At 37.2% G+C, this 72,089-nt stretch overlaps 1 protein-coding gene across 1 annotated transcript; it reads right to left on the reverse strand.

Moving 5' to 3' along the window:
- Positions 1 to 22,855: 22,855 nt before the first annotated feature.
- LOC114097199 (olfactory receptor 2T27-like) lies at positions 22,856 to 23,791 on the reverse strand. The gene has a single exon (XM_027941044.2). The coding sequence runs from the start codon at positions 23,789 to 23,791 to the stop codon at positions 22,856 to 22,858; it is 936 nt and encodes a 311-aa protein (XP_027796845.2).
- Between the last annotated feature and the right edge of the window lie 48,298 nt (positions 23,792 to 72,089).

Genomic DNA, 72,089 nt, shown 5'->3' on the forward strand with positions numbered 1-72,089 from the left:
TTTTCTTTAAAGCTGAATAATCTTCCACTGTTTATATATACCACATTTTCTTTATTCATTCATCTATTGAAGGGCACCTAGGTTGTTTCCATAGTTTATCTATTGTGAATTGAGCTGTTTTAAACACTCATGTGGCTGCATCACTGTAGTATGATGATTTTTAAGTCCTTTGGGTATAAAACAAAGAGTGGGTTAGCTGGACCAAATGGTCAAACATTCCAAGTTTTGTAAGGGATCTCCATACTTCTTTCCAGTGTATTTGCTCAAATTTGCTGTCCCACCAGCAATGAATGAGTCTATGTTTTTCCCTACATGCTCATCAACACTTGCATTCTTGATAATTGTCATTCTCATGGGAGTGAGAGGAAATCTTTGAGTAGTTTTGATTTGCATTTCTCTAATCATTAGAGATGATGACCATTTTTTCCACACTGATGTTTAGAAATCATTTGATTTATGGGTATTGATTTTATTTCCTGCTACTTTGATGAATAAATTTATTAGTTCTAGAAGCATTCTGGTGAAGTTTTTTGGATATTCTAAATACAGAATTATGTCACCAGCAAATAATGATATTTTGAGTTTTTCTTTTCCTATTCATATTCTTTTAGTTTCTTTCAACTCTATAATTTCTCTGGCTAGTTTCAAGGACTATGTTGAATTGAAGCAGTAAAAGAGGGAATCCCTGTCTTAATCCAGTTTTTAGGGGGAATGCTTTCAATTTTTGTTCATTTAAAATGATGACATCATTGGGCTTAGCATAGATAACTTTCACAATATTGAGGTATATTCATACTATCCCTAGATTTTTAGTGTTTTGAACTCTTCATAAGAGGTGCTACATTTTGTCAAATTCTCTTTCTGCATCTATTGAGATGATTATATGATTCTTGTTTTTAAGTCTATTGACATGATGAATTACATTTTGTAACTTTTTGTATGTTGAACCAATCTTGCATAGCTGGGATAAATCCTGCATAATCATAGTGCACTGTCTTTTTAATGGTAGAGCTCCACTGGAAATCTGTCTGATCCTGGGCTTTTTGTGTTTGGTAGGCTTTTTGTGGTATCTTCAATTTCATTGCTTGAAATTGGACTGTTTAAATTGTTTATGTACTCTTGATTCAGTTTGGTTAGTTCATATGTCTTTAGAAGTTTGTCAATATCTTTAAGATTTTCTCTTTTATTGGAGTATAAATTTTCAAACTAGTTCCTAATTATCTTCTGTATTTCAGTAGTGTCTGTCATATTTTCTTTTTCATCATGAACTTTAGTAATTTGGATTTTCTTTTTAATTTGTTTCATCAGTGTAGCTGAGGATTTGTGATGAAAATGCCTAACATACAAAATAAGGATAGAATTTTAAAGGCTATGAGAAAAAACAACCAAATTACATATAGGGGAAATCAATTCAGATTTCAGCTGATTTCTTAATCCAGACCCTCAATGCCAGAAATTGCTGGGACAGCATATATCAAAACTCTGAATGAAAATGAATGCCAAATGAGAATTTATACCCAGCAAAATGAAGTTTTAGATTTGAAGATGAAATAAAAAAACTTTCATGATAAACAAAAGTTGAAAGAACTCACAATTAGAAAATCTACATTACAAAACATTCTCAGCAAAATATTCCATGAGGAGGAAATGAAAGAAAAAAAACAATAAAATTCAGCAAAGGGAGAAGCTACAATAAAGGAATAGTCAATAAACAGAGAAACAAAAGTCAAGTTAAAAACCAAAAAGAAAACAAAATGACTGGGAATACAAATTATATCTCAATAATAACCCCAAATATTAATAGCCTAAACTCATCAACCAAAAGACAGACTGGCAGATTAGATTTTTTTTAAAAGACCCAAAAAACTCACTTCAATTGCATTTTCCCACTTTTAAAGGACTATCCTTTAGCAATGACACAGATGTTTAAAACAGAAAATGAATCTGTCAGTGCTTGGAAGAGTTCTGCTGAGTGCTACTTCAATCACAAATAAACCAGAGTGTTCTCCACGAGAACAGAGTGAATTCATGCAAGTTGATGCTGTTGTTCTGCTCTTGCAAGCTCTTTTCAGTCAGCACATTCAAAGCACAGTTCAGCACTTTCACAGTACAATGCAGGCACAATATTAAAACTGGGCTAGTAAGAGAACCATTGTGAATAGTATCACCAAACTTAGAAGGTAAAGAAGGAATGTTAAGGAGATCCATTGCTAAACAGCTGTCCTTTGAAAGTGGGCAAATGTAATTGCAGTGAGTTTTCTGAAAAATTTTAGCAAAGGGTTTCTATGACACTTTGGTGAATGAATCTGCTAAACATTCCCTCTCTACATCCAGTGTTTGGTGATCCTACTAACAAGGGTTGTATTAACAGGACTCTTAAAATAGTGTGCCTACACTATGCTGGGAAAGAGCTGAACTGTGATATGAATGTGCTGGTTGAGAAGACCTTACGAGAACAGAACAGTTTGTGCTAGGAGCTTCAACTTGCAAGAATTCACTCTGTTCTAAAGGAGAACCCTTTGCTTTGTAGTTGAAGTAGTTGAAGTAGCATTCAGCAGAACTCTTCCCAGAACTGGCAGATTCAGTTTCAGTTTCAAAAGTCTGTGCCATTGCTAAATGTTCCTTCCTAGGAAGTGGGCACATGCAATTAAAGTGAGTATTCTGAAAAAGTTCCATGGTAGGATTTCAAGGAAACTTTGATGAATGGATCTGCTTAACATTTCCTCTATCCCTTCACAGTTTGGTAATTCTACTCAAAAAGTCTTTCTTGCTACCATCCTTTAAATATTGTGCCTGCACTGTGCTGTGAAAGGGCTAACCTGTGCTTTAAATGTCAGTTGAAGTGAGTTCATTGAAGTGAGTTTTGGGTAAAGTTTGAGCAAAGGATTTTAATGAAACTTTGGCAAACAGATTCCCTTAACACTCACTCTCCACCCCAAAGTTTGGTAATCTTGCTCACCACATTTTCTTGCTAGCCCAGTTTAAATATCATGCATGTAGAATGATGTGAAAAGGCTGAACTGTGCTTCAAATGTGCTGGCTGAGAAGAGCTTGCAAGACTATAAAATTTTCAAATATAAGGATTCTCTGATGCATACTAAATTATATATTGTGATATGTATGCAAATTTAACATTAAAATTTGAAATTAGTAGTCAAAATACACTTTACATTTCATATTTGTTTATATGTATATAAATCACATTAGATTTGTATACAGAGGTATGGTAAAGGTAAAATCAAATTTTGTATGGATCTAGGATTAGGGTTAAAGAATTAAGATTAGTATGGAGAAATATGAATATTCATAAAAAATTACATGTGAAAACATATGTAAATATATAAGATTTGAAACAGGGAAGATTAGATTAAAAATCCCGTGAATATATATGTTGTAAATATGGGGACGTGTGGATGAATCCTATATATGATGTATTATGATATGCATGCAAATTTAACTCTGATAACTGAAAATAGAAGTCAACATACACTTGAAAATTCTTATTTGTGTACATGGATTGGAGTCACATTCGGTTTAGCTGTAGAGGTATGGAATAGGTAATATCAAATTTTGTACTGAGCTAGGGTTAGGGTTCAAAAATTAATATTAATATATATATATGAGAAAATATACATGAGAATATACTTGTGAAAATATGTGCAAATACATATTTAAATATACAAGATCTGACACAAGGAATAGAAAAGTGTGAGTTTTGTAAATATATATTTTGTAAGTAGGGGGACACATGGATGAATCCCAGATGTGATATAATGTGATATGTATACAAATTTAACATTGAAAATAGAAAATAAATGTCAAATTAAACATTAAAATTCATATTTCTGTAATGAAATATGAATTTTATTTCATATTTATATACAGAGGCATGGTAAGATAATATCAAATAATGTACTGATCTAGGGTTAGAATTAGAGAATTAAGACTAACATGGGAAATATGAATATTCATAAGAGTGTACTTGTGAAAACATGTGTGAGATATAAATATACGGGATCTGACAAAGGAAAAAGTGTGAGTCCTAAAAGTATGTATTTTTCAAATATGGGGATACATTAATGAATCCTATATATAAAATATTGTGGAATGTATGCAAATTTAATATTAATAATTTAATATAGAAATCAAAATACACTTTAAATTTTATATTTTGGGGACAAATATGAATAATCCTAAGAAAGTACTTTTGAAATTATGTGTGAAAACATATAAAAGCATATATGATCTGAAAGAAGGAAACATAAATACTAAATTCTTATATATATATATATATATATATATATATATATATATATATCTGTGAATCAGTTACATGGGAAACTATGAATCTAATGGAAGAAACCAGGGAAATCTCTTCAAGATATTAGTACAGGTAATGATTTTATGATAGTACCTACCCCACAGGAAAAAAAAGGAGAAATACTCAAAGGGTCTTGCAACATACTTAAATTTTTCTACACAACAAAGGAAAAAGTCAACAAAGAGACAACCTATAGATGAAAATTAGGAAGGAAATATGTGGGTACTATTCATTTATAAATATTAAAAACATCCTATAATATAAAGGTCACAGGAACCCCAACAACAAAAAGTAACCCAACTAAAAAATGGGCAAATTATCTGAACAGGCAAGAACTATATGAAAATGTACAATATTATCAGTCATTGGGGAAATGCAAATTATTGAGACATGCTGTCTTGTTCCAGTTACAATTGTTTTGTTTTGTTTTTTTAAAAAGGCAAAATTGAATGCTGGCAAGGATATGGAAAATAAAAAACTCTCATACATGGAGTGGGTATGTTCAATTAATAAATCCAATTTGAAGAGCCATACGGAGATTCCTCCAAAAACTGAAAATAGATCTACCATATGATCCAGATATCACATTCTGGGTATATGACTAATAGAAATGAAATCATTATACCAGAATGATACCTACATGCCCATGTTATTGATGCACTAATAAAAATAGTTAAGAAGGAATGAGCCTCAGCACCCATCAAAAATGAATGGAGATAGAGATGACACATAAATATGTAATCTCATCATGTGAAGAAAAATGGTTGGAAATGCAGAAACTGGTTATGTGAAATATGCCAGACAGAAAAAGATCAGTAAAATGTATTCTTTCTCCTATGTAGATGTTAAAAGGAAAACATCAACCTGAATGTGGAAGTAAAACTGCCAGAGGTTGAGGAGTTGGGTGTGGATAAAGGAATTTGATCAGGGTATGTGTATCTACGTATGAAAACATCCATACTATACTCCATTAATACATGTTAATAAAAATATTTTAAAACACATAAAATTTAAAAACTTACTGGTACAACAGATAACATAATGAGAAAAAGAAAAGTACCAAATGTGATCACTACAGAAAACTTCTAAACTACAGTGATAATAACAGAGAAAGACAAGCACAAAGAATATAGAGAAAATCAGAAAACTATTAGCAAAATGATAAGAGTAAGTTTTTACACTTATTAATAATAACCTGGAATATAAATAAATTTTCCAGTAAAAAGACATAGGATGACGGAAGAAAAAGAGAAAGAGATAGATAGATAGATAGATAGATAGATAGATAGATAGATGATAGATAGATAGATAGATAACAAAAGAAGACACATGGATATGCTACCTGAAATACATTTCACTTCATATGTGAAAGTTTGGTAAAAGATAATTCTTTTGAAACAGAAACTAAAAGTAATTAGGAACATGTATACTTATCAGATGAGGACTTAAAGGAAAAGCTATAAAAATAAATTAAGTCATTATATAACAATATGGGATCAGTTTAATAAGAGATTTTAATAATTTAATCAGTTTATTCTAAGCAAAGAATATTTTTATTTGCCTGAGTTTTCATCCATGGCAATATTTAGTGGTTTTCAAAGTGTTTGAAGATATTCTATGATAATGGTCTTGTACAGCATTTGGTTCCATTGTGATCAGAGAACACACTACAAATGATCCAAGCCATTTAAATTTGGTGACATAAAATATGAGGGAAAAGAAACATAGATTTGCACGTGATTAATGCTGTGTTGTCACCTCCTTGAAACAGACTGTAATGGTTTATGTCATACTCACAATAAGCACACAGTGAAAAAAAATAGTAGTCTCAAAAAGATATAGAGAGTGCTGGGGTTTTGGCTCAGTGGTAGAGAACTTGCCTAGCATGGGTGACACACTGGGTTCTATTCTAAGCACCACATATAAACAAATAAATAAGTAAATGTTCATTAACACCTAAAAAAACGTTTTTAAAAAGATGAGGAAAACTCACTTTTTACTTTGACAATTTTTCTATTGTTTCATTTCAATTTTATTGATTTCAGGTCTGATTTTAATTATTTCCCATCTTTTACTGCTTTGGGTGTTGATTTGTTCTTCTTTTTCTAGGGCTTTGCGATGTAATGTTAGGTCATTTATTTGTTGACATTTTATTCTTTTAAAGAATGAGCTCAATGCAATGAACTTTTCTCTTAGCATTGCCTTCAGAATATCCCAGAGATTTTGACATATTGTATGGTGTTCTTATTTACCTATAAGTACTGTTTTATTTCATCCCTGATTTCTTCTGCTATCCAATTGTCATTCAGTAGCATGTTATTTAGTCTCCAGGTGTTGGAGTAGCTTTTATATTTTTTATCTTATCATTGATTTCTAGTTTCTTTATGTTATGATCTGATAGAATTCAGGGTAGTATTTCTAATTTTTTGTATTTGCTAAGAGGTGTTTTGTGGCATAACATATGGTCTATTTTAGAGAAGCATCCATGTGTTGCAGGGAAAAAAGTGTATTCACTCAATGATGGATAAAATACTCTATAGATGGCCATTAAGTCTAAATTATTGATTGTATTATTGAACTCCACAGTGTTTTTTTTTTTTGCATAGTTTTTATTTGGAAGATCTATCCAAATATCCAGTGGTGAGAGAAATGTATTTTAGCCACCCTGTATTATTATGTTGTGGCCTATTTGATTGTTGAAGATGAGAAACGTTTGTTTGATGTACATAGATGCTCCATTTGAGGGGCAAAAAAATTTATGATTATTATGTCTTGTTGATAGTTTCCTTAAGCAGTATGAAATGTCCTTCTTTATCCTTCTGACTAACTTTGGCTTGAAGTCCACTTTATTTGATATGAGAATGGAAACCCCCACTTGCTTACAAAGACCATGTGAATGATATGTTTTTCCCCAACATTTCACCTTCAGTCTGTGAATATCTTTTACTAGGGGGTGAGTCTCTTGAAAACAGCATATTGTTGGGTCTTCTTTAAAATTCATTTTGCCAGTATATTGTCTTTTGATTGATGAGTTTAGGCTATTAACATTCAGGGTTATTATTGAGATATATGATTCATATTCCCAGTCATTTTGTTTTATTTTTGGTTTTTAATTTGACTTCATTTCTCCTTTGATTGGCTGTTCCTTTATTGTAGCTTCTCCCTTTGCTGGTTGTTATTATTGGTTTTCTTTATTTCTTCCTTATGGAATATTTTGCTGAGAATGTTCTGTAGTGTGGATTTTCTAGTTGTGAATTTTTTTAAATTTGATTATCATGGAAGTTTATTATTTAATCTTCAAATCTGAAGTGTAGTTTTGTGGGACATAAAATCTCATTTGGCATCCATTTCTTTTAGAGTTTGATATATGATGTTTCTGGTATTAAGGATCTGGGTTGAGAAATCAGATGAAATCTGAATTAGCTTCCCCCATACGTAATTTGAATTTTTTTCTCTCACAGCCTTTAAAATTCTATTCTTATTCTGTATGTTAGGCATTTTCATCATAAACCTTTAGCTACATTCATGAAGAGGAAGAGAGAGAAAACTCAAATTACTAAAATTCATAATGAAAAAGAAAATATTACAACAGACACTATGGAAAAACAGAATATAATGAGAACTAGTTTGTAAATTTATACTCCAATAAAATAGAAAATCTCAAAGACATTAACAAATTTCTAAAGACATATGAACTACCCAAATGGAATGAAGCAAAAAATATATGCCTACAAATATTGATCTAGTTCATAGACAGGCTGATGTGTAAGATTGTTGCTTAGAGTGATCCAAGGAGAAAAAGAAGTCCACCATAACAGCTACAGGTAATAAACAAAGTAGTCCTGTAACTTAGGCCATGTGATCAAAAAGTCTAGATATTGAAGGTGTTAGTAGTAGAAAGATGTACACCAATTATTGCCCATAGGATTCTGGAGTAAAGCTCTGCCATCAATTGCACAAAATTATTCTCCTTTTAAGAAAGAGTTCCATCACTAATAAGTAAAATGAATATCAAAACCAAATAAAAAACACAATATATAACAAGTGCTGGCGAGAGTATGAGGAAAAGGGAACTCTTCATACTATTGGTAAGAATGCAAATGGTGGGGACAAATGCATAGAGTACTGCAAACATAACATACATAAAGGGCATCTGAGTGGCAGGCCACTCCCCTCATGCTAGGTGCATAAACGGCAGACCACTTACCCCATAGGCACAGCCCTGGGTGTAAGGCCACATGTTGCAGTCCCTGCACTTGCTCCATGTTCCACTCCTTGATTGGTTGCTGCAAGGACAGTTGGCAAGAAATCATATTGGTGGCTGTCTATAATCTACCTAGCTACTGCCTGAGCATATGTACATGATAACAGTGCAATAAAATCAGACCTGATTGCTGCTTGGTCTCTGAAGGTCTTGAATAGTGACTCTGCAGCCTCACTCTCCTCTATCCTGTTCCATGGACCTCCTTGCTGGGCCTGAAAAGGGACCTGAGGTAAGCCTATATAATAGGATGTGGCCCCTAACAGAGTGGTGAGGAAGGGAAAATGGGGAGCCTACAGAGTTCCACCAAAGACTCACAGCTGCAAGTGCTGTGCACTCTCTTAACCCTGAAAAAGAGAGAATCCCAGAAGTTCTGGGATGTTGTAATAAACACTAACCCATGGATCAGTGCTGCTGGTGTTTCTGATCCTAGGATATGGACAAGATAATGGCAAATGGGCAACAAGCTGAAGTGAGACAGGGGTATACTTCACCATGACATTTTTTTTTCCTATTGTGACAGCCATTCAACTAAATTTAGGGGTCCCTACAACAGACTCTTGTCATATAATGATGGCCCTGAGAGATGAGGCTGTGAGAGACAAAGAAGCAGACAGAAGTGGGGGCAAAATCTACTTCAAAGCAAGCAACCAGGTGCAGGAGGCAGAGAGGCAGGAAACGGTACCACTGGCCTTCATGGTGCAGGAAGAAGTGAACACAAATGGCGCAAGTGCACCTTCTACTGACAGGCAAAAACTGTATCCTTCCCTAAGTCAATGGCAACTGCCTCCTTATGAGGCAATGCCAAAGCCACCAAGGAACTATGACAGCTTAGAAATGGCCAGGCCACCAGACAGGCCCAAGCCATGATCTCCCAGAAACCTATTCAAGGCCAGAGATCCTTTTGAAGATCTATTTAAAGTAAGAGATGAAAATAGGGTAGAGAAATACAAGCCTTCCCAGTCAACATGGCCCCCACACCACAGTGCCCTGCCACTTGGTACCCACAGCATTGGGTACCCTGAAGTAGTTAAAGAAGGCCACAAATGTTCAAATCACTCAGTCTTGAACTTAATTGCCCTCAAGACTGGAAAGACCTAGCCAGAGCCACTCTTGAGCCTGTGACATTTTTAAATGGAAGACATTCTTCTATAATGAATGTGAACAGCAGGGGGATTGTAACCACACCACAAATATTAACCTCCCAGCTGAATGCTTGCAGGGAGAGGGAATCTACAGTTTCCCTGTGGTACAAGCCACAGGCTCACCAAATTATTTTTATCAGGTGTGGCTCTGTGCTCTGAGAGCCTGGAAGAAGTTACCAGCTGGGGGTGGGGAGTACAGTTTTTATACAGGGCTTAAGGCAAAAAGCCACTGATAAGGCAGAAAGCCACTGAAGACTTACTGCAGTTTATTGACAGAGTAAACAAGGTGGTAGAAGGAAAGGTGTCTCATGAAGGAGTTAGGGCAGTCCTAGTCAAGGGATTCATATGCGAAGGACTAAATAAGGAACATAGAACAGCAGTGGCACCAGTACAAAATGGCACTCTGGATGACTGGATTTTGGCCACCCAGGATATAGGACACAAGCAGCTCAAGCTTCTCTGCTGGCCTCAGCCATAGCAGTTACATAAAAACAGAACTAAGGAGGCTTGCAAACAGCTAGTCAGAGACTGCAAAAATGTGCACCTTTTCTCCCCATTGGCTCTTTACAACCTGCTGGAGTAAATCCCTGAGAGTTAAAATCTAATGCTTTATGGCAAATGGATGTCACACACTATACACCTTTGGAAATTTAAAATATATTCCTGTAATCATAATATCTATTCAGCCTGTGTAATGGCCACAGCCTCTATAAGAAAAACCACAAAAATGGCCATTTGACATTTATTAAACTGTTTTGAAATTATGTATGTTCCCATGTCTACTAAAACTGACAATGGGCCAGCCTATTTTAGCAAGATATTTCAAGCAGTTTGCAATGATTGGCATATACGGCACTTAACTGGGATCCTCTATAACCCTTAGACTGAAGGCATCATAGAAAGAACACACAAGGAATTAAAGACCAAGCTACAAAACAGAGGGGAAAACTATACCAAGTCCCATTGCAATGCCTTGAACAAACTCTAATTTATTTTAATTTTTTTTCTTTAAATTGCAAAACATTTAAGTAGATGGGAGATGGCCTTTTTGTGGTTTCTGCTGTGGAGGCTGTGGCCATTACACAGCCTGAACAGATATCAATGATTATATGAATATATTTTAAATTTTCAAAAGGTGCATAATGAGTGACATCTATTTGCCATAAAGCATTAGATTTTAACTCTTGGATATTCACTCCAGCAGGTTGTAAAGGGTCAATGGGAAGAAAGGGTGCAATTATGCAATTGCCATGGCTGAGGCCAGCAGAGAGACTTGAGGTTCTTGTGTCCCTATATCCTAAATGGCCAAAATCCAGTCATGCTGTGTGCCATTTTATACTGGCACCACTGCTGGTCTATGTTCCTTATTTAGTCCATCCCAGATCAATCCCTTGGCTAAGGCAGCCCTAGATCATTCATGAGACACTTTTCCTTCTACTGCCTTGTTTATCTGTCAATAAACTGTGGTAAGTCTTCAGTGGCTTTCTGCCTTAAGTGCTGTATAAAAACTGTACCTCCCCCAGCTGATAACTTCCTCCAGGCTCTCAAAGCACAGAGCCACACCTGATAAAAAATAATTTGGTGGGCCTGTAGGCTGGACCACAGGGAAACTGTAGGTTCCCTCTCCCTGCAAGCATTCAGCTGGGAGGTTAACATTTGTTATGTGGTTATGATCCCCCTTCTGTTCATATTCATCATAGAAAAATGCCTTCCACTTCAAAATGTCATGGGCTCAAGAGCGGCACTGGTTAGGTCTTTCCAGTCTTGAGGGCAATTAAGTTCCAGACTGAGTGATTTGAGCATTTGCTCTGCAAGTGGCCCCCAGGGCCCATCCTCTTTTACTGTCTTCTTTAACTCCTTCAGGATACCCAATGCTGTGGATACCAAGTGGCAGGGCACTGTGGTGTGGGGGCTGTGTTGACTGGGAAGGCTTGTATTTCTTTACCCCATTTTTCATCTCTTATCTGAAATAGATCTTCAAAAGGATCTCTGGCCTGGAATGGGTTTCTGGGAGACCATGGCTTGGGCCTGTCTGGTGGCCTGGCCATTTCTAAGCTGTCATAGTTCCTTGGTGGCTTTGGCATTGCCTCATAAGGAGGCAGTTGCCATTGACTTAGGGAAGGATATAATCTTTGCCTGTCAGTAGAAGGTGCACTTGCACCATTTGTGGTCACCTCTTACTGTACCATGAAGGCTAGTGGTACCGTTTCCTGCCTCTCTCCCTCCTGCACATGTTGTGGTTGATTGCTTTGAAGTAGATTCTTGCTCCCATTTTTCTGTGCCTGCTGCGGTTGCTTGCTTTGTAGTAGATTTTTGCCCTCACTTCTTTCCCCTTGTCTGTCTCTCACAGCATTATCTTTCCTCAGGGCCATCATTATATGACAAGTATCTGTTGTAGGACCCCCTAAATTTTGCTGAATGGCTGTCACAATAGGAAAAAAATGTCGTGGTGAAGTATACCCCTGTCTCACTTCAGCTTGCCACACATTTGCCATTATTTTGTCCCATTATCCTAGGATCAAAAACATCAGTGGCACTGATCCATGGGTTAATGTTTATCACAACATTCCAGAACTTCTGGGCTTCTCTCTTATTCAGGGTTAAAACTCTAGTATCTAAGAGAGTACACACAGCACTTGCAGATGTGAGTCTTTGGTGGAATTCTGTAGGTTCCCCATTTCCCCTTCCTCACCACTCTGTGAGGGGCCACACCCTGTCTTATAGGCTTACCTCAGGACCCTGTTCGGGTGCCAGTTGCATGGACTGTCTCATCCTGCAAGGAGGTCCATGGAACAGGATAGAGGAGAGTGTGGCTGCAATCAGGTCTGATTTTATTGTGCTGTTATCATGTATATATGCTCAGGCAGTAGCTAGGCAGATTATAGAGAGCCATAATACAATTTCTTGCCAACCGTACTTGCAGTGACCAATCAAGGAGTGGGATGTGGAGCAAGTACAGGGACTGCAACACATGGCCTCATGCCCATGGCTGTGCCTACAGGGTAAGTGGTCTGCCACTCATGCACCTAGCATGAGGGGAATGGCCTGCTACTCAGCCCTTTATGTAGGCCACATATGCAGTACTGCATGCACCTGTCCCCACAAAGTCCTGTAATTTGTGGCAATTTGCTGGAATTGGAAATCATTATATTATATTATATTAAATAAGATGGACACAGAAATACAAGTACCACATGGTCTCACTCATAAGTGGAATGTAAAATTGTTGATCTCATGAAAATTGAGGGTGTAGTTGTTGTTACCAGAGCAAGAGGAGAGAAGAGGAAGGAATGAGAAGAAGCTGCTAAATGGTTAACAATTTATAGTTAGGAGTAAAAAGCTCTTGTGCACAATTAAAAAGTAAATATACAATTTTATAACATATATTTCCAAAAGATAGAAGAAAATGTTTTGAATGTTTCACCCTAAAGAAATTATAAATGTCTGAAGAGATAGATACATTTATCCTCAATTTGAACATTACATGTTATACATGTAACAAAAAGTCATGTCACTCCATTAATATGTATATTTATGTATCAGTTATAAACAAATTTAATTTTAAAAAGAATCACAGGCATGTCCCTAGTAAAAAATGGAACACTTACTACGGAGCACTAATTAACACAACATCTGGAGGTATCCTTTATGACCTAGGTTCTGTCAGATCCACCAAGTCAAATGGGCTAAGCAACAATCCCTCATAAGATGAAAATGGTCAGTCTGGTATTAGACTGGATAAGAGGGTTCTCCTTAGCTATGAGAGTGGGTATCCTATAGAAAGAAGGAAGAATAAGGATATTTTATTTCTATACTCTATGAGTCCTACTGGTTTAATAACTAAATATACCTGGAGTGAGTTGTACTTCATGGAAATATGTGAGGGAAGACAATTTATTAAGGCTATGTAATTGAGACTCCTATTGTAGTTAAACATGAATAGGAACAAACCAGCTGCAAAGAGTTTCTAAGAATTCACCCAGGGCATAGGGGGACAAGGGAGAATAATGTAGGAGAGAGGTGATAAGGGAAGGATCATAGGGTTTTCTGATAGAACACAGTGAATCCCAGTTGTTCAGTATACTAGTGATGTATGTAATATTCTTCATTTTTAAGATAAAAAAGTTGAGAAAATGGGATTTGTGGGGTTGGGTTGTGGCTAAGTGGTAGAAATCTCACCTAGCATGCATGAGGCACTGGGTTCAATCCTCAGTACCACATAAAAATAAAATAAAGGTATTGTGTCCTCCTATAATTAAAAAAAATGTTTAAAAAATAGGATTTGAATTTTTAGTTGTGGAGTTTATAATAATTAATTATAGGTGGTAAACATGTAAAAAATAATGTTGGTACTGAAGAGCATGAAGTTATGATATCTAACATATACAAATAATTATACCTTATACTCTGGTAGTTTAACAAGCCATTTTCCTTAACATATTGCATTACAAAAGATGTAAGTTAATATTTGACCTTGGAATTCACCTAGCAATATGTCATTTTAATACTTAACTCTGATTTTAATAGTCTTCCTATCCTAAGTACCAAGAAGTGTGGTGAGCCGCTTCTGCCATTTCTGCAGACTATGGTCGCCATTACGAGATGGCGCTGGCTCCGCTGTGGTATGTGACAAACAACTCCTTATCTGAGAGAGTTGGCACATGATTTTTCACCACCCTGTGAGAGAGCTCCACGCGGCAGCTTTGCATTGGGGCTTGGGATGCTTTATTAAGGCTGGGAGGGCATCCGGGAAGGAGAGAAGAAGAAAGAATAAGAAATATCAAGGGACCTGAATAAACTGCTGAGAGAAGATTCCTGAGTGTTGCGTCTTCCTTGCGGGCAAGGGGTCGCGACAAGTGGTGCCGAAACCCGGGAGCCAGAACTCTCAGTAGTCAGGGGTGGTGCACCGGTTAGTCCCAGGTAAGTGGGATCCGCGATCAAAGCGGGGTTAGTCCCAGGTAAGTGGGATCCGCGATCAAAGCGGGGTTAGTCCCTAGTAAGTGGGATCCGCGACTAAAGCGGGGCAGTTCCTCTGTAATGAAAGAGGAAGCCTTGCATTTTATTGCAGCTGCACCGTGTACTTTTGCTTCTACTTTCGCTTTTGTTTTCTGTGTTTTTTCCGCTGTGTCAGTGTGTTTCTGCTGTCTGTATTTTTTTTGTCGTTGTGTCATGGGTGCCGCATCTTCAAGTCCGCTTCTTCTGGCCCTAGATGGCCTGTTACGTTCCAAGGGACTGGAAGTGAAGCATAGTACTTTACAGAGATTTTTACAGAAGGTAGATATCGCTGCACCGTGGTTTGCATTTTCGGGCAGCCTTACTGTGCCTAGTTGGGATAAATTAGGCAAAGATCTTGACTTTGCATCTGAGCAGGGCATATTAGAGGGTGGGGTGATACCCCTTTGGAAAATGGTCCGTGGTTGCCTTACGGATGGCAGATGCCAGGAAGCACTTGCTAAAGGACAGGAGGTTTTAGAGCGATTACATGAGGAAAAGTCGGAGACGGCAGAAAGCGAAGTGACTCGGGGGGAGGGGAGTGTGCGGAGCATGACACGGGGGAGGAGACGGTTGTACCCAGATCTCAGTACGCTGCGTACACCCCCATGCGAAAGTGGGTCAGAGGAGGAGGAGGATGAGGAGGAAGAGCTCGGGAGGCTGTCTTGTCAGCTAGGGAGTTTAGCTATAGGAGAAGGGAACAAAAAGAAACAAGGGCTCAGGAAGAACGATTCCCCGGATCCACCGCCGTGTGGTGGGGGCACTACGGGGAGAGCTTTCCATGCCCAAACATGGAGGGCTGTTCACGCTGAGATGGGTCTTGCTTATCCAGTTTTTCAGGATGACAACAGGGGAAGAGTCCATGAACCCTTAGATTTTAAAATTGTAAAGACCCTGGCGGAGTCTGTGCGCACTTATGGGGTGGATGCCGCCTTCACACTGACTCAGGTGGAGAATCTATCTAGATACTGTATGACTCCTTCTGATTGGGCTAGCCTTGTTCGGGCTTGCGTTTCCCCGGGTAAATATCTGGACTGGAGAGCATTCGTGCTAGAGGGCGCAATAGAGCAGGCCGCCCAAAACCATGCGGCGGGACATCCCCATTGGGACAAGGATATGCTCTTAGGGCAGGGTAGATTTGCAAATCAACAGACAGGATTTCCTCTTGAGGCATATGATCAAATTAACAACATTTGCATTCGGGCATGGAAGTCGCTTCCAAATAGAGGAGAGGTGTCTGGTAATTTGACCAAGATTCTACAAGGCCCTACAGAACCCTTTTCAGATTTTGTAGCAAGGATGGTGGATGCCGCTGGAAAGATTTTTGGGGATCCTGATAGAGCCATGCCCCTTATCAAGCAATTGGTCTTTGAGCAGTGCACCAAGGAATGTAAAGCAGCAATCACTCCTTATAAAAATAAGGGCATAGAAGCATGGATGAAAGTGTGTAGAGAGATTGGAGGACCTTTAACTAATGCAGGTCTTGCAGCTGCTGTCCTTCGGATGGCAAAAGGGGGCAGTCCTGGTGCCGGAACATGCTTCCATTGTGGTCAACCTGGTCATTTCAGACGTGAATGTCCTAAAAAAGATAATTTTACTGGACCCCCTCGCGGTGGCCCTTCCAATGGCCTTCGTCAACCGGGGCTGTGTCCAAAATGTAAAAAGGGAAAGCATTGGGCAAAAGAGTGTAGATCAGTGAGGGACATCTATGGACAGCCTGTTTCAGCTGGGCCAAAAAACGGCCGAAGGGGCCCCCGACCCCAGGGCCCACAAATATATGGGGCAATGGAGAATGTCACACCCAAACCCGAGACATGGCCATCTCTACACCATCCCATGAGACACGGAGAGCCACTACAGGTGCCGCGGGATTGGACCTCTGTTCCACCTCCAGACTCGTACTAACACCTAAGATGGGAGTCCAATTGGTGGAAACTGAATTCAAAGGGCCTTTACCACCTGGCACTGTAGGTTTGCTAATTGGACGTGCATCCTCTATATTACAAGGTCTTCATGTCTTTCCTGGAGTCATTAGTCCTGATACTGTAGGATCAGTAAAGGTTATGGTGGAAGCTCCAAGGGGTATTGTGTCTATTTCCCCAGGAGACCGGATTGCCCAATTGCTAATTCTACCCAGTCTGCATTCCCGCTTTCCTACTGATTCCTTTTCAAGGACAAGTGATGAGATTGGAGTCACTGGAGGGAATTCTGTTTATTTGTCCTTAGATATGAATGACCATCCTACTTTAAACTTAACCATAGAAGGCAAATCAATTTTGGGGTTGCTAGATACTGGAGCAGATCGTAGTATAATAGCACAAAAGGACTGGTCAAAGGGGTGGCCGGTGCAGCTCTCAGATCAATCACTAAGAGGTTTGGGATATGCCCAAGCCCCTCAAATCAGCTGTAGACATCTATCTTGGAAGGACCCAGAAGGACACAATGGCACCTTTCAGCCTTATGTACTTGATTTACCTATCTCTTTATGGGGTCGTGATCTGATGAAAGACATGGGGTTTACTCTTAGTAATGACTATTCTCCGGTGTCTCAACAGATTATGCAAAATATGGGGTATAGGCCAGGTCTAGGACTAGGAAAACACCTACAGGGGTGTAGGCATCCTGTGCAAGGTCATCAAAAGCTTAACAGATTTGGTTTGGGTTTTTCCTAGGGGCCACTGGGGCTCAAATACCCATAACATGGCTCACCGAGGAGCCTGTTTGGGTGCCTCAGTGGCCTCTTCCCTCGGTTAAATTGGCAGCGGCCCATAATTTAATCAAAGAACAACTAAACTTGGGTCACATCCAACCTTCTACTTCTCCATGGAATACTCCCATATTTGTTATTAGGAAAAAATCAGGAAAGTGGCGCCTACTACATGATTTACGAGCAGTTAATGCTCAAATGCAACTTATGGGGCCCATTCAAAGAGGGCTACCTCTGCTCTCCTCTATTCCTCAGGGCTGGCATATTATTGCTATTGACATTAAAGACTGTTTCTTTTCTATTCCTTTGCATCCTAAAGACTCACAATGTTTTGCTTTCACCCTTCCCTCGTGTAACCACGAGGAGCCAAATCTTAGGTTTGAGTGGGTAGTGTTGCCACAGGGAATGGCTAATAGTCCCACGATGTGCCAGATGTATGTGGGAAAGGCACTTGCACCTCTCAGACATAAGTATTCCTCCATCAAGATTATTCATTATATGGATGATGTGTTATTGGCCGCTAAGTTAGAGCAGATAGTTAATGAGGCCTATAAAGACTTAGTAAAGCTGTTAGCTCAATATGGGCTACATATTGCACCTGAAAAAGTTCAAACGGGAAATTCTATTGAGTATTTGGGAGCAATAATTGGGTATGATAAACTGAAACCACAAAAAATCACCATAAGAACTCAAGATCTCCAAACTCTGAATGATTTTCAAAAACTGTTGGGAGATATTAATTGGATAAGGGGATATTTACATATTCCTAATGGTGTGCTCCAGCCTTTGTATGCTACCCTTAAGGGTGATCCAGATCTTGCTTCTCCTCGTAGCCTCACCAAAGAGGCTAGAGCGGCCCTTATAACAGTAGAAGAAGCTATACAACATGCTACTCTATGCAGGCTCCAAAGTGATAAATCTTTCCAGTTATGTGTGCTTGCCACTATGCGGCAGCCTACTGGAGTACTGTGGCAAGATGGGCCTTTACTATGGATCCATCCACATATATCCCCAGGAAAATCTTTAGAATACTATCCTGATGCTGTTGCAGCGTTAGCACTTAAAGGGATTCACCAAAGCATTCAATTTTTCGGACAATCACCTTCTTCTCTTATTATACCCTATACTAAGGCTCAACTTAATGTTTTGTGTGCTACTCTAGACAACTGGGCTATTCTATGTTGCTCGTTTCAAGGGGATATTGATAATCATTACCCTTCCCATCCATTACTCCATTTTGTTAAAGAACATCCCATCATTTTCCCTAAAGTAACTTCACCCAATCCAATTCCGGGGGCTGTTAATATTTTCACTGATGGTTCCAAGTCTGGAATGGGAGCTTATGTAATTAATGATTCTCCCCCTGTTCAGCATCAATTTGCTCCTGGTAATCCACAATGGGTTGAACTGCAAATTGTTATTGAGGTTTTTAAACAGTGTTCTTTTCCTTTTAATCTTATCTCGGACTCCATTTATGTGGTACAAGCACTCAAAGTCCTGGAGGCCGTGGGAGCTATTAGTAATGCCCATAATGTATCTGCTTACTTTAATCATCTTCAACAACTTATTTGTAGCCGCACTGCTCCTTTTTATCCAATGCACATACGGGCTCATACTTCTCTTCCTGGTCCGTTATCACAGGGTAATGCCTGTGCGGACTCAGCCACTAGAGGCCAGTTGATATGCTTGGCTTCCTCCTTAGAGGGGGCTAAATTATTTCACCAAAATTTCCATGTTAATGCTTTAACGCTGCGCAGGTGTTTTTCCATTTCAAGAGCGGATGCTCGTCAGATAGTACTACAATGTCCCCATTGTGTCACATTTCTTCATCCCCCTACTTATGGAGTGAACCCACGGGGATTAAAACCATTGGTTGTCTGGCAAATGGATGTGACGCACATACCTGACTTTGGTAACCTCAAGTATGTACATGTTTCTGTTGATACGTGCTCTGGAGTTATTCATGCCTCTGTTTTGCCGGGAGAGAAGGCACGTAATGTTATCACTCATTGCCTAGAAGCATGGGCAGCATGGGGTGCTCCTGCATCCCTTAAGACTGATAATGGACCTGCTTATACTGGCAGACAATTTACATCCTTTTGTTCTACCATGGGAGTGCAACTTACTCATGGTCTGCCTTACAATCCTCAAGGACAAGGCATTGTTGAGCGTGCTCATCGCACCTTAAAGGAAACTTTACAAAAACAAAAAGGGGGAATAGGAGCTGAACACACTCCTAAAGAACGCCTGTCCTTAGCTCTCTTTACCATTAATTTTTTAAATTTGGATATTCATGGTCGCTCTGTGGCTGATAGACATGTGTCCCCTCAGCCCTCTGTGATTGGTTATGTTAAGTGGAAGGATGTTCTTACAGGCCAATGGAACGGCCCCGACCCCGTGCTGACATGGGCACGAGGATCTGTATGTGTTTTTCCCCAGGATCGCACGGAGCCGTTGTGGGTCCCTGAACGCCTGACAAGAAGAGTCTTGACATCAACCGACCAGCAACAAGAGATACCACAGCAACCCTGTGATGAGGATCTTCACTCTGCTACGTGCTCTGGTTCTGGTGCTGGTGCCGATGGCACAGACAACACCAATGCAGTGGTGGGCAGTGGCACGGGCTTGGCCAATGCCGATGCCGGTTCATGGTAGTTCTAGTGTCCTCCCCACTCTTTTCTCTACCTCATGTGAGATGTCTGCTCCCTGTGCCTCTCCTAGAGGGGACGTGGAAAGCATTTTTAATCGATCTCAGGTTAATCTCACAGGAGTTTTTTGTTTCAGCCTTGGAAACGCTAATTGCATTAGCCTTAAGACCAAAAATTTGACTAACTGGGAGGACCCATTGCGGTCCAATCAGGTCTCAGGGAGTATTATTAATGCTGTACTGAGCCAAGTAGTTTCGGGGAAGCAATCAGGTTCAGGGACCCCTGTAAATAGCTCTGCTTTAAACATAACTACCTTGGCTATGATCTCCAAGGTACTAATCCCAGTGCCTCCTTCTTCTAATAGTACTTACAATGCCACTCATTTCAAGGCCTCTCCTTACTGTACCCCTAATCTTGGTTTCCCCCCAACATTTACGCCTTGTCAGGATCATTCTTGGGAGAAACTTCAAGTTGCTAAGGGTTTCTCCTTTTCCCCCTCTCTTAAGAGGTATGTTTATAATTTTAACCATAGTGCCAACTCCTCTACAGGAGTAGGTTGGTCCTGGTTTCAATGGCTGATTTCCAATGAGAAGGGGGCTTCAGCTGATATTTCTGCATTGGCTCAATTGCTGGGAGCCAAAAGCTGGCTGGCTAATGTTTCTGGCACTGTTAGAAAAAGTGAACGAGGTAATAGGCTCACATCTGTTTCGCTCAACTCTTTGCTATATAATGCCACATTGCCTCCTGCAATGGTCTGCGTCCAATCCCCGTTCTTGCTCCTTTTGGCTAATAATACCTCGTCGGGGATGCTGGATTGTTCTAGTGTTACCTGTCTCTTATCTGAGTGTTGGAATGGTTCTTGGACTGTAGCAGTGGTTATGAAAATTCCAACCTTTGTCCCAATCCCAGTCACTGCGGACCCAGATAAATTCCCCATTGTTGAACTACTTAGAGTCCGCAGAGATTTTGGAATTACGGCAGCTATAGTGACAGCTGTGGCAGTGTCTGCTGCTGCAGCAGTTACAGCTGGAGTAGCCATGGCCAGTCAAGTACAAACTGCTGCCACCATTAATCAAGTTGTTCAACAAACTTCCACTATACTTGAATCCCAAAATTCAATTAATCAACATATTTTGTCAGGGATTTTAGCTGCCAACCAAAGGATAGATTTACTTCAAGCTCAGGTAGAAGAATTGGCTGACTTGGTGCTTTTGGGTTGTGTTGATCAACGTGCACATTTATGTATAACCTCTGTCAGATTTAATGATTCCAGGAATGCCTCCCGCATCATTGGCGAATATTTGGCCGGAAATTGGTCCATGGCAGCGGAAGACATGATCCAGTCTCAACTAACTCAGATTGCTGTTTTGAATAGTACCCGTGTTGAACCAGTGACTTTGGGTCAATTCACCGATTGGATATCTTCTGCTTTTTCCTTCTTCAAAGAGTGGGTGGGAGTAGGCATTTTTGGTGCAATGTGTTGCTTCAGTGTTATACTTTGTTTGTGGTTTCTCTGTCGCCTTAAAACTCGCCATGCACAAGAAAAGGCTATGATCATACAAGCTCTTGCAGCTTTAGAAAATGGCAACTCACCTCAAGTCTGGCTTGCGCATCTTAAACAGTAAACCTTTGTCATGGTCGTTGCACCCCAAGTTATTATAACATTGCACTGGGATCGACATGACTTTCCTTGTTATTCTCTTAGTGTTGGAAAGCCCTTGCACTCTGCCGGTCTTACTGCCATTGCACGCAGATGGGTTTCCACACTAGTGCTTTACTATCGCTTTAAAGTCCGTGCCTTTCTTTCAGGGTGCTGTCAACTTGTTTGTCATTATAAACAGCCACAGTTCAGCCTCAGCTATCCCCCTTCGTCCACCATCGTCACGATACAGGATGCGAGGCAAGGCACTGCACTTGAGTGATCCTTGACGTGGACCTCAAGGAGAGCATGTCCTATTGCATGCGGGTTAGACGCGTCCACGCCCCGCCCCACGAAAAAAGGCGTCGGCTGATATGGCCTCGGATCTGGGGAAGGGCCCTCCTTAGGACTGAGCCATACTATGCAGCCACTTCTGCACAGTGGGATAGGACCTCTACTCTCGCCTGTATTGTTTTAATAAAACAGAAAGGGGGAACTGTGGTGAGCCGCTTCTGCCGTTTCTGCAGACTATGGTCGCCATTACGAGATGGCGCTGGCTCCGCTGTGGTATGTGACAAACAACTCCTTATCTGAGAGAGTTGGCACATGATTTTTCACCACCCTGTGAGAGAGCTCCACGCGGCAGCTTTGCATTGGGGCTTGGGATGCTTTATTAAGGCTGGGAGGGCATCCGGGAAGGAGAGAAGAAGAAAGAATAAGAAATATCAAGGGACCTGAATAAACTGCTGAGAGAAGATTCCTGAGTGTTGCGTCTTCCTTGCGGGCAAGGGGTCGCGACAAAGAAGATTCAGATAAGCTGTTTATTTTAAGACCCAAAGTCCTTATTTGTAGGAAATTTCTAAGAACCTCAGAGATTTCAGACTAAATGTAATTTTTAATTAATTAAAAAAAATAACACTTTTTCTAACTTAATAATTCCCCAATGAGATTTATAAGAAAAGTATATAAATCTCCATTGGAGATCTGAAACATTATATATGAAAAATTCCATTTACATAGAGCCACAATCATCTTGGTTTCCTGAAATCAAACCATACATTCTTGGTCTTCAGACTTTAATCTATACTTTTGCCTTTGGTCATAAACATGTCATTTTCCCGTATGGAAGGACTACTCATCTACTACAATATCACACATCTCCCAGAGAGCTTCCTGAGAGCTGCCACCACCTCTTTGTTTCTCAGGCTGTAGATTATGGGGTTCAGCATGGGAGTGAGGATATTGCTGAAAACAGAAAGTGCCTGGTCCTGCTGTGGACTATGAGAAGAAGTAAAAGTCATGTAGATGAATATATTTGGGCCAAAGAAAAGACTCACCACTATTAGATGGGAAGAGCAGGTGGCCAGAACTTTCCTTCTGCCCTTAACAGAATTCATATGGAAAACAGTAATGAAGATAAAAGTATAGGAAGTTGTGATGAGACTAAAAGGGACAACAAGCAGTATAATGCTTGTCACTACCACCACTAACTGATACACTGAAGTGTCTTCACAGGAGAGCTTAATGAGGACTGGGACCTCACAAAAGAAGTGTTGGATTTCTCTTGACCCACAGATGGGAAAATGCATCGGATATACTGTGTGAATAAATGAACTTGAAGATCCTCCAATCCAACACCCAGCAATCATGTGCAGACAGATCCTGGTACTCATGATGGTGGGATAACGCAATGGGTTACAGACAGCCACATAACGATCATAAGCCATGAGAGTCAAGATGAGGCATTCTGACATTCCCAACATCAGAAAAAAGAAACTTTGTGTTCCACAGCCAATCCATGATATGCTCCTTTTCCCTGTAAAAAAGTTTGAGGCCATCTTTGGGACAATGGTGGAAGTTAATGTCAAGTCAATGATGGAAAGTTGACTGAGGAGAATGTACATGGGTGTATGGAACCGAGAGTCACTGCAAATCAAGACAATCAAAAGTATGTTTCCCAAGAAGGCAAGGATGTAGATAAAGATGATTATGGAGTTGAGAACAGTGGAATGCCGAAATTCAGGAAAGAGTCCCACAAGGATGAAATCACTGACTAAGGTCTCATTCCCATGCATCATGCCTCTGTAAGAAATGTAACAAGGCTGGGGCACAAATAAAGTAGATTAAAACCAGTGATATTCGGTATACGTATATCAATCAGTATATTCACTATAATATATAAATCTATGGATCAAATATTTTTAACATTCTCTCCAATTCTGGATTAACAGATAGTATTTGCCATCATCTCACCAGAGACTCTTTACCATATATTGTTCAACAATCATCTAAATTTTGTTAAAATGGAGAATACTGAAAAGACTGATCAACTTCAGTGTTTCTTAGCCTCTGTAGAACTGACAATTTTGTTTGTTCTTCTGTTTTTTTAAGGTGGGTAAAGAACCTTGTAAACTGTAAACCTACCTTCTAAAATTTTGAACCTCCATTTCTAATAACCATGGGTTCTAGTTATTAATAATTGTATATTTGAACAAAAACATAAAGGAAAACCTAGTTAATTTATTCAATTTAGCTGTTTAAATTACAAATCAATTATTTAATAAAATTTAATTAAATATACTGTTTTATTTTCCTTTTTGGCTAATTTTCATCATGCCATAAATAGAGCAACAGAAATTTCTGGGTTTACATAATAACCCTGCCCCCAAATCATTAATATTCCCTATTGCTGACCAAGTAAAGTTTTAATATCTAGAATTCTAAATCTTCAGTGACTTGGAGCCAAGCTGCCTTACAAAATTTATATTCTATTATTTTTAAACATATTACTCAAATTCCAGCCAAATGAGTACTCTTGTGGTGTTCCCACAATGTTTTCATGCTCACATATATGCACCTTTGTTTTTATTTTCCTCAGGATTAACCATTTCATTTCTATTGTTGGAGCTTCTTCAAAGCTTACAATCTCATGAAATTCTAAAAAGATTTCTCCCTATCTACTTGGGTTCCTCTATCCCTTAGTGGCATAACTCCTGCCATTTTACCAGCATAATAGAGAGACTGTGTAGTTTGTAGGCTAAGAGCACAGATCAGGGTTTGTGCTGTTTCAAAGTCAAGCCCCATCCATTTAGTATCTCAAGGGGTAGTCATGAGACTTAGATGAGTTACTATATTTAAACTACTTATGACATTGACTGGTACTATTTATCTTTATTACAGTTTTCTGTGTACCCATATTTCTTTTAAAATAATAATATTTGAGTGTTAGGATTATGTTTTACTTCACCTAAGTCCAATAAAACCAGGTCAATAACTTCAAAAGAGCATAAGCTATTAACCATTTGCTAAACAGAAAGTTGAACAAATTCCATGGAGTTCAGCGTTTTCACATTTTTCATGGAGACAAGGTTGCACTTGTAGAAGTTTCCATATTTATAAGCATTTTCTGTCAGAACAGGACTGAAGAAGCACATATGTCAAAAGACATGGACATTCAGTTTTCTATTATTGGATCAGGAAATTTCATAATGTAAGACAATGCCACCTTCTAGTTTAAGTTCATGGTTCTTTTATGGGTATTTATAATTGGGTCATATTTGTGACAAATGATATCGGTGAAGAAGAAAAAGCACTGCTGTTATTTTAGTCATTAGTCTAAAGAAATATAAACTACTGAGCTAATAATTAAACATTCTGTCATTAGTGAGCATCAAGCACTAATTCTACTGAAAGTTAGATTAATATTATTTCAGAGTGGCAATTAAAATAGTTCTTGAAAATCCTTTATCATTCATTCATTTTTATGTTACATTTGCTGGTATTCACTTTATTTTATACATATTCTACTAGGTGCTAAAATGGGAGCATGAATGAATTAGGACAGGGTCTATATCTTCAATAAACCCTGAGTTGACATATGAAATAAGTGCTATATCAACATAGAGGAGAGTACTAATGTCTGGGGAAAAGAAGCCTGGTGAGTTAGATAAGAAATTATTTTAAGCTGTGTCTGCCATATTTACACAGCAATTTATATAAATATGAAAAACAGTGGGTTCCTCATAATTAAAAACCCAGGTCAATTGGTGAAAGTCACATGGCATAAGTAGGTAAAAAACAAATTGGAATTCTTACACATATTTATCTTTAAAGTTTTTAAACCATATAACCCTGAAAGTTTGCAAATTTATTATCCTGTATAATCTCATAGAATTCTTATCTGTATATTTATGTTTAGACACATTATCTGGCCTGTCCTTTTCTTCCACTGAACTAAGAACTCCATTTACCTACACATGTAGAACACATCTGTCTGTTATAGGACTCGATTTATTTTAATTTGGGGGGTAGGTGGGTACTGGGGATTGAACTCAGGGGCAGTCAACCACTGAGCCACATCCCCAGCCCTTTTTTTGTATTTTATTTAGAGACAGGATCTTACTGAGTTGCTTAGTGCCTTGTTTTTGCTGGTGCTGGCTTTGAACTCATGATCCCCTATCTCAGCTTCCAAGCCACTGGGATTACAAGCATGCACCACCACACCTGGCTAGGACCTGATTTATTTGTCTAGAGCAAAAGTAAGTAAAGGATCTCAACTATAAGGTGATCACGAAGCATTGCACTAAGTGCACAAAAATTGTCAATGATTATAATTATCTCAGTATCATTACAGTTACCCTGTTCTGCAAGTTGCTCTAGTTCTATTATAACAAGGCATAACATTCATCAAAATTATGAGTTTATACCTTCATAACTTTGTATTCATCAGGTTACATGTTATAACTTTGAGAATAAAAGTGGTAAAAAGATCAAAAATAGATTAAGTAGAATAGCTAATGTTTAATCATTAAAATTAGAGGTAAATGAAAAACATCAAAGTATGTTTAATTCATTTGTATTTTAATTTAGTAATTGTTATTTTAAAATCTTAATGTTTCATAAGTACATGCTAGATAATCATCAACTAACTAAAACAAAAAAAATGTATCATTTTAAGGAAAAAAAAACATATGGATAATGAATAAAATTAGACCATTAACACTATTCTTTGAGTAGAAATATGAATTGCCACTATAAAAAGTTCTAAGTAATTTATTAAATAACTCCTAAAAAATACAGCATATTTCATCATTTAATTATTCAATTGAATAAACATTTATTGATGGCCAGCTTTAACATATTATTTATTTCCTTAATAAAGATGAAACCAAATCTACACAAAATGAGGATCATAATGTTATATTATATATATATATATATATATATTACTTTACTAACCTTTTTAAAAAATCTTCCATTTATAAATATCTATATCATTTTGGAACACAATATGTCCTTGATGTTAGCATGATTTCAGATTTTTTCTGTGAGTACATAGAAGGTAGTTTGAAATAAACTCAAGTCCCCAGAATCACAGCTCAATAAACATTTTTTCTAAAAGGAAAAACATAAATTCAATGACTTATTCTACTTATTAAATTAAGCACATGATGATTAAGGGTGGTACAGAGTTAAAAACAGATAGTCAAACATAAATATTGACTCCATACTACTTCCCCTGAACATAAATTTTAAGCAACCTACCAAATATATGTTTAAGACTGTCACTAATCCTGTTACAGGTATTATCACCAAATTCTGACATCTGTGAAAATTAACATTAGCCATATAAACTCTCTATATAATTTCCATGTCCAAGCAAGGTACATAATGTACTTTTCCCCCAGTTTGAGATCTAGCTTAAATACTGTTTAAATCGCTACTGCTCTTAGAATTGCTGACGTTTAAATTTTCTGCACTCAGATGTATCTTCTCACTATGTAGCCTATTTTTACATAGAAAATTGTTGGCTAGAAAAATGTTGCTGGCTAGATGTAGATGGTAAACTCATTCATCTGTGGAAATGATCCTACACTACTAGGAAGATTGAAAACTGACTTGTATTATTTTTTTCTGTTCTTTTTTGAAATTTTAATTTGTTATATATGTGAGCAGAATGCACTGCAATTCATATTATACATATAGGGCACAATTTTTCATATCCCCTGTTGTACACAATGTAGTCACACCATTCGTATCTTCATGCTGACTTGTATTATTGATTAAGATCTAACTTGGCAGATTATTTGGTAACTTGTCATTAAGGCCTTGAAAAAATTTTAGTAAATACCCCAGGGGAAGAGAGTCCCCAGACTTTAATTAGTTTTGATCTCAAACCAAAATAACAAAACACAGAAATTAGAAAAAAAAATGTGTAAAATAAATATTCTTTACCATGGAAAATATTCAATTGTGTCCAAATCCAGTCTTATTGTTTTTGTGATAACCATGGGTAGATGACCAAATGTTATCAGAAATGTTCAAACTAACATATCCTGTGAATTTCAGAACTAGGATAGTCCATTTCAATTTCTTCATATTTACTTACTTGCATGCGCATGAATACACACACACACACACCAAAAAAAAAAAATTTGCCTCAATATGTTTTATGAAAAAATTCTTTCACAACAGCTTGATTATTATATAGCACTATTTTAGCATACTGATATAACTAAAATTAACTTTAGGTCAAAGAGATATAAATTAAAAGTCTCTCTACAACTTGGTAGCAAACATTTTATTCAGATAACTTGAATATCTGTGTTTTACTTGTGTTATTTGTAAATGTGGTGGTAGTAATAGCTGTCTTGCTAAGATGTGTTTTAAATATATAATTGGGTTTTCTAAAGTGTGCAATCCTTTGAAATGTTTCTCAGCAAGTAAATGCAATGTACTATCTTGGTTAATCATTATCTGCTTCTCAGAGTTAGGTTTCTTTTGCATCCCTTAGTCAAACACACAGCATCTGAAGAAAAAAAAACCAATGTTTCTTTTCTCTGAAACATCATATTGTCTCTGATTGAATCTGGCAAAACCACACAAAAAGTATTAGAGAAATAATTATCATACATATTCTGTCAAACCCCTTCAGAAACAGCAGTGAATTGTCACCTAAAGGTAAATCAAATGGAGGCAAATGTATTTTAGAAGAAAGTTGGAGAAGGCTACCCAAGATTGTGGAAAGGAAGTGAGCTATAGGTCCCATTTCTTTGCAGTTTGCAATCAAGGAAGTCAATGAACATCCAAGCAAAGAGGTAGGTTACAGAGGGTATGCACTGACTTACAATATTGGAAGGTCAGAAGCTTAGATATATTCAGTAATTCTTGTTCCTTGAACACAAAACAGGAAATAAGTGGTTAACCTGGAACCAGGACCTGTCCCAACAAGGGAGGACTGAGAGTTGGGGTAAAAGGGGAGAAAGAGGAACAGGAAAAGCAGACAGGCTTACTTGGGAAAAAAGTAAGGTACAGAGAAATTCAGACTGAGATAATACGGAACAGAAGTGGATAAGCCACCTACTGATTGAGAACCATTCTGCTCTTCTCAAATTTCTGGTGGAGAACTGTAGTGATCAGCCATCTTGAAGCAACCATGTCTAAACTTAATACTCAGGAAGCAATTAGATCCCTAAAACTTCAATATAGAAATACTAGTTAATATCATAGGGAATGCCTGTGAAGCAGACTGATGAAGTGAGCTGTGAACTGAAAACCTTGTGACTTAAAGGGTACCATGCTCTCCTCACCCCACCAGTGTCTACAACTGGAAGGGGTAAAGAGCAGAGTGACCACACTTCCAGGGATTACAGTACCTAGGAAGTGGTGGGTTACTCTACTGCTGCTGCTGAGAATATCTGTCAGGAAGAAAGGAGCTTAGGATATTGTATGCACCTCTGCACCAATACTGCCCGCCTTCATCAAGCATGGTGGTGCAGAGCAGCACACAGCTCTGACACAGGCAATCACCACAAACACCTTTGACAAGGAATGCCAGGACTGGGGATCTGGGTGCACTGCTGCTGTAAGCTGTCACATATGTCCCTCCCAGGGAGAGCAGAGACTAGAGAGCAGCACAAACCTTGATGATGGCAGCCCGTGCCAGGAAGGGTGGAGTCCACAAAATAACACACACCCTGTAGGGAATCTCCAGTGAGCATGTCTGCCAAACAGTGTGGTGCCAGGAGAGTTGTTTGCACCTCTGATGCTGGCAGCCACCACAAGCATCTCAGAGAGGGAGGGTCAAGCTTGGAGAGCCGGTGTGAATTTGCTGAGGGCTTTTCCTCCCACTCTAAGTTCCTTTATTAGGAAGGGCAAAGACTAGAGAACAGGTCACACCTCTGATGCTTGCAATCACTAAAAATGTTTTTGACTGGCAGGGGACAAGCTAGAAATCTGCTTGTACCACTGCCCTTTGGGTGTTTCCTAGGGATGACAGAGATTAGAAAGCAACCTGCACCTTGTCTTCAAGCTGCCACTGCCAGGAAGGACATAGCCTAAGAAATAGTATGCACTCCTCCCCTACCTGGGGTCTCCATCCAGCATATCTGCCAAACAGGGTGATGCCAAGACGGTGGCACATGCTTTTGAAACCTGTAGCTACCACAAGAACCTCAGACAGAAGGCCACTCCTGGAGAGATGTGCAAATATGCTGAGAGCCTCTACCCAACCCTAATGCCTCTGGCAGAGAAAGCAGACCTGGAGTCCAGAGCACAGGCACATGTCTGCCACCATCTGCCACCATGCCTGCCCCCAAAGCAGCCCCCTAGTGCCCTAGACACAACTCTGGGCTCTTGCCACTGGCACTGGGCCTGGGAAGACATACCAGCTTCCAGGTTACCCATGCCTGTGAAGTGTGCCTCCTCAACCAAAGCACACAAATCTACAAGGTATTTTTAAATTTTTTATTGTTGGCTGTTCAAAACATTACATAGTTCTTGATATATCATATTTCACAATTTGATTCAAGTGGGTTATGAGCTCCCATTTTTACCCCATATACAGATTGCAGAATCACATCAGTTACACATCCATTGATTTACATATTGCCATACTAGTGTCTGTTGTATTCTGCTGCCTTTCCTATCCTCTACTATCCCCCCTCCCCTCCCCTCCCCTCCCCTCTTCTCTCTCTGTCCCCTCTACTGACATTCGTTTGTCCCCCTTGTATTATTTTTCCCCTTCCCCTCACTTCCTCTTGTATGTACTTTTGTATAACTCTGAGGGTCTCCTTCCATTTCCATGCATTTTCCCTTCTCTCTCCCTTTCCCTCCCACCTCTCATCCCTGTTTAATGTTAATCTTCTTCTCATGCTCTTCGACCCTACTCTGTTCTTAGTTACTCTCCTTATATCAAAGAAGACATTTGGCATTTGTTTTTTAGGGATTGGCTAGCTTCACTTAGCATAATCTGCTCTAATGCCATCCATTTCCCTGTAAATTCTATGATTTTGTCATTTTTTAATGCAGAGTAATACTCCATTGTGTATAAATGCCACATTTTTTTATCCATTCATCCATTGAAGGGCATCTAGGTTGGTTCCACAGTCTAGCTATTGTGAATTGTGCTGCTATGAACATCGATGTAGCAGTGTCCCTGTAGCATGCTCTTTTTAGGTCTTTAGGGAATAGACCGAGAAGGGGAATAGCTGGGTCAAATGGTGGCTCCATTCCCAGCTTTCCAAGAAATCTCCATACTGCTTTCCAAATTGGCTGCACCAATTTGCAGTCCCACCAGCAATGTACAAGTGTACCCTTTTCCCCACATCCTCGCCAGCACTTCTTGTTGTTTGACTTCATAATGGCTGCCAATCTAACTGGAGTGAGATGGTATCTTAGGGTGGTTTTGATTTGCATTTCTCTGACTGCTAGAGATGGTGAGCATTTTTTCATGTACTTGTTGATTGATTGTGTGTCCTCCTCTGAGAAGTGTCTGTTCAGTTCCTTGGCCCATTTGTTGATTGGGTTGTTTGTTCTCTTATTGTCTAATTTTTTGAGTTCTTTGTATACTCTGGATATTAGGGCTCTATCTGAAGTGTGAGGAGTAAAGATTTGTTCCCAGGATGTAGGCTCTCTATTTACCTCTCTTATTGTATCTTTTGCTGAGAAAAAACTTTTTAGTTTGAGTAAGTCCCATTTGTTGATTCTAGTTATTAACTTTTGTGCTATGGGTGTCCAATTGAGGAATTTGGAGCCCGACCCCACAGTATGTAGATCGTAGCCAACTTTTTCTTCTATCAGACGGCGTGTCTCTGATTTGATATCAAGCTCCTTGATCCATTTTGAATTCACTTTTGTGCATGGCGAGAGAAAGGGATTCAGTTTCATTTTGTTGCATATGGATTTCCAGTTTTCCCAGCACCATTTGTTGAAGATGCTATCCTTCCTCCATTGCATGCTTTTAGACCCTTTATCAAATATAAGATAGTTGTAGTTTTGTGGATTGGTTTCTGTGTCCTCTATTCTGTACCATTGGTCCACCTGCCTGTTTGGTACCAGTACCATGCTGTTTTTGTTACTATTGCTCTGTAGTATAGTTTGAAGTCTGGTATCGCTATACCGCCTGATTCACACTTCCTGCTTAGCATTGTTTTTGCTATTCTGGGTCTTTCATTTTTCCATATGAATTTCATGATTGCTTTCCCTATTTCTACAAGAAATGCTGTTGGGATTTTGATTGGCATTGCATTAAACCTATAGAGAACTTTTGGTAATATCGCCATTTTGATGATGTTAGTTCTGCCTATCCATGAACAGGGTATATTTTTCCATCTTCTAAGATCTTCTTCTATTTCTCTCTTTAGGGTTCTGTAGTTTTCATTGTATAAGTCTTTCACCTCTTTTGTTAGGTTGATTCCCAAGTATTTTATTTTTTTTGAAGATATTGTGAATGGAGTGGTTGTCCTCATTTCCATTTCAGAGGATTTGTCGCTGATATACAGGAATGCCTTTGATTTATGCGTGTTGATTTTATATCCTGCCACTTTGCTGAATTCATTTATTAGCTCTAATAGTTTCTTTGTAGACCCTTTTGGGTCTGCTAGGTATAGAATCATGTCATCTGCAAATAGTGATAATTTAAGTTCTTCTTTTCCTATTTTGATGCCTTTAATTTCTTTCATCTGTCTAATTGCTCTGGCCAGTGTTTCGAGAACTATGTTGAACAGAAGTGGTGAGAGAGGGCATCCCTGTCTTGTTCCAGATTTTAGAGGGAATGCCTTCAATTTTTCTCCATTCAGAATGATGCTAGCCTGAGGCTTAGCATAGATTGCTTTTACAATATTGAGGTATGTTCCTGTTATCCCTAGTTTTTCTAGAGTTTTGAACATAAAGGGATGCTGTACTTTGTCGAATGCTTTTTCCGCATCTATCGAGATGATCATATGGTTCTTATTTTTAAGTCTATTGATGTGGTGAATAACATTTATTGATTTCCATATATTGAACCAGCCTTGCATCCCAGGGATGAATCCTACTTGATCATGGTGCACAATTTTTTTGATATATTTTTGTATCTGAGTCGCCAGAATTTTATTGAGGATTTTTGCATCTAGGTTCATTAGAGATATTGGTCTGTAGTTTTCTTTCTTTGAAGTGTCTTTGTCTGGTTTAGGTATCAGGGTGATGTTGGCCTCGTAGAATGAATTTGGAAGTTCTCCCTCTTTTTCTATTTCCCGAAGTAGCTTGAAAAGTATTGGTATTAGTTCCTCTTTAAAGGTTTTGTAAAACTCTGCTGTATACCCATCCGGTCCTGGGCTTTTCTTAGTTGGTAGTCTTCTAGGATTTGGGGTTCTGTCTCATTCTTCAAGTCTGGGAAGTTTTCTCGTATTATTTCATTGAATAGATTGCTCATTCCTTTGGTTTGAAACTCTGTCCCTTCCTGTATCCCAATGACTCTTAAATTTGGTCTCTTGATATTATCCCATATTTCTTGGATGTTCTGCTCATGGTTTCTTAACAGTCTTGCTGAGCTGTCTATGTTCTTTTCAAGTTGAAATACTTTATCTTCATTGTCTGATGTTCTGTCTTCTAAGTGTTCTACTCTGCTGGTAGTATTCTCAATTGAGTTTTTAAGTTGGCTTATTGCTTCCTGCATTTCTAGGATTTCTGTTTGTTTGTTTTTTATAACCTCTATTTCCCTGTATAGTTGATCTTTTGCTTCTTGGATTTGTTTATGTAATTCATTGTTGAAGTGATCTTTCATTGTCTGATTTTGCTGTCTGATGTCTTCCTTGAGACTCCAGATCATCTGAAGCATGTATATCCTGAATTCTTTATCTGACATTCCATCTGCTGCAGCTATTACCTCTTCTAACGTTGAGTTGACCTGCAGTGCTTGTGGTCCTTTCTTTCCTTGTCTCTTCATACTGTTCGCGTTCCTTTCTACTTGGTGAAACTGTTGTGCTATTGAATTTTCCCCCTATATATTTATATTGGTCTTGTATAGTTGCAAAGTCTCCCTCGCAGGCGCGGGCGGCGGCTCTGCCCCTCCTCCAATTGGGGCAATGTGCCTACCATGCCGGCAGGCCGCTGGGCCTGCTCTGCCGGTCGGTAGCTGGTCCGCCGACCTTGCAGGCGCGGGCGGCGGCTCTGTCCCTCTGCGGGCCGCTAGGCTTGTTCTGTCGGTGGTCGCAGTTCTGCCTACTTTGCAGGCGCAGGCAGCGGCACTGCCCCTCTGCAGGCCTCTGGGGCTGTACTGCCAGTGGGTCGCAGGTCCACCTACCTGGCAGGCGCGGGGGGTGTGGGGCGGCTCTGCCCCTCAGTAGGCCGCTGGGCCTGCTCTGTGCGTGGTCACAGTTCCCTCTACTTTGCCGGCGCAGGGGGAGGGGGCGGCTCAGCCTCTCAGCAGGCCGCTGCTCCTCTTCTGCCTGTGGGTCGCAGGCCCGCCTACCTTGCAGGAGTGATTGGAAGCTCTGTCCCGCCGCGGGCCACTGGGCCTTTTCTGTCGGTGGTCACAGTTCCCCTACCTGGCAGGCGCGGGGGGTGGGGGGCGGCTCTGCCCCTCAGCAGGCCGCTGGGCCTGCTCTGTGTTTGGTCACAGTTCCCTCTACTATGCCGGCGCGGGGGAGGGGGCGGCTCAGCCTCTCAGCAGGCCACTGCTCCTCTTCTGCCGGTGGGTCGCAGGCCCGCCTACCTTGCAGGAATGATTGGAAGCTCTGTCCCGCCGCGGGCCACTGAGCCTTTTCTGTCGGTGGTCACAGTTCCACCTACCTGGCAGGCGCTGGGGGTGGGGGGCGGCTCTGCCCCTCAGCAGGCCGCTGGGCCTGCTCTGTGCGTGGTCACAGTTCCCTCTCCTACAAGGTATTTTTATAACCATAAGAGTATATGAAAATTGTGAGTCCATTTAAAAATCTCAGCAAGAAGAAAAGCAAAGCAAATCTTTCTATGATTGTCATTGCAGTCGCTGTGTTGTGTGATGAGATTTATTGTGTACTCCCACATTATGCTTTTTTCCATGAACACAACTGACTTTATATAATCTTTAATTAATTGCATTTTACTTAGTAGCTATTTTCTTCTTCCTAATACACACTGCCCTCCTTTCTTTCTTACTTCTTTCCAGCCCCATTTTACTTCATTCCCCTTCTTGCTCCAATCTTTTTTTTCTATTTATTTACCTTTCTTCTTTTCCTTTATTTTCCCTCATTCCAATGTAATTTAGTTTTGAGTGTACAACCAGTAATGCCTAATTTCAGTCTATTCTATATTATTTCTCACCAATTTTACATCAGTAGAATTACAGAAAATATTAGTAAGTTTTTAAATGTATGTTGATTTATAGTTTGCTTTTAAATTATGTCTCTCAGGTATTCTCACCTCTTGTAGCAGCTCTGGAGATTGAATTTAGCACTTTGTGTATGTTTACTGGCATGGTGATATTAAAATATGCATTTATCCCTGGGATTACTGTAAATAGATAGCAACTCATTAAAGAGCCCCCACACACCAAAAAAAAAAAAAAAAGAGGAAGAGTTATCCATCTCAAAAGATGGGCAAAAATAAGATCTCAAAAAAAACATGAAGAAAAAATTTAAGACACCTCCAAAATATCTACAAGCCTCCAATAATTTATCTACAGATGTGGATTTAGGTAAAATTTCGGAGAATAATATAAAAAGTTGATCTTTAAAATGAAAACTGAACTAAAAGAAGATCTAAGTAATTAACTAAAAGAAACAATATAAGGAGTGAAAGAACTTTCCAGTGAGGAGATGGAGATTCTGAAAAAAGAACCAAAGAGAAATCCCAGTAAAGAAAGTCTCAATCAATCAAATTTAAATTACAGTTGAAAATATTACCAATAGCTTAGACCACAAAGAAGACAAATTTTCAAGCCTTGAAGACAGGGTGTATGTTCTAGAACACTCAGTCAGCAATAAAGAAAATAAATTGACAGACCATGACTAGAATAGTCAAGAAGTCTGGGAAAACATTAAGGGTCTAACCCTAAGAATTATTGGGATTGAAGAGGGGTACTGAGATACAAGTTAAGGACATAGATATTTACAGTAAAATAGTATCTAAAACTTTTTCAAAAGTTGGGAATGAGTTGAACATCCAGATACAGGACACATTCAGAACCTCAAAGAGACAAGATTAAAAAGGAACCTTTCCATGAAAAATTTACTAATGTTACAATTAAAATGCCTAACACAAAAACCAAGGAGAGAATTTCAAAAGCCTCAAAAGAAAAATATCAGGTCATTAAAACTATCCTTCAAAATCAAAAGAGAATTAAAAACTTTTCAAAATGAGGTTTAAAAAAATAAACTGATGACCACTAAACCAGCACTACAGAAAATACTAAAAAAAATTAAATTAAAACAAAACAAACAAACAAAAATTCTACAAAGCCTAAACACAGAATGCCCAAATAGATAAAACACAATATAAGAACAGTTAAAATGGAAATGAAGCCTGAATTAAATATATGGGGTAACACAAAGTGGTAGAAAAATAGCAAATATCCTTCCATAATAACTATGAATGTAAATAGTGTCAGCTCTTCAATTAAAAGATATAGACTGGCAGAGTGGATTAACAAACAATACCCAATGATATGCTGTTTGCAAAAGGCTCGTCTTGTAAGCAAAGACACCCACAGGGTAAACGTAAAAGGATGTAAAGAAATATTTCATGAGCTGGGGTTGTGGCTCATAAGTAGAGCAATTGCCTAGCATGTGTGAGGCACTAGGTTCAATTCTCAGCACCACATATAAATAAAATAAAGGTTCATCAACAACTAGAAAAAAATTTTAAAAAAAAATAAATATTTTGCTCAAATTCAGTACAACAATAAGCAGAAGTAGCTATTCTCATACCTAACTATGCAAATATTTCAAGAAAAAAATAAATCATAAGAGGCAAAGAAACTTACTTCATGCAGATAAAGTGAACAATACAAGAAGATATAATGATAGTAAATATTTGTGCCACAAACATCAGTGTACCTAATTATACAAAACAAACACTTTTTGACATTGTGTCAGAGAGAACTCCATATGTTAAAATGGTTATTTCAACATATCCCCCTCACCAATAGAGAAAACATTCAGAAATAAAATGGATGAAGGCACTTCAGATCTAAAACTTACTGTAAATAAAATGGATCTAACAGATGCCTATAAAATATCCCACCTAACAATGACTGAATTCAGTTTCTTCTCAGAAGCTCATGTAACTTTCCCTAAAATAAACCAGATTTGAGGTCACAAAGCAAGTCGTAGCAAATACAAAACAACAGACATCATTCCTTGCATCTCATTAGATCATAATAAAATTAAATTACAAATTAACAGCAAGACCAAAAACATTTGTGTGTTTGTTTTATGTACTCTACTGTCTTCCCACGTAATTGTCTACCCCAAATTACCTCCTTTCTATTCTCTGCTACAAACCCTCTTCACTAGATTTCTCCTTCACATTTCCTAAGGCATAATTAAGTGAATACCCTCATATCTTCTCCCCTCAACATATCGTCCTACGCCTGATCCCCAGTTCACTGTCCACCACCAAAAACTGTAAAACTTTTTTTTATAGTATGGAAATTTTTTATTATTTTTCTTCACTATTTTTAGATATATGACAGTAGAGTGAATTCTGAAATATTATATACACATAGAGTATAGCATATAACTTATTCTAATTAGGATCCCATTCTTATGGTTGTACATGATATGGGGTTTCACTGTGTGTATATTCATAGATGAACATAGGAAAGTTATGTCTGATTTATTCTGTCTTTTCTATTCCCTTCCCCTACATTCCTTTTATTCCCCTTTGTTTAACTCAATCAAATTGTATTCTTCCCTCTCCTTCCTGATTATTTGTTCATATCCACACATCATAAAGATTATTTGACCTTTGGTTTATTGGGTCTATTATGCTGATTTTATGTCCTTTGGGTTTATACTGAGAAGTGGGCTAACTTGGTCAAATGGTGGTTCCATTACAAGTTTTCTGAAAAATCTCCATTCTGCTTTCAAGTATTGGTTGCACCAATTTGCAGTCCCACCAGAAATGTATGAGTGAACCTTTTTCCCATATCCTCATTTATTATTTCTTGTATTCTTGATAATTGTCATTCCAACTGGAGTGAGACAGAATGTCAGTGTAGTTTTAATTTGCATTTCTCTAATTTTTAGTGATGTTTAACATTTACTTCATATATTTGGTGGCGATTTGCATTTCTTATGTGATGTGCCTATTCAGTCCCTTTGCCCATTTGGTGATTGGAATACTTGTTTTTACAGTGTTAAGTTTTATGATTTTTATATGCTGGAGATGAATACTAAACCTGATGTGCAGGTGTCAACAATTTTTCTCCCATTGTAGGTTCTCTTCTCTTCACATTCTTTTTTTTTTAACCATACAATTTATTTTTTTTTTAGTCATACATGACAGCAGAATGTATTTTGACATATAATACATACATGAAATGTACATACATCAATCATATTGTCTATTCTATTCTGCTGCCCTTCCTATCCTCCCTACTCCCCCACTCCTCTCCCATCCTTTCTCTCTATCCAATCTAATGTGACACACTTTTTTTCTTTTTCTCATTACAACATCATATATGTATTCTGTATAACAATGAGGTTCTCCTTCCATCTTCTGTGCAACTCCCCTTCTCCCTCTTTTTCCCTCCCACCTTTCTTCCTTATTTAGTGGTAGTCTTCTTCTCATGCTCTTCCTCCCTATTCTATTTTGAGTCACCCCCCTTATATCAGAGAAGACATTTGGCATTTGTTTTTTAGGGATTGGATAATTTCACTTAGCATAATCTGCTCTAATGCCATCCATTTGCCTGCAAATGCCATGATCTTGTTACTTTTTAAGTGCTGAGTAATATTCCAATGTGTATAAATGCCACATTTTTTAATCCATTCATCTATTGAAGGGCATCTAGGTTGGATCCACAGTCTAGCTATAGTGAATTGTGCTGCTATAAACATTGATGTGGCTGTGTCCCTGTAGTATGCTCTTTTTAGGTCTTTTGGGTATAGTCCGAGAAGGGGAATAGCTGGGTCAAATGGTGGTTCCATTCCCAGCTTTCGAAGGAATCTCCATACTGCTTTCCAAATTGGCTGCACCAATTTGCAGTCCCACCAGCAATGTATAAGTGTACCTTTTTCCCCACATCCTCGCCAGCACTTGTTGTTGTTTGACTTCATAATGGCTGCCATTCTTATTGGAGTGAGATGGTATCTTAGAGTAGTTTTAATTTGCATTTCTCTGATTGCTAGAGATGGTGAGCATTTTTTCATGTGTTTGTTGATTGATTGTATATCCTCTTCTGAGAAGTTTCTGTTCAAGTCCTTGGCCCATTTGTTGATTGGGTTATTTGATTTTTTGTTGTTTAACTTTTTGAGTTCTTTGTATACTCTAGAGATTAGAGAGCTATCTGATGTGTGAGGGGTAAAAATTGAACCCAGGATGTAGGCTCCCTATTCACCTCACATATTATTTCTCTTGCTGAGAAAAAACTTTTTAGTTTGAATTCGTCCCATTTGTTGATTCTTGGTTTTAACTCTTGTGTTATAGGTGTCTTATTAAGAAATTTGGGGCCTGCCCCCACGTGATGAAGATTAGGGCCAACTTTATCTTCTATTAGACGCAGAGTCTCTGGTCTGATTCCTAGCTCCTTGATCCATTCTGAGTTGACTTTTGTGCATGGTGAGAGAAAGGGATTCAATTTCATTTTGTTGCATATGGATTTCCAGTTCTCCCAGCACCATTTGTTGAAGATGCTATCCTTTCACCATTGCATGTTTTTAGCACCTTTGTCTAATATAAGGTAGTTATAATTTTGTGGATTTGTCTCTGTGTCCTCTATTCTGTACCATTGGTCTACCAGCCTGTTTTGGTGCCAGTACCATGCTGTTTTTGTTACTATTGCTCTATAGTATAGTTTAAAATCTGGAATCGCGATACCACCATTTCACTCTTCCTGCTTAGAATTACTTTAGCTATTCTGGGTCTCTTATTTTTCCAGATGAATTTCATGATTGCTTTTTCTATTTCTGCAAGGAATGTCATTGGGATTTTGATGGGAATTGCATTGAATCTGTAAAGTGCTTTTGGTAATATGGACATCTTAATAATATTAATTCTACCAATCCATGAGCAAGGTAAATCCTTCCATCTTCTAAGGTCTTCTTCTATTTCTTTCTTCTGGGTTCTGTAGTTTTCATTGTATAGATCTTTCACCTCTTTTGTTAGGTTGATTCCCAGGTATTTTATTATTTTTTTTTTTTTGAGGATATTGTGAATGGAGTAGTTGTCCTCATTTCCATTTCAGAGAATTTGTCACTGATTTACAGGAATGCCTTTGATTTATTGGTATTGATTTTATATCCTGCCACTTTGATGAATTCATTTACTAGTTCCAGAAGTTTCTTGGTTGAACTTTTTGGGTCTGTTAGGTATAGGATCATGTCATTGGCAAATAGTGATAATTTAAGTTCTTCTTTTCCTATATTTATGCCTTTAATTTATTTCATCTGTCTAATTGCTCTGGCTAGTGTTTCAAGAACTATGTTGAATAGAAGTAGTGAGAGAGGGCATCCCTGTCTTGTTCCAGATTTTAAAGGGAATGCCTTCAATTTTTCTCCATTTAGAATGATGCTGGCCTGAGGCTTAGCGTATATAGCTTTTACCATGTTGAGGTAATTTCCTGTTATCCCTAATTTTTCTAGAGTTTTGAACATAAAGGGATGCTGTATTTTGTCAAATGCTTTTTCAGCATCTATCAAGATGATCATATGGTTCTTATCTTTAAGTCTATTGATGTGGTGAATTACATTTATTGATTTCCGTATATTGAACCAGCCTTGCATCGCACTTTGTCATGGTGCACAATCTTTTTGATATGGTTTTGTATCCGATTTGCCAGAATTTTATTGAGGATTTTTGCATCTATATTCATTAGGGATATTGGTCTGAAGTCTTCTTTCTTTGAAGTGTCTTTATCTGGTTTTGGAATCAGGGTGATGTTGGCCTCATAGAATGAATTTGGAAGTACTCCCTCTTTTTCTATCTCCTGAAATAGATTGAAGAGTATTGGTATTAGTTCTTCTTTAAAGTTCTTGTAAAACTCTGCCGTATATCTGTCTGGTCCTGGGCTTTTCTTGGTTGGTAGTCTTTTGATGGCTTCTTCTATTTCCTCACTTGATATTGGTCTGTTTAGGTTGTTTGTATCATCCTGGCTCAATCTGGGTAGCTCATATGCCTTAAGGAATTTATCAATGCCTTCACTATCCTCTATTTTATTAGAGTATAGGGTTTCAAAATATTTCTAATTATCTTCTATATTTCTGAAGTGTCTGTTGTGATGTTGCCTTTTTCATCCCGTAAGCTAGTAATTTGGGTTCTCTCTCTTCTTCTCTTTGTTAGCATGGCTAGTGTTCTATCAATCTTATTTATTTCTTCAAAGAACCAACTTTTAGTTTTTGTCAATTTTTTTGATTTTTTTTTGTTTTGATTTCATTGATTTCAGCTCTGATTTTAATTATTTCTTATCTTCTACTGTATTTGCTGCTGGTTTGTTTTTCTTTTTCTAAGGATTCAAGTTGTAATGTGAGGTCATATATTTGTTGGCTTTTCCTTCTTTTAAGGAATGAACTCCATGAAATGAATTTTCCTCTTAGTACTGCTTTCATAGTGTCCCAGAGATTTTGATATGTGTGTCTGAGTTTTCATTTACCACTAAGAATTTTTTAATTTCCTCTTTGATGTCTTCTGTAACCCTTTGTTCATTCAGTAGCATATTGTTTATTCTCCATGTGATGTAGGATTTTTTCTTTCTTATTTTATTATTGATTTCCAATTTCATTTCATTATGATCAGATAAAATGCATGGTAGTATCTCTACTCCTTTGGATTTGCTAAGATTTGCCCTGTGACATAATATATGGTCTATTTTTGAGAAGGATCCATGTTCTGCTGATAAGAAAGTGTATCCGCTTGATGTTAGGTGGTATATTCTGTATATGTCAATTAAGTCTGTTATTAATTGTATTATTGAGCTCTACGGTTTCTTTATTCAACTTTTGTTTAGAAGATGTGTCGAGTGGTGAGAGAGGTGTGATAAAATCTCCCATGATTATTGTGTTGTGGTCTATTTGGCTCTTGAACTTGAGAAGAGTTTGTTTGATGAACATAGCTGCACCATTGTTTGGGGCATATATATTAATGATTGTTAAGTCTTGTTGGTGTATGGTTCCCTTGAGCAGTATGTAGTGTCCTTGTTTATCCCTTTTGATTAACTTTGGCTTGAAGTCTATTTTATTTGATACAAGTATGGACACCCCTGCTTGCTTCCGAGGTCCATATGAGTGGTATGATTTTTCCCAACCTTTCACCTTCAGTCTGTGTATGTCTTTTCCTATCACATGAGTCTCCTGTAGGCAGCATATTGTTGGATTTTTTTTAATCCATCTACTAGCCTATGTCTTTTGATTGGTGCATTTAAGCCATTAACATTTAGGGTTACTATTGAGATATGGTTTGTACTTCCAGCCATATTTGGTTATTTATGTTACTTAACATGATTTGTTTTTCCTCTTTGATTAGTTTTTCCTTTACTGTCCTACCTCCCACTGTTAGTTTTCATTGTTATTTTTCATTTCCTCTTCCTGTAATGTTTGGCCAAGGATGTTTTGAAGAACTGGTTTTCTAGCTGCAAATTCTTTAAACTTTTGTTTAACTTGGAAGATTTTTATTTCGTCTTCAATCCTGAAACTTAATTTCACTGAATACATGATTCTTGATTGGAACCCATTTTCTTTCAGCATTTGAAATATGTTGTTCCAGGATCTTCTAGCTTTCAGAGTCTGTGTTAGAAGATCAGCCATTATCCTGATTGGTTTACCCCTAAATGTAATCTGCTTCCTCTCTCTTGAGGCTTTTAAGATTCTCTACTTATTCTGTATGTGGGCATCTTCATTATTATGTGTCTTGGTGTGGATCTCTTATGACTTTGTATGTTCAGCATCCTGTAGGCTTCTAGTATTTGGATTTCTTTTTCATTCTTTAAGTCTGGAAAGTTTTCTAGTATTATTTCATTGAATAGATTGCTTATTCCTTTGGTTTGGACCTCTATGCCCTCTTGTATCCCAATAACTCTTAAATTTAGTCTCTTTATGTTATCCCATATTTCTTTGATGTTCTGCTCATGATTTCTTAACAGTCTCGCTGAGCTGTCTATGTTTATTTCAAGTTGAAAAACTTTGTCTTTGTTGTCTGATGTTCTATCTTCTAAGTGTTCTACTGTGCTGGTAATACTCTCATTTGAGTTTTTAATTTGGTTTATTGTTTCCTGCATTTCCAGGATTTCTGGGGGTTTTTTGTTTTGTTTTTGTTTTTGTTTTTAATATCCTCTATCTCCCTGCAGAGTTGATCTTTTGCTTCTTGTATTTGTTTATGTAATTCATTGTCAAAGTGATCTTTCATTGTCTGAATTTGCTGTCTAATGTCTTCCTTGAGACTTCAGATCATCTGAAACATGTATATCCTGAACTCTTTATCTGACATTCCATCAGCTGCAGATATTACCTCTTCTAATGTTGAATTGACCTGCATTGTTTGTGGTCCTTTCTTTCCTTGTCTTTTCATACTGCTCATGTTTCTTTCTAGCTTTGTGAAACTGTTGTGTTAATGATTTTCCCCTTATATATTTATATTGTTCTTGTATAGCTCCAAAATCCCTCTTTTGTGGAGAAAGACAATGTTAACAGTTCCCAATATTAACAGTACATCATCTAAGCACAAGTTTTCATTATTAATACATTTATAGTTGGAATCTAAGTCTACAGATATTGGTTTCAATTATTATTTAAAAATAAAGTCATTAGTTTCATCTAGTGGCATATAGAAAACTGAATTTCAGACAAAGGATGTTACACTTAGAGGGAAAGGAGTGAGGGTATGATGTTAAACTAACTTAGCAACTTTGGAGAACTCTAACCAATCGACTGGTAATTTGTTGAAGAATGTATAGATTCAACCTCCTATCTGTATTTAGATAGTTACCCTATGTATAGATAGTAAAAGTTAGAGGGTTGAAAGTGGGATAGAGGGAATAAGAATAAAGAAAAGAAAAAAATAACAAGGAAGAAAAGAGAAAAAAGAGAGGAGAAAAAGAAAGTAAGAAAGAAATAAGGAAAAAATGGGGGGAAGGTGGGGAATATGCAATTCCTCTATATTATATTATTTTGGTGATTTGGTTGTTCATGCACAGTTCTTGGTTTCACATATGTTGAGGTTGTGAAAGAGAGAGAAGAAAAGAGAGAAAGGAAAAAAGTCTCTCAGAACTCTGTTTTCCTTTCTTCCAGTAGGTGGCATTGTCTATTCCTAGCTTGAGCCTCTGTGTTCAGGGTGGTGGATGTAGCCAGTATGAAAGGACATGAGCTTCCACCTGTACCTCCCCATCCTAGTCTCTGAGATGGAAACCAGGTGCCTGTACAGTTGTTGTTTTGCATTGATAGCTACACCCCCCAAAAGCTTGTGGGAAATAGTTTGAGTTATCGCAGCTAAGGTTGAGGGAGTTGGAAACTGGGTACCTGGATCAGCCGCAGAACCTTGCTGGTAGCCATGCCCTCTTTCATGGGTTTTAAGGGTTGATGGGCTTTCACTAGCACACGTGGCTTGGCACCGGGCTTCCTCCCCCGGTCTGGTCTCAAAAACTGTAAAACTTTTTATGAAACTACTGACTATATTTTAAATGATAATTGAATCCAACATTTCTGGACATTGAGACTAAACTGTAAATGTCTTAATAACAACAATTTGTTCATAGGTGATGTATTGTTGATATTGGAATCTGTTAACATGTCCTTCCCCTCAAAAGAGAGATTTTGGAACCCTACAAGAGCACTACAAATCTATAGGGTAAAAACAATAACACATATCCACAGAGCTGGAAAGGAACACACATGAGCAACAAGAAAAGACAAGGGAAGAAAGTACCACAAACAAATCAAGACAACACATCATTAGAAGAACTGACAGCAACAGCAGAAAAAAAATGACAGAGAAAGATTACAGGATATACATGAATAAAATGTTTTTCGATCTCAAAGAAGACATTAGAGAATAAATGCAGGCAGTGAAAGATCACTTTGACAATGAGCTACATAAACAAATCCAAGAAGCAAAAGATCACCTCAACAAGGAGTTAGAGGTTATACAAAAAACCAAACAGAAATCCTTGAAATGAAAGAAATAATAAACCAAATTAAAAACTCACATAAAAGCATCACCAACAGAGTACATCACTTAGAAGATAGGACATCAGACAATGAAGATCAAATAAATGATCTTGAAAATAATATAGACCATATAGCAAAAATGATAAGAAACCATGAGCAGAACATACAAGAAATATGGGATAGCATAAAAAGACCAAATTTAAGAGTTATTGGGATAGAGGAAGGCATAGAGGTCCAAAGGAATGAACAATCTATTCAATGAAATAATTTCCAAACATGAAGAATGAATTGAAAACTTTCCAAACATGAAGAATGAATTGAAAATCCAAATTCAAGAAGCCTACAGGATGATGAGTCTAGAAAATCACAATAGATCCACACCAAGGCACATTATAATGAAAATGCTTGACATACAGAATATGGAGAAAATTTTAAAAGCCACAAGAGAAAGGAATCAGAATACATATAAAGAAAAAACAATTAGGATAATGGCAGATTTTTCAACACAGTTCCTGAAAGCTAGAAGATCCTGGAACAACATATATCAAGCTCTGAAATAAAATGGGTGCCAACCAAGAATCTTGTATCCAACAAAATTAAGCTTTAGATTTGAAGATGAAATAAAAACCTTCCACAATAAACAAAAGTTAGAAGAATTTATAGCTAGAAAACAGGCACTACAAAACATAATTGGCAAAATATTTCATAAAGAGGAAATAAAAAACAGCAATGAAAATCAGCAGAGGGAGGTGGTACACTAAAGGAAAAACTAATCAAAGAAGAAAATCAAGCAAAGTTAAAAAACAAAAATAAACAAATATGGCTGGAAATACAAACCATGTCTCAATAGTAACGCTAAATGTTAATGGCTTGAACTCACCAATCAAAAGACATAGGCTAGAAGATTGGATTTAAAAAAAAAAAAAAGACCCAACAATATGCTGCCTCCAGGAGACTCATCTGATAGGAAAAGACATACATAGACTGAAGGTGAAAGGTTGGGAAAAATTATACCACTCACATGGACTGTGGAAGCAAGCAGGGGTTTCCATACTCATATCAAATAAAGTAAACCTCAAGCCAAGGTTAATCAAAAAAGATAAAGATGAACATTACATACTGCTCAAGAGAACCATACACCAACAAGACATAACACATAAATATATATGCTACAAACAATGGTGCAGCTATGTTCACCAAACAAACTCTTCTCAAGTTCAAGAGTCAAATTAACCACAACACAATAATCTTGGGAGACTTTAACACACCTCTCTCACACTGGATATATCATCCAAACAAAAGTTGAATAAAGAAACTATAGAACTCAATAGTACAATCAATAACTTAGACTTAATTGACATATATAGTATATTTTAACCTGCATCAAGCAGATACACTTTCTTCTCAGCAGCACATGGATCCTTCTCTAAAATAGACCATATCCTATGCCACAAAGCAACTATTAGCAAATACAAAAATTAGAGACACTACCATGCATTTTATCAGATCATAATGGAATGAAGTGGGAAATCAACAACAAAATAAAAAATAAAAATTTCTGCATCACATGGAGACTGAACAATATGCGATTGAATGAACAATGGGTCACAGAAGACATCAAGGAGGAGATTTAAAAATTCTTAGAGATAAATGAGAACACAGACACAACATATCAAAATCTCTGGGATACTATGAAAGCAATACTAAGAGGAAAATTCATTGCAAGGAGTTCATTCCTTAAAAGAAGAAAAAGTCAACAAATAAATGACCTCACACTACATCTCAAAGCCCTAGAAAAAGAAGAAAAAAACAGGAGCAGTAGAAGGCAAGAAATAATTACAAAACTGAAAAAAAAGAAACAATTGAAAACCTTGACAAAACTAAAAGTTGGTTCTTTGAAAAAATAAATAAAATTGACAGACCCTTAGCCATGCTAATGAAGAGAAGGAGAGAGAGAACTCAAATTACCAGCATACGTGATGAAAAAGGTAATATCACAACAGACACTACAGAAATATAGATAATTAGAAATTATTTTGAAATCTTATACCCCAATAAAATAGAGGACATTGAAGGCATCAACAAATTTCTTAAGTCATACGATTTGCCTAGATTGAGTCAGGAAGATATACACAATTTAAACAGACCAATCTAGTGATGAAATAGAAGATGCCATCAGAAGCTTACCAACCAAGAAAAGCCCAGGACTGGATGGATACACAGCCGAGTTCCACAAGACCTTTACAGAAGAACTAATACAAATACTCTTTAATTTATTTCATGAAAGAGAAAAAGAGTCAGCACTTCCAAACTCATTCTATGAGGCCAATATCACCCTGATCCCAAAACCAGACAAAGAAACATCAAAGAAAGAAAACTATAAACTGATATCTCTAATGAACATAGATGCAAAAATTCTCAACAAAATTCTGGCAAATTAAATACAAAAACATATCAAAAAGATTGTGCACCATGATCAACTGGGATTCATCCAAGGGATGCAAGGTTGGTTCAACATACAGAAATCAATAAATGTAATTCATCACATCAATAGACTTAAAGATAAGAATCATATGGTCATCTCAATAGATGCAGAAAAAGCATTTGACAAAATACGGCACACCTTTATGTTCAAAACACTAGAAAAACTAGGGATAACACAAACATATCTCAACATCATAAAGGCTATCTACACTAAGACTCAGGCCAACATCATTCTAAATGGAGAAAAACTGAGGGCATTCCCTCTAAAATCTGGAACAAGACAAGGATACCCTCTCTCACCACTTCTATTCAACATAGTTCTTGAAACACTGGCCAGAGCAATCAGACAGATAAAAGACATTAAAGGAATAACTATAGAAAAAGAAGAACTTAAACTAGTACTATATGCTGATGATATGATTCTATACCTAGAAGACCCAAAAAATTCCACCAGAAAACTTCTAGAACTAGTAAATGAATTCAGCAAAGTAGCAGGATATGAAATCAACACCCAGAAATCAAAGGCATTTCTGTATATCATTGACAAATCCTCTGAAAAGGAAATGAGGAAAACTACCCCATTCACAATATCCTCAAAAAAAAAAAGATATTGGGAATCAACTTAATAAAAGAGGTGAAAGATCTATACAATGAAAACTACAGAACCCTAGAGAGATAAATCAAAGAAGACCTTAGAAGATGGAAAAATCTACCTTGCTCTTTGATACAATTAATATTATCAAAATGACTGTACTACCAAAAGTACTATACAGATTTAATGCAATTCTGATCAAAACCTCAATGGCATTCCTCATAGAGATAGAAAAAGCAATCATGAAATTTATGTGGAAAAATAAGAGACCTAGAATAGCTAAAGCAATTCTTAGCAGGAAGAGTGAAGCAGGTGGCATCACTATACCAAACCTTAAACTATACTACAGAGCAATAGTAACAAAAACAGATTGGTATTGGCACCAAAACAGACTGGTAGACCAATGGTACACAATAGAAGACACAGAAATTAACTCACAAAATTATAATTATATTATACAAAGGTGCTAAAAACATGAACTGTAGAAATGATAGCATTTTCAACAAATGGTTCTGGGAAAACTAGAAATCCATATGCAACAAAATGAAATTAAACCCCTATCTCTCACCATGCACAAAACTTACCTCAAAATGGATCAAGGACCTAGGAAATAAATCAGAGACTCTGCATCTAATAAAAGAAAAAGTAGGCCCTAATCTTCATCATGTGGAATTAGGGCCAACTTCCTTAATAAGACTCCTATAGTGCAAGAAGTAAAACTATGAATCAATAAATGGGATGGAATCGAACTAAAAAGGTTTTTTCTCAGCAAAAGAAACAATCTGTGAGGTGAACAGAGAGCCTTCATTCTGGGAGCAAATTTTTACCCCTCACACATCAGATAGAGCACTAATCTCTAGGGTATATAAAGAATAAAAAAAGGTAAGTACTAACAAAATAAATAACCCAATCAACAAATGGGCCAAGGACCTGAACAGACACTTCTCAGAAGAGGATATACAATCAATCAACAAATATATGAAAAAATGCTCATCGTCTCTAGCAATTAGAGAAATGCAAATCAAAACTACTCTAAGATATCATCTCACTCCAGTCAGAATGGCAGCTATTATGAAGTCAAACAACAATAAGTGTTGGCGAGGATGTGGGGGAAAAGGCACACTCATACATTGCTGGTGGGACTGCAAATTGGTGCAGCCAATATGAAAAGCAGTATGGAGATTTCTTGGAAACCTGGGAATGGAACCACCATTTGACCCAGCTATCGCTCTCCTCAGACTATACCTAAAGGACTTAAAAACAGCGTACTACAGGGACACAGAAACATTAAGGTTTATAGCAGCACAATTCACAATAGCTAAACTGTGGAACCAAACTAGATGTCCTTGAGTGGGTAAATGGATAAAATAAATGTGGCAATTATACATAATTGGATTTTACTGAGCAATAAAAGAGAATAAAATCATGGCATTTGCAAGTAAATGAATGGTGTTGGAGAAGATAATGCTAAGTGAAGTTAGCCAAACCAAAAAAAAACAAATGCAAAATGTTTTCTCCTCTATAAGGAGGCAGACTCATAGTGGGGTAGGAAGGGGGAACATGGGAGGAATAGATGAATTCTAGATAGGGAAGAGAGGAGATAGAGAAAGGGAAGAGGCAGGGGATTAGCAAGGATGGTGGAATGTGATGGACATCATTATCCAGAGTACATGTATGAAGACACGAATTGGGTATCAACCTACTTTAAATACAACCAGAGATATGAAAATTGTGGTATATATGTGTAATAAGAATTGTAATACATTCCATTGTCATGTATTTAAAAAAATAAAATCAATAAAACAGAAAGAAATTAATTGCAAGAAATGTTATACGAAACATATGAAAATATGGATATTGAACAATACTTTTTGAATTTGAATTAGAAAAGTCTCATAGATGAAATGAGAGAAACAAAAAATTTAAAATCTTAGAATCAAATGAGAATAGTAATATAACACCAAAATCTCTGGAATGTCATGAAGGCAATTCTTAAAGGAAATTTTATAGCATTAAGCACACACATTTAAAAAAGAAAATAGAAAGACCCCAAATAATGTCACAACACAAGGCCCCAGAAAAGTAGGAACACACTATTTCCAAAATCAATAGAACACAGGAAATGTTAAGATGTATATAACACAGAAAATGTAATGAAGTATAAAAAAATACAAAGAATCTATGTAATAAAACATCATATCTTTTAAATGATAAATAAGATTGAAAAAACCCTGAGCTAATCTGACAAAAAGAGAGAGAAGATTCAAATCAACAAAATTATAGTTGGAAAAAAAAGGTGTCAGTTCAGATATTTCTGAAATCCAGAAAATTATTAAGGACTAGTTTGAAAATATATATTATAGTAAATTAGAAAGCCTATTAAATATTGACAAATTTATAGACACAATTTACCTACTCAAATTGAACCCAGAGTATACAGAAAACCTAAAAAGACCAATAACAAATGAAAAAAAAATATTTTCAACAAAGAAAAACATGAGGTTAGATGCATTCTAGATTAACTTCTACCAGAATTCAAATAAGAACTAATCCCAATCCTTCTCAAATTATGCATTAAAATCAAAAGGAAGGGAACACTCCAAAACTCAATTCTAAGAAGCCAGTATCACCCTCATATCAAAACCATGCAAGGACACATCAAGGAATGTAAACTAAGGATCAACATCCCTGATGAACCCACTTGTAAAAATCCATAATAAAATATCAGAAATATGCACTCAAAAACATATTAAAAATATTGTACAGCATGGTAAAGTTGGTTTTATCCAAGGGATGAAATAGTGGTTCAACATACACAAATATATGTAATTCTTAACATAAACAGAAATGAGAACAAAAAAAGCATCATGATGATTTCAGTAGATGCAGAAGAAGCTTTCAACCAAATCCAACACTGACAATTTGCATTCCAAGTTAGAACCAAAGCAGCAGGTGTACAGCTTCTCAGCAAGGAGGGTAAAAGAGGGATTTCACTAAAATACAATATTGGACATTCAAAGTGGCTTAGGGACTCAGAAATTTGGGTACAATAAACAAAGAAGGAAGATATATTGAAGCTGATCCAGCTGCTGCACTGACACAGAAAAGTAGTGAAATCAGTGCCAATTCACCACAGAGTGGGAGAGAACACAGATTTGGTATAGAAAAACCTGAGGTTAAAAAAAAAAAAACTGAGTAAACAGCTGATCCAGAGACTGGTGTTTGAAAAGCACACTCTGTTGTTGTGACACATGACTGAACCAGTCAGGGTCACTCCAAGTGAATGGGGCAGGTAGGAAATAATCACACAAAGAGAAATACCTTTTTCTTCAGGGTTCTGTGATGGCTCCTCTGACCCAGCTTCCACAAAGGAGGCAAGGCAGGCAAGAAAGAGAGAGAGGAGCACAAGCTGCACCCTTTTTACTGGGGAGAAGCCATACAAATGAGGCAAGGGGGTCAGGTTTCAGGAGGTTGAGTCTGATGTCTTGCTGTCAGCAGATTGACTGACATCTAGGAAGGCCATGCCCATCTCATGTGATGTGTGGGAATCACAGGCAGAGCAAGCAAAAAGACCCATACATCGCGTGCCCAAACAGAGGGGCAACATCTCTTCAGTATGCCTTGTGTGCTCTGAAAGGCCAAGGCTCGTCGTCGGAGATCAAAACACACACACGGATAGCAGTGACAAAGATGAAGCGCTTTATTGCAAACTGCTGCTAGCTTATATAGAAAGTGAAAGTCAGTTATCTTAGACCAGGAACCTCCCGGGGCCAATCATAGTAAAGGTCAGGTCATTATCTATGGTGCACGCAAGTCCGCCCTGCATAAGATTCATTGAGTTCATGAACTGTTCACGTGTGGGGAAGACGGGAGGACCAATTAGTGAATTTTCAAAACAACTTGTTATCCACCCACTGGCAACTTGCCCGCCGCCATATTGCATTAGGGGCTTCTTATCTGAAAGGCCTGGGGAGTTCTCAGGGAGACTCCCAACATGCTCAGTGCTCATAGTTACACACACAGCCCATGGCTGGCTTACCACATCTCCACATTCTCATTGCTCAAAGATAATGGGTGCTCAGTTCCTATGTGGCAGCTCCTGACACTCTGTATCTCAACTGGCCATGGAGAGCTGAGGCAGGAGCCATCTTGGAGCAATCCCTCTGCAGCAGTGTCTCCCTCCAGGATAAGAAATCAGAGCAAAGTGTCACAATATCTCAACAGACACCAAGTGAGTAACTTAGGGTGTGCCTGACAGGACATATGTGAAACAGGCATTAAGAAGACTGCACCCGGGGGGATTCCAGTCAGACAGGCAAAGGAGAGTCTAACTGCTTCTTGTCTGATCAGATAGGGATGAATTCACTTGGGAACTAAGTCTAAGAAGACTGTGGGTTATATGCAGCGTGAGTGAAGGATCAAAATTCTTGGGAGGCTCCTGAAAACAAGACCCACATCAGAGATTAGCCACTGTTAAGCCCGAGAGGCAGGTTGTTCTAATCTCTCCAAAGCAGACTCCACCCAACCAAACCCTTGAAGCCTGATTATACCTGAGCCCCACCTGCTGGAACTCCCCTCACAGAACTCTTCATAAGCTTTACCCTGGGAGAGCACCTATCTGGTCCAAATGGACAAAATGCCACCTGGTCATACTTCCTAACCCATCCCACCTCATACTCATGAGAAGGGAAGCTGAGTCTTATCTCAAATAGCTTTAACCTTAGGTCACTCCAACTTTCAGTTCAGAAACCAACACAATAACAAAAACAGGTTAACAACCCCCACCCTTTGCGCTCTTTATCAGTACATAACTCAAGAAGTGGAAAGAAAGCCTTTTGGATACAGTGACCACCCAGTCTGGTCAACTATTTTGGCTACCTCAGTAGAGATGTTTCCTTTATTGTTCATTAAGATTTTTTTCCATGTGTTTATATGCATGCATGTGAATTCTGCCTGTGCTGATTGGTTCAGAGGGGTGTGTGCGTGTGTGTGTGTGTATACACTTTCCCCCTAGCATTGTCTTTTGAATGTTGAGGTTTTTTTAGATAGTATATTTGGGGTTGGTTTTATATTATTTTATTTGTTTATTTCCCTTGTTTCTCTTTCTCTCTTCTGCTAACAGCCAAATTCTGTTGTTATCTCTCCTTCTCTCCCAATACTTTGATTTTTCTATGTGTTCTTTTCCTTCTATACAAATACCACCTGCTACATCTCTCCTGAATTCTCTATTAACTTCTTCAAATTGTAAAGTCTTTTCTATCTTCCTAACATGCGTGGGCTCTCTCTTGTCCAGCAAGGAGGTATATATACTCAGGGAGTAGCTAAGCAGATTACAGGCAGCCACCAATGCAATTTCTGCTAACTCTCCTTGCAGCAACCAGTTGAGGAATGGGCCATGGAACAAGTACAGGGATTGCAACACATGGCCTCATGCCCAGGGCTGTACCTATGGGGTAAGTGGCCTGCTGCTCACACCCCTAGCATGAGGGCAGTGGGCTGCCACTCAGACACCTTGACGTATGCTATGTATGCAGTACTCCATGCACTTGTCCCCACACTAACATATTTTCCTTTCCTCTAATTAACTGTATTTTTACCATCTTTGAGAACTAATTGGCTTAAATAATTCCTTCCCTGACCATTAATCCTGAGCAATAGTTACTACTGTGGATTATATAGTTGAAACCCGTCTGCTTTAAAGCCAAATCCAGTGCATAGTTGTTGTATTTAGTGTTGACAATTATTGAACCCACCATTTCTGGGTTTTTTTGTATTTGGTGCTTTTAGTATTTATTTATTTACTTATTTATATTTTGCTGGTAGTATTGAAGATGTCACAGTAGAAACCGGGTACTTTAATTACTTTAATGCTGTGAATTGTTTGCAATGGTTGTTACTATTATTTATTTTGTTCTATGAGGTATTTGAAATCTACAGGAACACTAAAAGTTCATAGATTAGTCTGCTGCTGAACTAAACTCAACCAAAAGACTGCACCTTGTTCCACACATAAATTAATGACACTCAATTGTGAGGAAGTGAAGGGAGGGGAGGGGGTTGGGGGTAGGAAGGATAGTAAAATGAATCAGACATTATTACCATATATACATATATGATTACACAATAAGCGTGATTCTACATCATATACAACAAGAAGAATGAGAAATTATACTCTATTTATGTATGATGTATTCTCCATAATGCATTCCACTGTTATATGTATAACTAATTACAACAAATAAAATAAAAAGAAGAGACAAAAAACAAAACTAATGATTAGTCTGTGTAATTACCACCCCATTCAAGTTGGAGTGGTCATAAATATACTAGACAACATAGTAGATGCATGCTGTGGAATTCCTGATCTAGTTCGCAGTTTTCTAACTGTTATAGGAATGCTGACCCCACCATTTCTATATTGGTAAGAAAATAGTGTTACAGACATCAAAGCAAACACTGGACATTTAACATAAAGCTGTACTTATATTGCTAACATTAGTGTCACTCCTGATTACCCCTTCCAAGTGGGACTAGAAAGAAATTTGGACACTTCAAGATCACAAAGTATAGTTCCTGCAGCTGTGAAACACTACATCTCAACCAAGCAACAGTGACTTAATCCCCACAAAATCTCCTGCACCTGAGCCCTGACATTATTCCAACTCAGAAAAGTTAGGAGATAAAAATCCCCAAACCAACAATAAGGACCCTATTATAGGTGGTTGATAAATCATTGCTTTGAACTATGTGAAACCCTGGGCAGTGAAAGCTGTTTTTGGGAACCCTGCAGTGTGAGGGTACCCAGGGAACACCTATTTGTAAGATAATTCCTGTTGATAGGGAAAGTTCTGTATTTGCCATGAAACTCACTTGTTTAAAAAGCCTTGATTTCTAAATCTAGCCTGCCTGGAGGTAGAAGAGATAGGCATAACCTGCCCCAAACAATGTTTTTCCCATATTCATCCTGTTTTCCTGAAGTTTTTCATACTGACTCCCTTTACTGTGACTGCTCAGAAGCTGGATCATCCCACCATGCCCTCACTTTTCACTAATAAATGAATCATTTCTATAGTTTCTAATTAATTTTCTCAATCAGGCTCATCATCTGTGTCAGTTAACCATTCATCTGCTGTGCAGGCTGCAACAGACAATAGGACCCAAGGAGAAACAATCTGAGAAGGGCCTCAAGTCCCTCATCAGGTCACATTCAGAGGCAAACCAATAAGGGTTCACTTCTCATTTCTCAGTTTAAGCCCTAAAATCAAGAAGAGGCTGGAATAAGATATTTCAGACCCTAAAAGAAAACAACTACCAGCCAAGGTTACTATGCCCAGCAAAGCTCAGTTTGTAATTCAAGGGGAAAATAAAAATTTCCCATGACAAGAATGAACTAAAAGAATTAATGTGCAACAAGTCAGCACTACAAAGAATACTCAAAGATAACTGCTTTATTTTTTTTTTCACTTGCACTGTTATGGTTCTCTGTCTAGCTATCAACTTTCATTTATAATAAATGAACATTTTTCCTTTCTTCTTTAACCAAATTATACTTTTATTATCAAATTTGCTTTCAATAAATGCATTTTACTTATAATGAAAAAATTATGTCAGTTTTGGGCCATGTTCATATTTAGTATGTCAATTTTTTCTTGTTATTTTTTATTTTGCATAGATTTCTACTAATTATTATTAAAATGTATTACCAATCTTATTCTGGTTTTTTTTATATTCAATGTTCACTCCATGTTTTTCTTTTCTCTTTTTAAAATGTTTTTATTAGTGAATTATAGTTATACATAATAGTGGTGTTCATTTTGATATAATCATACATGCAAGGAATATAATTGTCTCCATTTCAGTCGCCAGTACTTCCTCTTTCCCTCATCTCTTCCCTCCCCCTCCCTGATGTTTTTTCTATGATGCTGTTCAGCATTCTTGTAATCATTTAAAATGATTGTGCAATATATTACTTAGTGTATATTTGTGTGTATGCATATGTATGTGTGTGTTATTTGTAATATCTTTAATTATAACCCCTTTGTTATATATTTAGTTTAAAGTTGTTTGTCTATGATAAACAACACTTAAACAAACATCCTCAGTATACTTTTTCCATATTTTAGATGATTTCCCTTGAATAGTTTTTCCCATAATTAAAATTATAGGATTACATTGAATAAATCTTCGTTGTAATTGAAAAAAAAAGATAAAACTCACACAAAGGTACTAAAAACTAATTCCCAAAGCTCCCAAATACAGGAAGTTCAGTAGAAGATAACCTGCTAAATGAAAATTAAGACAGGATTAAATATAGCAAAAAAACAAAATGCAGAAAAACACAAGCATATATGCATATTAACACTGAATATTAATGGTCACAACTCCCCAATTAAAAGATACAGATTAGCCAAATAGATTAAAACCCAAGAACCAACTATATGCTGCTTGCAAGACACTCATTGGCAAAGACATCAATGGGCTGAAGGTAAATGAATGGAAAAAATATATACCATACATAAAGACCACAAAACGAGAGAGTAGCTAGTCTCACATCTGAGAAAGATTTTAAGCAAAAATTAATCAGCAGAGACAAAAAAGGCCTCTATATCCTAGTAAAGTGAGCAATCCAACAATATAATAGTAAACATTTATGCCCCAAATGTCCATGCACCAAATTACATAATAAAAAATGCTCCAGAACATTAAATTTCACATAGACCCAAAGTAATAACACTGGGTGATTTCAGTATGCCCTAATCACCAATAGAAATGTCATCAAAACATAAAAAAGTACATGTATAAAGGCATAAATTGGCATGAACATACTTTGTATGAAAAGATATGAAAAATTGTGCTCTATATGTGTAAGAAGATTTGTAATGCATTCCACTGTCATGTATTTAAAAAATAAAAAAATTAAATGTCAAAAGAAAAAAAGATATCTCCAACCTAAAAATCAAATAGACCTAAAGAACATTTACAGAATATTCCTCTTCAAAACAGCTGAATTTACCTTCTTCTCAGCTGCACTTGGAATTTTCTCCCAAATAGATCATGTTCTAGGCCACAAAGCAAATCTTAACAAATACAAAAAATTGATAGAATCCCATATTCTAATAATGAACCTGCTAAGAAAAAAATCAGGAAAACTACATCATTCACAACAGTCGCAAAAAAAATACTTGGGAATAAATATAATGAAGGAGATGAAAGACATCTACAATTAAAATTATAGAACACTAAAGTATTTAAAAAGATCTCAGAAGACAGAAAACCTCCCATGTTCTTGGATAGGGAGAAACAATAATGTCAAAATGGCCATACTATCAAAAGTATCATAGAGATTTAGTGTAGTCCTCACCAAAATTTAATCCTCTTAACAGAATTAGGGAAAAAACAGTCTTAAAATTCACCTGGAAGAATAAGAGACAAATAAGAATCCAAGAAATACAGACTTGGAAGACCCATGCTGGAGGTATCACAATACTGTTATGGGGCGACTGCTCAGAAAATGCACTAAGTCCGAATTTGAAACAAATCAAAGAATTTTATTTTACTTATATTTTCCTGGCCAGGGACACTTCTGCCATGCCCAAATGGCCTTCTGACAGAAACATGCCAGGCTGTCTGTGGTTTCAATACTTAAGGAAGAAAACTACATCCTATGGAATCACGAATTGCAAGCAAGCAGGGTACAAGGGCTGAAAAAAGCAGTTAGCAGAGCAGAGTCAGACAATCACATCCTGGGTTCATGCATATTTGTGGTTGTGCATCCTGGGTTCAAGTATATTTGCAGATGTATGAAGCAGAGAAAAACAAATTTTTTAATAATTCTTAAAAACAGCTTCTTATGAGAACCAAAAAGATGGAGTCACTATGGCTATACTTACTATTTTTATTTTATTAATCTGTATTTTTGTCTATAATCTCTGACTTATTAATTATATTGATTAATTCAGACCATAAAAAATACCAGACTTTGAATTATAATACACAGTGTTAGTAATAACAAAAAAAAACATAGTATTGGCACCAAAAAGGACATGAAGATCAATGAAATAGAATAGAAAACACCAGAGAAAATCCACATAAATACAGTCACCTGATATTCTACAAAGGTGAAAAATGGATATGCTGGACAAAAAAAAAATGGTGTTGAGGAGACTCACCACATAGGCAAACACATCCACAGACTGAAGGTAAAAGGTTTGGAAAAACATCATTCACATGGATCTCATAAACAACAATGGGTTTCTATCCTCATACCAGATAAAGTGGACTTTAAGCCAAAGTTAACCAGATGGACAAAGAAGAAAATTTCATACTACTTAAGGGAATTACACACCAAGAAGACATAATAATCATAAATATTTATGCTCCAAACAAAGGAGTATCTACATACATAAAACGAACACTTCTCAATTTCAAGAATCAAAGAGACCACAACAAAATAATATTGGATGACTTTAACACACCTCTCTGACCACTGGATAGATCCTCCAAACAAAAACCAAATAAAGAACTAAACAATCAATAATTTAGACTTAACAGAAGTATATAAAATATTTATTCCATCAAGGACTAAATACACATTCTTCTCAGCCACACATGGATACTTCTCTAAAATAGACCATATTTTAGGCCACAAAATAACTCTGAGAAAATTAAAAAAATGAGATAATACCTTCCATTCTATCAGACCACAATGCAATGAATTAGAAATCAATGATAAAAATAAAAAATAGAAGCTATCTAATACCTGGAGACTAAACAATATGCTACTGAATCACCAATGAATAGCAAAAGAAATCAGAGATGAAATTAAAAAATTCTTAGAGGTAAATGAGAATAGTGACACAGCATATCAAAATCTCTGGGACATTATGAGCAGTTCTAAGAGGGAAGTTTATTGCACTGAACTCATTAATTAAAAGAATAGAACATGACCAAATAAATACCTAATATTATCTCTCAAAGCCCTAGAAAAAGAAAAACAAATCAATACCAATAGCAATAGAAGACAGGAAACATAAAACCAAAGCTGAAATCAATGGAATTAACTCCACCCCCCCCAAAAAAATTGATGAAACAAAACTTGGTTCTTTGAAAAAATAAATAAAATTGATAAACTCTTAGCCAAGCTAATACAGAGAAAAAGAAAAATCAAATTACTAAAATTCATGATGAAAAAGGAAATATAAAGATGGACACTACTGAAATACAGAAGATAATCAGAAAATTATTGAACTTTTATACTCCAATAAAACAGAAAATCTTAAAGACATTAACAAATTCTTAAGATATAGGACCTACATAAACTGAATCATGAGGACATAAACAATTTAAACAGATCAATTCCAAGCAATGAAATAGAAGACACCATCAAAAGTCTATCAAAAATAAAACCCAGGACCAAACAGATTCCCAGAACTTCAAAGAACTCACGCCAATACTCCTCAAATTATTCCATGAAATAGAAAAGAAGGGAACCCTTCCAAACTCATCCTTTGAAATTAGTCTCACCCTGATTCCAAAACCAGATAAAGACACATCAAGGAAAGAAAACTTCAGACCAATATCCCTGATGAACATAGATGTAAAAATTCTCAATAAAATTCTGGAAAATTACATACAAAAATATATTTAATAGATTGTGCTCCACAATCAAGTGGGTTTCATCCCAGGGATACAAGGTTGGTTCAACATACAGAAATCAATATATATAATTTATCACATTAACAGACCTAAAGACAAGAATCATATGATCATCTCAATAGATGCAGAAAAAGCACGTGACAAAATACAGTACTCCTTCATGTTCAAAACATTAGAAAAACTTGAGATAATGGGAATATACCTCAATATTGTAAAACCTATCTATGAAAAGCCTAATGCCAGCATCATTCTAAAGGGAGAAAAATTGAAAGAATCCCCTCTAAGAACTGGAACAAGACAGGGATTCCCTCTATCACCACTTCTATTTAAAATAGTTCTTAAAATTCTAGCCAGAGCAATTAGGCAAAAGATAGAAATTAAAGGGATATCAACAGGAAAAGAACTCAAAATATTTCTATTTGCCAATGACATAATTCTTTATTTAGAAAAATCCAAAAAATTCCACCAGAAAACTTTCAGAATGCATAAAAAAAATTCAGCAAAGTAGCAAGGTATAATTTTTTTTCTTTTTTTGGTTGTAGATGGACACAATACCTTTATTTATTTATATGTGATGCTGAGGATTGAACCCAGTGCCATGTGTGTAAGGCAAGCACTCTACCACTGAGCCACAACCCCAGCCCCACAAGATATAAAATTCACTCCCATAAATCAAATGCATTTCTATACATCAATGACGAATCACTAAAGGAGAAATTAGCAAAACTACCCCCCTATTCAATAGCCTCTAAAAAATAAAATATTTGGGATCAATCTAATAAAAGAGGTGAAAGAGCTCTATAAGGAAAACTATAGAACACTAAAAAAAAATAAAGATGACCTTAGAAGATGGAAAGATCTCCCATGTTCTTGGATAGGCAGAATTAACACTGTAAAAAATGACCATACTACTAAAAGTGTTATACAGATTTAGTGCAATTCTTATTAAAATCCCAATGACATTCTTCATATAAATAGAAAAAACAAACATAAAATTTATTTGGAAAAATAAGAGAACCAGAATATCTAATGCAATCCTTAGCAAGAAAAGTGAGGCAAGAAGCATTACAATATCAGAACTTAAATATACTACAGCCATAGTAACAAAAACAGCATGGTATTAGCACCAAAACAGACATGTAAACCAATGGTACAGAATAGAAGACACAGAAAAAAACTAACATAAATAGTTATCTAATACTAGACAAAGGTGCCAAAACATACATTGGAAAGACAGCCTCTTCAACAAATGGTGCTGAGAAAACTGGAAATCCATATGTAGCAAAATGAAATTAAACCACCTATCTCTCACCCTGCACAAAAATTAACTCAAAGTGGATCAAACACCTAGGAATTAGACCATAAAAACTGCACATTCTAAAAGAAGTGTAAACCCAACAATTAAACATATTGGGTCACCATCTGACTTCCTTAACAAGTCTCAAAGTTCAGAAATAAAATTTAAAAATCAATAAATAGGATGGAATCAAATTAAAATTCTTCTTCACCATAAAGGAAACAATCTAGAATGTAAAGAGAGAATCTACAGAATGGGAGAAAGTCTTTGCCACCTGCACCTAAGACAGGGCATTAATTTCCAGGATATACAGAGAATTCAAGAAATTTAACACCAAAAAAATAAATAACCCAATCAATAAATGGTCAAAGGAACTGAACAGACACTTTACAGAAGAAATACAATTGATCATCAAATATATGAAAAAAGTTCAACATCTCTAACAATTAGAGGAATGCAAATCAAAATTACACTGAGATTTCATCTCACTCCAATCAGAATGGCAACTTTGAAGAATGAAACCTACAATAAATGTTGGCGAGGATGTGGAGAAAAGGGTATACTCATACATCATTTATGGGACTGCAAATTGCTACAACCACTCTGAAATTCAGTATGGAGATTCCTCATAAAACTAGGAATGAAACCACCATTTGACCCAGTTATCCCACTTCTCAGCATACGTCCAAAGGATTTAAAATAAGCATACTATAATGACACAGCCACATCAATGTTTTTGGCAGTTTAATTCACAATAGCTAAGCTATGGAGCCAACCTAGGTACCTTTCAACAAATGAGCAGATAAAGAAATTATGGTTTATATACACAATGAATTATTACTTAGCCACACAGAAGAATGACTTTATGACATTTACTAGTAAATGGATGGATCTGGAGACTATCATGCTAGGTGAAATAAGCCAATCCCAGAAAATCAAAGAGGCAGGGAAGAATAGAAGTTCAATATATTAGACAAAGGGGGATAAAGGGAAAGGAGGGAGATAGTAATAGTAAAGATAGTGGAATGAATCTGACATAATTTTCCTGTATACATATATGAAAAAAACCTAAGCGAATCTCACCACTGAATACATTCACAAGAATGGGGTCCTAATTAAAATAAGATATAAACATACATGTATAATTTTATGAAAGCAGATTCTAATGTCATATATAACTAAAAAAGAATCAATAAAAAGAAAAAATTCCAAATACAAATAAATGTAGGTAAATATGTGGAGGGAAAGGAACTCTTATACACTGGTGGTGGGAATACAATACCATCATGGAAGTATAGAAGTTCCTCAAAAAAAGAAAAAAATTTAATTACCATATGATCCATCTATACCACTTATACCACTTCCACAAGAATCAAATTCAGCATACTATAGAAATATATACACAACCATTTTTATCATAATACAATAACAATGCCCAAGTTATGAATCAGCCTAGGTATCCAACAACAGATGAACAGATAAAGAAAAATGTGATATATATACATACATACACACACACATACACACACATATTAGAGATTTTTCAGCCATAAAAAACAAAATTATTTCATTTGAAAGAAAATGTGATATATATATATATATATATATATATATATATATATATATATATATATATCACATTTTCTTTTTTAATGGTGCATACTAATTATACATAATTGGGTTGTTATTGTGGCATATCTGTGACATAATTTGGTCAATTTCACTCCCCCAAACCTCTCTATACTCTCTCCTTCTCCCTTCTTGCTTATCCCTATCTAGAGGAATTCTACTTGCATGACATCTTTTTTTTCCATCTAACTTCCATATGTAAGAGAACACATACAATACTTGTCTTTCTGAGTCTGGCTCAACATAATGCTCTCTGGTTCCAACCCAGGGGTGCTTAACCATCCCTTTTTATTTTTTGAGACAGGGTCTTGTAAGTTGCTTAGGGCCTCCCTAAGTTGCTGAGACTGGCTTTGAACCTGTAATCCTCCTGTCTCAGCCTCATGAGCTGTGGGGATTACAGGCATGTGGCCCAGCTCACTTTATGAGTGCTGCTACTTGCCTCTTTTCTGTGGTTTCTTTTGCTGCTGCCACTGCCCATGGACAGCAGACTCCAGCTTCTTCAGCCCTTCAATGTGATTCACACAAGCACCTCACTAGAGAGTTTCCGAGCCTTCAGTCCCAGACCAGGGCTGCATTCTTGGTCCTTCCAACTCCCAGGACTGGGTTTCTCTGGCTCTCTAGCAGGTAACCACTGTGGGACAATCCAGTTTCTGGTTGAGAAAGCCAATCTAATAAATCCCCTTTTATAATTTACATATATATTCTACTGGTTCTGCAACTCTAGAGAATCCTAATACAGTGAGTTTAGTTAACAATATATTCAATATTTCAAAATAATCAGAAAAAAGAATATTTAGTATTTCACCACAAAGAAATGATAAGCATTTGGGGTGATAGACAAGTTAATTAACCCTAATTTGACCAATAAACTATGTACATACATGTATAAAAACATCACATTGTAACCCATAAATTTGTACAATTATGTCAATTTAAAAAGATAAGTGTCTTTTTAAAGACCAAAAAAAATAATGTGCTGAGGAGTGAAGCAAGATGGAAGCTGGGGGGCTGCAGTTGTGATTCAGCGCTCGCCTAGCATGTGTGAGGCACTGAGTTCCATTCTCAGCACTGCATATAAATAAATTAAATAAAGGTTCATTGACAACTAAAAATTAGTTTAAAAAAGATGGGAGGTAGATGAATAGAAAGCAAAATGATTCAATATATGAAAATCAATCAGTAGAGATGTCATCTCACACCCAGTCAGAATGGCAGTCATTAAGAATACAAACAATAATAAATGCTGGAGAGAATTGTAGAAAAAAAGAACACTTTTACACTCTTGATGGTATTGTAAATTAGTACAACCACTAAGGAAATCAGTATGGAGTTTCCTTAAAACAGTAGGGATGGAACCAACATATGACCCAGCTGTTCCACTGCACAGTACTTATCATAAAGAATTAAAGTCATCTTACGACAGTGATACATGCACACCCATGTTAATAACAGCACGATTCATAATAATCAGACTATGGAACCAGCGTTGGTGTCTATCAATGAATGAATCAACTTTTTAATGTAGTATACATTTTTACAATTGAGTTTTATCCAGCTATAAAGAAAAATGAAATTATGTCATTTGCAGGAAATTGGATGGAACTTGAAAACATTATGTTAAGTGAAAAGCCAAAGTCAAGGGTTGTATGTTTTCTCTCAAGTGGAAGCTAGAAAGGAAAAAGGAAAAGAAAGGTGGCAAGGAAGAAAGGGCTCATGAAAATTGAAGGGAGATCAGTAGAAGAGAGGAAAGGGACTGGGGCAGGGAGGGAGAAAGGGAAAGGGGAAATACTGGGGAATGATATTGGCCAAACTATATTGCTACATTGTAATCATGTATGTATGTGACAATAAAGGCCACCATTATGTACAACTATAATGTACCAATAAAAATGTGGGGGAAAAAAGAAAATCAATAGTAGTAATAAACCACATAAGCAAAATGAAGAAGAAAACCAATCATTTCAATTGAAACAGAAAAGGAATTTGGCAAAACTGAACACCTGTTCATGTTTTAAAAAACTCAAAAGACTAGACATAGAAAGAAACTACCTCAGCATAATAAAAGCTATATATGAAAAGTCCATAGCTAACATCATACTTAATGGCAAAAAAACTGAGACCTTTTCTTCTAAGATTAAGAAGAAGGTAAGCATTACTGATGTCATCAGTTCTATAGCACCAGAAATCCTCACCAGCTTAGTCAAGCAAGCAAAATATGTAAAAGGCATTTAAACTGGAAAGGAAAAAGTACAAATATCTCTGTTCTCAGATGACACACTCATAGTAGAATATCCTTAAGACTTCACACATATACAATCAGAACTAATTCAGGGAATTGAAAGATACAAAGTCAAGCCACAAAAGTAAATTCTGTTTCTATACAATTACAATAAATGATCTAAAAAGGAAGCCAAGAAAACAATCCCATTTATCATAGTGTCAAAAATAATAGACAGTTATCCAGATACAGTGGCACAGGCCTGTAATGCCAGCAGCTTAGGAGTCTGAGGCAAGAGGATTAGAGGTTTGAAGACAGCCTCAGCAACTTAGCAAGGCTCTAATAAACAGTAAAACCATGCCTTAAAATTTAAAAAAAAAGATTTAAAAAGGGGGCTAAGGAGGGCTAGGGCTGTAGCTCAGTAGTAGAGCACTTGTCTTGCATGTGTGAGGTACTGGGTTTGATCCTCAGCACCACAAAAAAATAAATAGATAAAGGTATTGTACCAATTACAACTAAAAAAATTTTTTTTAAATAAATAAGGCGGGCTGAGGATGTGACTCAGTGGTTAAGTGCCCTTGGGTTCAATCCCTGGTATCTCAAAACGAACAAGAAAACAGACAAGAATATATACTTGGAAATGAACTTAAGCAATCAGGCAAAAGACATGTATACTGAAAACTACAAAATGCTGTTCCAAGAAGACTTAAATAAATGGAAAGACATTCTGCATTCATGGTTTGGAAGATGTAATGTTGTTTCAATATATATACTACCCAAAGCAATCTACAGATTCAAGTCCCTATCACAATTCCTATGGCTATTTATTTCAGTAATACAAAAAAAAAACCCTAAAATTCATACAGAATCTCTATGGGCCTTGTATAATCAAAACAATCTTGAAAAAGAACAAGGCTGTGGGCCTCACTCAATTTATATTAAAAAAATACAAGGCTTTAGTAACAAAAACAGTGTAGCAATGGAATAAATACAAATGAAACTAAATGGTGAATAACTGGATATCACCACTCAAAAGGATGAAGGTAGACCCTTTCCTTATACCACAAACAAAAGTCAAAATAGATTGAGGCCCTAAATGTAAGACTCAAAACTATAAAATTCCTAGATCAAAACAAGGGGAAATATTCATGTCACTGAATCTGGCAATGATTTCTTGAATATGAGATGAAATGCACAGAACAAAACCAAAAACTAGACAAAAGAACCTACATCAAACTTAAAATTTTCCGTGCATCAAAAGAACTAATGAATAGAGTGAAAAGGCAATGGGAGAAGATATTTTTACATTGTGTAACTAACTTGTAAAAATAGCAGAATATATAAAGAATTCCTACAACACAATAACAAAATAAAATTGATTAGCAAATGGGCAATGGACTAAATGGACATTTCCCTAAGGAGGTATGCCAATGGCCAACAAAATAATTTTAAAAAATGCTCAACATCACCAATCAGAGAAATGCAAGTCAAAACTACAATAAGCTATCACTTCATATCAATTAAAAACAGAAAATAACAAGTGCTGGTGAGGATATGGAGAAATTACAGCCCTTGTGTTTTGTGGGAAGCCATCCTGACACGTGACTGGGCGGCTCCCGTTAAGGGTCTGAGGCTTCTGGCTGTGTCGGAATTTTCCCGGCCCTCTCCTGATGAGAGAACCCGTCCGTGTGGGGGTGTGACTGACCACTGACCCCGGGGGCCCAATCACTGACCCTGACCTTGGAGTGCAGTCCCCCCTCAACCTTCATTGGATGGAATTATCCCCTGAATTTCTTGTTCCCCAATAAAAGGCTACTCCCTGGCGTGTTCACTCTCTCTCTCTCCTGCTAGCCCTGAGTAATCCTTGCTGCCCTGCTGGGCGGTTAGAGATTGGAGCCAGAGAGGGGAGCCGTCTCGGACCTGGCAATAGAAATAAGGTAACTGAGTCTGTGTGTTTTATTTCAATCTCTTCTAGCTAACTTTATGCCAAGAACCTCATTAATGAAACCATTGTGCAGGCCGCATGGTGGAGTGTTTTATTGATGGGAATGTAAAATGGTATAGTTGCAATGGAAAACAGAATAGAAGAAAAAGAATTTTTGTGATGCTGGGGATCAAACCTAATGCCTCACATATTATTAGGCAAGTTCTCTACCACGGAGCCATATCCCCAACCCCTCAAAATCTTTTAAAATAGAAATGACAATGTGATCTAGTAATACCACTAATGAATATATATCCAAAAGAACTGAAAGCAAAATCTGGAAAAAATACTTACTTACACATGTTCATTACAGCATTATTACAATAGCCAAAAGGAGGAAACCACCCAAATGTGGGTAACAAAATTCTTTATGTACATACAATAGACTATTTAGTCCTTAAAAAACAATGAAATACTGTCCTATGCTACAACATGGATGAACCTAAGTGAAATAAGCCAATCACAAAGAGAAAACTACTACTGATTCTACTGATATGAGATAACTACAGTAACCCCATAGAAGCAGAAAGTGGAATGGTGGTTTCAATAGCTGAAGGGAAAATGGGGAATTGTCAGTGAAGTTTCTGTTTTGCAAGATAAAAAATTCTCTGGAGATCTATTGCACAGTGATGTGACTATTGAACTGTATGCTTAAAATGATTATATTGGCACACTCTTCTGTTTGCCACCATTTAAAAAAAATAGTTGTCTAGCACATTTAAAGTCCTATAAACAGTCATTTTCATTGTATTGAAGAGCTTCAATTTTGTCCAGGCTTCCATAATCTGCCATCAATATAAACTAAGTTTTTTTTTTTAGTGATGCCTAATGTATTAGTTACTAGAAAGATAGTTGAAAGGCTATACAGAATAATCTGAACAACATTCATATCATTTGCAATTAAAAGAATCATCAACAGTCCTGTAGTACTACAGTAGGAGATAGACAATATGTCCAACTATTTCCCCATTTGTATGTCTGGTGATCTCCCACAGCTTTGGCTTTTATGTCTGCTTTTATGTCTACAAGGAAGATCATCTGGCCTTGAGAGCCAGCTATGATGCTTCTTATTATCTACACAGTTTTCTACTGAATATTAGTTCTGGCTTCTGTTAGTAGCCTGGGAAAAACTGGCCATGATCCTATATCCTTACAACCTGGGTCTATTCATTTATCTCAGGGGTAATATTTTTTAACCCATGAGAAAGTAGTCATAATTGACCATTCGGTAATTTCTAGAAGCTTTGCAGACTTTAGGAGGTTTCCACAACACCTAACTTCATTCGCTTGGACCATCATTAGAGTAAAAATACCTGGCAAGTATCCGCTAATATTCCTGATCATCATGATGCTGGAGAAAACTGGTATAGAATTTGCTCCGCAACAAACTTCTTGATATGACAAATATTTAAAAGTGCCCAGACTAGATATCCTAATTTTCCTAATGTTCATTTTAAAGTTATTTTAAAATTACAAAAATAAATCCCTTTACCAATCTTCCACAGATGTATACCTCTTACAGGATCACAATTATTAAAGTCAAGAAATCAATATTTCTAAAATTCTGTAAACTCATCTACAGACTTTTACTCAGGTTTTACCAGCTTTTCCACTAAATAGACATTGAAAACTTTTTGGTGGATCTGGAGCTAGTATCACACATTACATTTTGGCATACTTCCTCGGTCTCATCTAATTTTGACAGTTCTCATTGTCTTTCATGGCCTTGATACTCTCAAGGGGCATTAGTTAACTGTTTTTTGAAATGTCCCTCAATCTGGGATTGTCTGCTTACTCTGGATGTGGAATTCATGTTGCGCATGCCATGTTGTGGGAAGACAGGAAACAGAGGAGACACAGGTGAATACCACTATAAAGGTGGTATTAACTTTAAGTTTTATTGAGGTTATCTGCCTGTTTCTCCTGAGGTTACTGCTTTTTGCATTTGTAACTGATGGGTATCTTGTGAGGACGTATTTTTTTCAGTAAGTATAGTATCCACTGATATTCTTGCCTGCAAAATTATGCTGTGGTTTTTGCCAAATTATGTAGTGTTTTATTTCCACTTTCTACTTTCCTCCTACATTTATTAACTGGTGTCTAATTAGTGGAGGGTCTATTCCTTTTCCTTATTTATTTATATCACAACAGACCAAATATTTGCTTAATCTGTAAGTATAAAAAATCTTAAGATTTTAGAGCAGACTTTATTCAAATGCCTTCAAAAAGGTGATATAGAAGGAAGGAAGATGGTGGGCCAGATGGAGGCAGCATTCAGTGTTGCTCCATGATTCAGATCTCACCTAGTTGGAATACATCTCTGAGAGTATTAGAAGACCTCTATACAGCTGCAGAAATCACCAGCGCTGTGACCCCACACAGGGATCCAGGCCTCAGCATTCTAGCAGAATGCCCTGCATTCAAGTAGGACTCCTGGCTCCCAACACCTAAAGTCTGAGGTTATAGCCACACAGGGTTCCAGAGCGCCTTAGCAGAATCACCTAGTAACACATCTGAAGATCTCCAAGACCGCCCCCCCACCACTGCTCCCATGCAGATCACTCAGCTGCTACCTACCCACAGCACAATTCCACCAGACACCCCGATGCTAAAAGCAGACTGCCTCCATCTTGGCTCGACATTCTCACCATATTGGGGGGGGGGGGGGGAGTTCCCAGATCAGATTTCCAGCAGCCAGGTACCAATTTTCCAACCTCCCCCTCTCCCCAGCGGTGGTAACCCAACACAGTAGCTGCCCAACACAGGTATGCAGCGCAACCAGGGAGCCACCCATGGGAGTCCAGTGTGAGAGGTTTCTCAATTGAGAACTGCTAAGGGAGATGAAGATGGGGCTAAAGTTTGGAGCCTGACAGAGGGACCAGGAACTGAGAAATCTTCAGGCAAGATAGGGAGATAGTATTGGGCACTCAAGCCATACAAGCACTCCCATAAAGAGACTTGTGAGGTGCAGTCTTCCTCAGGAACTGGCGGTGCCACTCCCTACTTCCAGGTGCCCTGTGCCATGACCAGCCTTCCCACCCTGGTTACCTCCACCATCCTGAGGCATAGAAACCAGCTTACAACAGACAACCCCACCTATTGTATGAGAAGAGAAGCAGGAAAGTACAGATCTCTAAAACTAGCAACAACCTGGTTTCTTCTTTTGAGTTTTTTTTAAATTTTTCTCTTCTACCCCTCTATCCTCTGGCCCTCACACCCCCAACATATGTGAAACCAAGAATTTTGCATGAAATAGGATTTTGAGGACTGAGTCATCTGAATAACATAATATAGTTGTGTTGTATATGGCCTTTTGTTTATCTTTTCCTTTTTCTTCTTTCATTTTTCTTTCCCCCCTCCAAATTTTACTATTTTAACATCCTATATTTTTCTAAACACATGTGTGTTTGTTTTATGTACTCTACTGTCTTCCCACTACTGGCCTCCCCTTTTACTTCCTTTCTAATTCTCTTGCTACTAACCCTCTTCATTAGATTTCTCTTTCACACTTCCTATGATATATTAACTCTATATCCTCACATCCTACCTCTTCAGCATATTGTCCTACACCCTATCCTCAGTTCATCATCCACCATCAGAAACTATAAACCTTTTTACAAAACTACTGATTTTATTTTAGATAATAATTGTATCCAACATTTCTGTACATTGAGACTAAACTGTAAATGTCTTAATAACAACAATTGTTCATAGGTGGTATATTGTTGATATTGGGATCTGTTAACATTGTCCTTCCCCACAAAGGAAAGGCCTTGGAACCCTACAAGAGCACTACAAACCTATAAGGTAAAAACAATAACACTCTAGACCCATAGAGCTGAAAAAGAAGACACACGAGCAACATAAAAAGACAAGGGAAGAAAATGCCCCAAACAAATCAAGACACCACATCATTAGAATCATTGGCAGCCACAGCAGAAGAAATGACAGATAAGGAGTTCAGGATGTACAAGGATAAAATGTTCTGTGAACTCAAGGGGGATATAAGAGAGCAAATACAGGCAGTGAAAGATCACTTTGACAAGGAGCTACATAAACAAAAGATCTTCTCAACAGGGAGATAGAGGTTCTAAAAAAATAAAAAGAAATCCTTGAAATGAAAGAAACAATAAAACAAATTAAGAGCACAAAGGAAAGCATCACCAACAGAGTAGACCACTTGTAAGATAGGACATCAGAAAATGAAGACAAAATATATAATCTTAAAAAGAACATATACCACAGAGTGATAATGGTAAAAAACCATGAGCAGAACATTCAATAAATATGGGATAGCATAAAAAGACCAAATTTAAGAGTTATTGGGATAGAGGAATGCATAGAGGTCCAAACCAAAGAAATGAGTAATCTATTCATGAAATAATATCAAAAAACAAATGAACTGGAAATTCAAATTCAAGAAGACTACAGGATGCCAAATGTACAAAATTACAACAGATCCACACCAAGGCACATTATAATAAAAATGTCCAACATACAGAATAAGAAGATAATTTTAAAAGCCACAAGAGAAAGAAAACAGATCACATGTAGGGGAAATCCAATTAGGATAACAGCAGAATTTTCAACACAAACCCTGAAATCTAGAAGATCCTGGAACAACATTTATCAAGCTCTGAAAAAAAATGGGTGCCAACCAAGAATCTTGTATACAGCAAAATTAAGCTTTAGATTTGAAGATGAAATGAAAACCTTCCATTATAAACAAAAGCTAAAAGAATTTATAGCTAGAAAACCAGCACTACAAAACATCCTTGGAAAAATATTCCATGAAGAGGAAATGAAAAATAACAATGAAAATCAGCAGAGGGAGGTAGTACCCTAAAAGAAAAACTAATCAAAGAAGAAAATCAAACCAAGTTAAATAACAAAAATAAACAAATATGGCTGGGAATACAAACCATGTCTCAAAAACAACCCTGAATGTTAATGACTTAAACTCAT

The sequence above is a fragment of the Marmota flaviventris genome, chromosome 5 (genome assembly GCF_047511675.1).
Source record: "Marmota flaviventris isolate mMarFla1 chromosome 5, mMarFla1.hap1, whole genome shotgun sequence".
NCBI lineage: Eukaryota > Metazoa > Chordata > Mammalia > Rodentia > Sciuridae > Marmota > Marmota flaviventris.

What these genes read in the sequence shown, in the direction of transcription:
- LOC114097199 (XM_027941044.2), bottom strand. Translation starts at nt 23,791, where the DNA reads ATGATGCATGGGAATGAGACCTTAGTCAGTGATTTCATCCTTGTGGGA.